This window comes from Poecilia latipinna, unplaced genomic scaffold (genome assembly GCF_001443285.1).
Source record: "Poecilia latipinna isolate Pla-1442-1.1 unplaced genomic scaffold, P_latipinna-1.0 Scaffold959, whole genome shotgun sequence".
Taxonomy (NCBI): domain Eukaryota; kingdom Metazoa; phylum Chordata; class Actinopteri; order Cyprinodontiformes; family Poeciliidae; genus Poecilia; species Poecilia latipinna.
Genome location: NW_015113575.1, coordinates 180147 through 235366, shown reverse-complemented (window position 1 = coordinate 235366; position 55220 = coordinate 180147). Strand labels below are relative to the sequence as shown.

The 55220-nt window shown below is 36.9% G+C and overlaps 5 protein-coding genes across 6 annotated transcripts; 2 read left to right on the top strand and 3 right to left on the bottom strand.

Moving 5' to 3' along the window:
- Window positions 1-7346: 7346 nt before the first annotated feature.
- LOC106958046 (rho guanine nucleotide exchange factor 28-like) lies at window positions 7347-22208 on the bottom strand. The gene is made up of 10 exons (XM_015049748.1): window positions 22076-22208; window positions 21316-21359; window positions 16527-16668; window positions 15866-15975; window positions 14824-15010; window positions 12782-12965; window positions 11726-11927; window positions 10722-10797; window positions 8727-8770; window positions 7347-7576 (listed from the first exon to the last, which is right to left on the bottom strand). The coding sequence occupies exons 2-10, from the start codon at window positions 21346-21348 to the stop codon at window positions 7427-7429; spliced, it is 1128 nt and encodes a 375-aa protein (XP_014905234.1). The 5' UTR covers window positions 21349-21359; window positions 22076-22208; the 3' UTR covers window positions 7347-7426.
- A 1455-nt stretch (window positions 22209-23663) lies between these two features.
- Window positions 23664-30549, bottom strand: utp15 (UTP15 small subunit processome component). The gene is made up of 12 exons (XM_015049763.1): window positions 30357-30549; window positions 29169-29281; window positions 28948-29040; window positions 28409-28593; window positions 27440-27618; window positions 27084-27209; window positions 26285-26420; window positions 25973-26057; window positions 25605-25760; window positions 25402-25503; window positions 25082-25215; window positions 23664-24944 (listed from the first exon to the last, which is right to left on the bottom strand). Exons 2-12 carry the CDS (start codon window positions 29256-29258, stop codon window positions 24644-24646), a joined length of 1587 nt encoding a protein of 528 aa, XP_014905249.1. The 5' UTR covers window positions 29259-29281; window positions 30357-30549; the 3' UTR covers window positions 23664-24643.
- Window positions 30550-30648: 99 nt separating this feature from the next.
- LOC106958054 (transcription factor BTF3-like) lies at window positions 30649-34871 on the top strand. Its single transcript, XM_015049766.1, has 6 exons — window positions 30649-30759; window positions 32245-32313; window positions 32393-32506; window positions 33772-33973; window positions 34063-34119; window positions 34478-34871. Exons 1-6 carry the CDS (start codon window positions 30664-30666, stop codon window positions 34522-34524), a joined length of 585 nt encoding a protein of 194 aa, XP_014905252.1. The 5' UTR covers window positions 30649-30663; the 3' UTR covers window positions 34525-34871.
- Window positions 34872-38019: 3148 nt separating this feature from the next.
- Window positions 38020-48403, top strand: il12b2 (interleukin 12B 2). 2 transcript variants are annotated; one of them, XM_015049764.1, is made up of 8 exons: window positions 38021-41365; window positions 41656-41746; window positions 41862-42110; window positions 42249-42351; window positions 43457-43650; window positions 43887-44035; window positions 44138-44248; window positions 47673-48403. In XM_015049764.1, exons 1-8 carry the CDS (start codon window positions 41363-41365, stop codon window positions 47793-47795), a joined length of 1023 nt encoding a protein of 340 aa, XP_014905250.1. In that variant the 5' UTR covers window positions 38021-41362; the 3' UTR covers window positions 47796-48403. The 2 variants fall into 2 exon arrangements, with proteins under 2 accessions (XP_014905251.1, XP_014905250.1); XM_015049765.1 differs by having other exon boundaries at window positions 38020-41746.
- Window positions 48404-52560: 4157 nt separating this feature from the next.
- LOC106958045 (trace amine-associated receptor 3-like) lies at window positions 52561-53743 on the bottom strand. The gene is made up of 2 exons (XM_015049747.1): window positions 52807-53743; window positions 52561-52606 (listed from the first exon to the last, which is right to left on the bottom strand). Exons 1-2 carry the CDS (start codon window positions 53691-53693, stop codon window positions 52561-52563), a joined length of 933 nt encoding a protein of 310 aa, XP_014905233.1. The 5' UTR covers window positions 53694-53743.
- Between the last annotated feature and the right edge of the window lie 1477 nt (window positions 53744-55220).

The window sequence follows — 55220 nt, the reverse complement described above, 5'->3', positions numbered from 1 at the left end:
TATCTACCTTGAAATAACCAATAATAAAACCAGTTATACAAATAAAACATGTCTAGCCTTTGTTTTGAAAAAGCAAACCCCGTTTTTACAGGAGCTGTTTTCTCACAGACATACAGTGATCTGCTCCAATAATAAATAATTCAAACTACTCACAACAGAAATTATACAAAGAAATATATTAACCAGTAAGAATTGTAGCTCCTCAAAAAAAAAATCTAAACCAGCATGTCAAAGCTTTACAAAAGCTCGAAATTTCAGATGATTCTTCAATGTTTACCAAACATCCTAATAAACGCAGCGTGTTTAATGTATGTGGAGCGATGCAATAGTCAGAATAAATTGCTGTGTGAGAGCTAATTCTATACAGTAGCAGCACAGTGAAAAAGAGAGCATGCAGGTCTGCACAGACAAAGACAGCAGTCACAGCCAGGTTTCCAGACCAGGGCAGTTAAACATGCAGATAGTGACCCTTCAACTCCTGCACACCCCAGGGAGAAAGAGATGGAGTGTGCTTTGACACAAAAACACTTTCTCAAGGTTTCTGTCCAGCTCAAGTGTTTATGCAGAAACCAAAAAATTCCAGATAAATAAAATTATTATCAGTATAAACATTTGGAGCAATTCATTTTGAGAGCTAAAGAATAATTTGCTCATGTTGAAACATTTCTTATGATGTAAGTTTCTTTTTAAACACCTATCTAAACCAGCAGTCACTCTGAGGACAGCTGAGAATAGAATAATAATCAAAGTCGAAAGGATTCATAACAAATGTTGAAATATCATTTTTCAGCTTTGTTTTTAAGGACATTCAAACCATTAAAGAGTTGCTCACCAATATCCACAATAATGCCTCTGAGTTATGACACCTGTGGTCGAACTTCCTGGTCCAAGCATCACATACTCGTCGTGTTTACATTTGAATGCATGAAGAGATCAAGTCAGACAGCCAGACTGAGCAGCGATCACTTCTCGCAGTAAAGAAACAGCTGTGCACACCTCAAATCACAATTCACTTTTCATGTGCTGAAAAATGAAAATGTCTGTAAATGTTACATCCTCTTGTGAGATTTAAATGGTTGCGCAGAGAGAGTGTAAGATTTTGCAAATGTCAGTAAGCATCACCGTGACACAGATAATCTTCCACGGGGTTTATGGAGAAAGTTGAAGAAAAGAGCACTGGAGGTAAGCCATGACACAGCCGTGGCAGTAACAGGATCTTCCCCTGCGTCTCTCTTTCCTTCCAACAAACACAGCCAGTTGCATACAAGTCATAAGCTTTAAAACCACAATAGTGTAAATTTGGGCTATTTTAAGCTCCTATGTTAGGTTTCCCATGATTCTCCCTGAAGGAAATGTTAAGTTAAAGCACACATGTGAATCTTGGTAGCAGATGACTGAATGCAAACCGTTACTTTCAATAGACGCTTGAAGGAAACTGCAATGCAGTAAAAGTAAAACACAGGAAAGACACACAGGATCAAGCTTTTCTTTGGAACTGTGCTATAAAAGCACCACTTTTAGGCTTCTTCCATGAAACAGTGCGGCCTGAGGACGATGAACGCCGCAGAGCGCTTCATCAGCCTTCGAGCGGACATCTGACATTCCCCAACATGCTGTCAGAGATCAGGTTACATCACTGGAAAAGATGCGGCAATCTAAGTCTGACTGAGCCGCCGCTGCAGTGTAGAAGGCCTGAGAGCGACAATGCGTAATGGGAACAGTTCTAATTTTAACTTTATTGTTCCACAGTGAATGGTGAAACGTATATCTGCCAAGAGGGCACTCAGCTGTCACCTTTAGCGTACAGGAAGAAAATAACCTAGAACTGAAACGCTTTTTAAACCAGGCCATGTCTATTTGTTGTCCAGCTGACATCAAATAGAGAAACTTTGTAGTAGACATAGACCAGTAATCTCTATCAAGGTACAGAGTTTTCTAAACGTTATTTTTTCAAAACCACCAAGATTTGAAAAATACTGTTCCTACGATTTAAAGTCATTTTGTTGATTTTGTTGCGTTTCTTCTGGTAATTTTGTGTTTTTTAGGGTTTTTAAGGTTGATTTTTATTGTACAAGGCTTTGTCTGTGAAAAGCAGTTTAAAAATAAACTCTACTTACTCCTGATTATTCTCTTCACAGTACTGAAACAGCATCACTTTACACCGCAGTTGATTCTGGACTTCGTTCAGTTCTCCTTGGTCTACGTTTATCCTTTCATACCACTTCACATAACGTCCTCATTGACAGATATGTTAGTGTTACTAACACACCCTTCAACTACTTCAAATCATATCTCTTGGGCTAAACAAAACATGAGCGGTCATGGCGTGTAAACTGAACGAGCATTAATCATCAGATTTATTAAAGCAACAGAGGTTTAAGACTGTACAGGTATGAGCTCCTTTTCAGTTCATCAGCTAGTGGCTGCTTCAGCAGATAACAGTGCATAACCAGCCAATATTAGCTTGTTAGGCTTGTACTTGTCTTTCACTGAACATAGCAACGGTTCTTCCTGCATTTTTTCTTTGGTTTATATCAAATGAACTATAAATACATAGGTAGGATTATTATACCGAGAATGATTAGCATTTTCTTTTTGCAGTCGTAGAAATTGTTGTCATTTCCCTGTTTTAAATTAAACCAGTTACATCACGCTGTATATTTTTGTTTTCTATATTTGTCAGCTTCTAAATATTGTGAAGCCGTTGTATTTTTGGTCGAGGGAGTCATGCTGTGAGAATGTCCTATGCCTCTTCCACTGTAGGTATTTGAAAATGTCATAAAACATATTCAAGAACGTTTTTATCTTTACGTTTAAATGCAATAGTTTTTAAATAAACTGACATCCTGTTACCTTTTTTCCCTGTTTTTCGGCATATCCTCATCCTGGGAAACGACGGCCAGGAGTAGTTGAAAGGAGAGTCTGAGTCAGAATCCATGACTTTTGATGTGAAAGAAAAAAACCTTCATCCAAATAGCTCAGAGAGTCCCAAACATAAACGAGTGGTGCCTCATTTTACATCCATTCCCCACATGGCTGAACAGGCTCCAGACAAGCTGCGGCTCTCGCTCTTGTTTTTCCAGAGCCCCACTGTAGAGTCTGACACTTCAAGAGTGAGCCAGCATGTTCCCCTCTGTCTCCTCTAACCACCCCTCCCCCTAAAATCCTCGCCTCCCCCCTGCCTCAACCCGTCCAACAGAGCTAGGACTCAACTTTTTCATCTGCAGCCTCGTTTTTATTCTCTAATAACTTGCTGCTGCCTTTCAGTTTGTCTCAACTCTGCGTCCATGTTCTTTAGCCCGGCCACTCATAGATTGTGCTCAGTAGTGAGTGAGTGGGGAAGATATCGGCACATTCTGACAGCAGAAGGGGGAGGAGGGTCCTGACTCACTGAAGAGTGACTGAAGGAAGGAGTGAAGCAGAGAGAGAGAAAAAGAGAGAGGGAGAGAAAAAGAGAGAGGGAGAGATAGAGAGACAAAGTTGAACATAGGAGTGACTTCAGAAACTGCAGGAAAAAATGCGACAGGCAGCTCCAGACGTGGGAGAAATCATCAACCCACTGAGTTCGTGATCGTCTCAAAGACAAGCCGCTCTGCAGCTGAGTCCAAACATGCCACATCCGACCAGAGTTCCCCTCTAGCAGTCCACCTTCTCGTTCTTTATATTTTAGCATGTCAAAGCTGAGATGGGGGTGGGGAGGGGGACTGCCAGGTCAGCAGCCTCACCATGGAGACAGCAGTGAGAGCCGCTGCTGTTTTCTTCTTCCACGTTGCTGCTCTCCTACTTTTTCCTCTTGCTGACGACCTGCAGGGGCACGAACAGCGCAGCAACCCAGAGGCAAGTAAAAATCCTCCAAATGGGCTGGTTAAAGAGAGTTTAAGAGAGAAATTGGACAATGGTTCTGCAGAAAGAGGCCAAACGCATGTTTATGAATGCACATAAATTTAAGAATGTGATAAAAAAAAAGGACAGGAAGGGCTTAGGAGGGAAAGTATCTGCTGAGAAGAGAGAAAGAGCCACACTGTGGCTGCAGAAAAAAGTTGTATGCGTGCGTGTGCATGTGTGTGTATGGAGAAGGCTGCTGGAGGATGTTGGCACTGTACTGGTGCACATTAATGCTGGCCTTTGTGGGGTCTGTGTGGGGTTTAATCCTTTTTTCCAGTCTCCAATTAGATCCCTCGGTTGGGGTCGAGGAGCTGGAGGAGGGGGGCTGATCTTGTTGGGGCTCCCGGCATTGCACTTATCGTTTCTTGTCACTTCACCAAACTATCCCTATCATAAATCCCTTTACTGTTGCTCTGTGTCTTTTCCCTGCAGCTTTAAAACTCTCTCGCTCTCATCGCCTATGGGGATCTCAATGAGCGGCTGGAAAACTGCATTCAGAAAAATCCTTGGCAACCCCCATTCAGCCACAAACACCTCTGTTAAAAAAAAAAAAAAAAAAACACCAAAAAAACTCTCCTTTGCCCCCTTTTAAAATCATTCTTCCCTTCTGTGGTTTTCTTTTTTCTCACACAAAATCATTTCCACATTCTAAGCTTCTCTCTTCATTTCATTGAGCTGTGAAGAGCCTCTCTTTAAACACAGACGTATACAGCGGAGGTTTTTGATTTGGGCAACATAAGTACTCAGGTGGGTGCAACAGGAAAATATTATATACATGAATGGATGAAAGGAGGGCTTCTTAACTAAAATACAGACCAACAGGTCTGTGAGAGCAAGAAATCAAAGAATAAATGTTCTGGATTTGATTTTTAGATTGTGTCACTCAGCTAAAATATACCTATGAGGAACATTACCGACCTGTCCATTCTTTGTAAGTGGGAATATGTGAAAAATTGATGTGTCAAATACTTATTTTTCCCAATGCACACTGACCAGTAGGAAACTTGCAGTTACGCCCAAGCGTACATTTACATGGGGCAGCAGGAAGCTGCAATCAAACCTACCTCTGCAATATTACTACTCTTCTGACAGAGATAGAGTCGCCCCAAAATTTTTGATGGACCAGCAATTTTTTTACGTAAATATGCTACACATTAACCTCAATCCAAAAACATGCAGCTCCAAGCGAAAACACTAGAGCTAGCATTAGACACAACAGCCTTGGTTCAGGTTCAGAGCAGAAACATTTAAAATCTGAGGTGGCTTATTAACATCACCTATATGTCTATTTACTGGACAGGATATCATGCAAACAGAGTTAGAAATGGAAAAACCTGCAACTATTATACATGTGATACAGTGCTAAAAATGTGATCAATTGTGATCAATGGCAAAGCTTCTCATTTTATTATTGCATCATTTCTAAAACATTTTAGTCAGAAATATACTCAAGTTCATTCGTTAATTTATTTTTGAAATTGATTGGAATGGTCAAAAACCCATTGCGTCTTCCGTCTTTAAACTTGAACAAATTAATGTGTATTTTTAATATATACTTGAACACCTGTAAAAAGTATGGCCTTGTTAATGAAGTTACAGTAAGCTGAGCGGGTGAGAAGAAGGATGACATCAGGAAGACAGGGGGAACATGACAAGTACCTTCCAAATACCACATCCCATGCTGAGGCCCCGGCTGCCCAGATTCTATCTGTCTACCTGATGACGCATATGCGCCAGTCAAACAGCATACTGCATGTGTCAACAAGCAGATGCACTCACAATGTAAGGCTCGATAGTTTGCTAAATATGTAAGGTCAGCCACTCATGATGCTCCAGAATGCCTAATGAAAAACTTAATGTCTTCAAAGGTTCAAAGAAGTGGGTGATGTTAAAGGAGACACCACATTTTATTCCAGTTACATTTTTAGAAAGCTGAAGGAGGTCAGTATTCAGAGACTTTACAAAAATATGCTAATTTAGCCAATAAAAACACATAAACTCACAGGACCAGAAACCGGAAAAACTGCACCAACTACAGAGTGTTGTCGTCCAGTTCCAAGTATTATTAACTTGTAACCACAACATTCTTACACTAAGGCATCAGTCTTCTCTGCAGCAATCAGGACAATTATTAACCCACAGGATGTTCCCAGTTTAAAGACCTTCGTTTTACTATCCAGAAGCTGCTTAGAGCAAAACCACACTCAAGCTTCTAGCATGTTATTCTAGTCCAGAGATACTCAAACCTTTTAGTACCAACACAGTAAAAAATAAATTTATTGAAATTACCACCACACTGATGGACTTATTAAACAGGACTTGGACCTTATCGGTTTTGTGCCTTCGTAGATTTGATTGTTTCCCATTGAAGCAATATTCAATGGGATGTTTGATACCAACCATTCATCTTCCTCTGATAAGCAACAATTTTAAGTAGTTTATATATATATATATATATATATATATATATATATATTCTCTTCATACACTACTGTGAGAAAATTATTACATCAATCCCATAAATAACTCATTCCAGCAGGACATTTCCTAAATTTACTCCAATTGGATTAGGGTACCATAATCTGTAATTTTTATGGGACAACTGGCTCAAACAAGAATCAGAACCAAAACAAATAAAAACAGGAAGCAGTAAAAAGTAGTTGGAAAACATTATCCAGCTGACATAAATTACATCAGATTTCCAGCTTTTTATATTTACTTTAATCCCTATTAATCATAACATTAAATGGTGAAAGGGTACAGCTGTTTTATGATGAAAACAAAACCAAGCCACAACTTTTCCTGCTCACAGTAATAACATGCACACTGCTTAATCCAGACCCTGCCATGCACTTTATTAGCTCTATCTTTTAATACTGCTTTGAGGACTTTATGCTATTTAAAACTTGTTTTGAAGGCTACAAAAAAAACAACAACAAAAAACAACTTGTTCTTCAAATCTTTAAAGTCTTTAAACCTTCAATCTGGCACCAATATCTAAAGTTTGGACATTGATTCAAAGTCTGAATACAAATGTTTGGTAATGTTGCTGCCTTACATCTATTATACAATTAATTTGTCCGATTTAGCTTGTCAATACTTGACACCAAAACTTCCTCTGAGAACCATTAAGTTACTTGCACCACAGTTTTAAAATGCTGTGTCTAGCTTTTTCCTGCTCATCAGAAATCAGGTGGCTCAACATCTTCTTTGCCCATCACATCAAATTTAACGACTTCTTTTCGGTAGCACCATAACTATAAACATAGAGTAGCAAGATTCCAAAACCTCTAAAGGTCGGAAGGAAAAACCTATTAGCTGGCCTGACATGTGATCCCAATGTCAGCTGGGAATGTAGTTAGCCATGGTTGACGATTAATGCTAAGCTCCAAGTTTTGGTTTAAAAAAAAAAAAAGAAGTAAATGTTTCCTCCTTTAATGATTAAAATACACTTTAATAACATCCTACAAATAAACCAGCAATGATCTGTTTAAATCAGCACAAAGCCTGATCTCTTGCAGAAGCATGAGAAGCTCAAGAGTTAAAGCCAAGTTGTAAAGAAAACACTTGTGCTAAAGGAAACCTTAAGACATTTACCGGAGCCAGAGTGTGAAGGATCGTCCTCTTCGTCCTCCTCATTCAGGGCAAAAATCAACGGCTCCTCGCAGTCCTCAGCGAAGAAGTTGAGAACCTTTCGGTGGAACAACAAGCACGTTTACTCAGGGAAACCTTTTGCCTCGAGCGTGCCAGAAAGGACAAGCATAGCTAAGCACAAAAACACAAGTGTTTGGCCATCGCCTGGCCGTGTGAGAGAAATCAATTAGTTAACCATCTGTATCACATAAAACAGGTTCCATTGGATGACCAGAGTCATGTGTCACACCTGTCAAAACATTAAACACACATTCAACCTGCTCAACAAAGCCAGCTTTTCTTTACTGTGTGCAAGGTGCCAACTCCAACACCTCAACAATAAGAGGCGCAATAAAGAGCATAGAGGCACAGGCACTTTGCTGCAAAGCTGGAGCAGATGTTTATCAAACCTCCATTCAGAGGAGGATTTAAAAGAATGAGAAAAATATACTATGATATTCATCTTCTCACAAATTTCTTTGACTTTTTTTTCTTTGTCACACTTAGATGTTTTAGTTTATTAAACAAATGTTATTATCAGGCCAAGGTTACCTCATAACTATCCAAAAGAGCTTAGGCATATGTGAAAAAGAAAGGAATGGTCTCACATTTGCCTAAAACGAATTTAGGAAATGTTATGAAAACATTTTGTGGACTCCTGTGACAAAAATAAAACTATTTCACATGAGACCTGACAAAAATCTAACAGCATTTCAGAAAAAGAACGTCCTGCCATCGGACGTAATGGCAGGTCTGACGGTAGGATGTGATGGTCTTGGTTTGCTTTGCTGCGGTGGAATCTGAACAATTTGCCATAATGAATGCAACAATAAATTCTGCTCTACATCTCATGTGCACCTGGATTATATCATGAGCAATGACTCAGAGCAGAGCAACACCAGCAGGTTCCCCTCTAAACGACTCAAACAAATCCAGATCAAAGTTTTGGAATGACCTATTCAAACTGTGAGCTTCAGGTTAAAGACAGTTCTTCAGATTGGGACGTTGTGGCATGTCAAATGTTGCTGAATCCAAAGTTTTCTCTACAAACTCAAGATTATTTTAGTATTTTGTTTGATAATCTGAAACATTTAAGCATGAGAGAAGCAAAAGAACAGACAAAATCAGCAATGTGGGCAAAGACTCTCTCATGGCTTTGTCACTGTGGGTCTTTTCTTAATACCATCTGGTCTGCATCATATACTCACATTTTCATCAGCAGAATTTTCTCCGTTCATGTCAGCATACAGAGCTGAAAGATGAAGCCATACAGAAGCTGTTAAACTTCAAAAGGAAACTCCAGCAAGCACACATGTTAGTCAGTTTTTTAATGATAGCATGTAAAGTCTGACATTTGTTTTCTTTGTATAACCTCAGGGGATTTCGACTGTGCAACCTTCTTCTTAGCCCCTTTTTACTACCATGTGCATCTCAGACCAAAGACTGTGGTATATAATCGCTTACCAGAAACAAAGCATCAACAGATAGTGTTTGGCTGCTTTGATTTATGACGTAAAGTAGAGAAAGGTTAAGAGAGAAAACGAAAAAGCTTGAAGACGCCTGGGAAAGGGAGAAAGCAACAGCTTAAGAATGTGTCAAATTCTTAAGCTATTTAAATAATTGAATGTTTTTCCTCTTCCAATTTGTGACATCAGGAAGTAGAAGCCCCATTACAGTAGTGATATACAGCAGTAATATTTATTGCTTAGATAACAGAAGAACAAATGCACAATAAAAGGATGAAAGAGACTAAGGGAATACACCAGAAATAATGTCTGCATTTCTCTTCTATTAGTCATCCTGTCATTACTGTGGCTCTTGCTCCGTTTGTTGGTCACTGAATGAAACATCTCCCATAAAAATATGTACTGAGACGAATTATGAGACTTTTCCTCCAGCGCCTCCTGCAGGCCAGAGTTGATCTCAGTCAGTGCAGTACGTCTGCATCTACATTAAAAAACTAACACGCCCCAAACTCACTGGCACAAATTCATAATTATTTAAAGCAAATAAAGTAGCATTTTTTTAAAGCAATACTATAATATGCCAATCAGGGTTGAGAAACTTTAAAACAGTAAAAAATGATGACCTGTTCCTCCTTTCCTTGGTAGTACTTATGATGTTATACCAACGCCAATGTCTCTTAACCACTCTTCAAAATGGGAAAGACAAGCAGACATGTAATTTAAGTAACAGATATAGTTGTTGAGCTACTCAAAATACCAAAACTTGCCCCTAACTTGAGACAGAGTAATACATTAAAGGTGTAAAACAACTTGAACAGTGAAAAGACTAATGTTTATATTCTAATCACACAGTAAAAAGGTTAGCTATGGGAGGCAGAAAAAAAAATAATCTAAAACTCACTGTTCAACAGCTACAGCCAATCTTTACCTGAGTGATATATTATGTTAAATGATTTTTATTATGCTTTACCAGGGTTCAACTTAGTGTAGAAGGTGCTGACTTTTAGTGAGCCAACATAAATCTATTTATCTATTTGTTAAAATTGTGAATTTGTCCAAATTTCAGTTCATGATTAAGAAGAAAATCTCACTGTGCTCAGCTGAAACCAACATGGTAGCCTCACCATAAAGGCCTCAACTGTTAAACATAAAACTTTTAAAATTTCTTCAAAATATAAAAAAGTGGCTTTAGATTATGTGAAACAAAAATTAAAAACAAAAATTGAATAAATAAATTATCTATGTATGGAGAAATTTGTTGTAACAACCGGTTTGAATTTTATATAAACTACCAAAATCAAAAGTCACATTTTTCCCTTTGGAGAAACTTCTGCAGTACCTCATCTCCCCATTAGATGGCAGTCTGTTCCTGTCAACAATCAGGTGAAAACATTGAGACCCGACTCCTCTCACCATTCTCCAATAACATATGCATCACTAATTCTTGATATTTTAATTTCATCCACACTGTTTTTATGGCCCTCTTTTCACAACTAAGAAAGTAGGGGGAAAGTGTTGGTTGCTGGTAACAAAGTACCTAAAGATCAAATTCACCGATGTGTATAAATATATTTTGGTATTTGACTAAAAATGAGAGGAAGAGTCAACAAAGCTCAGTGTTGGAGAAAGCCCCAAAATAATACTGGTTAAAACCATTTTAAATATTACAAGAAGGTCAGAGTTTGGAAGCAGATCATGCTACATATTTTTTCATAGAAACAATTAGAGAGTTTATACCGGTGTCCGCAGGATCATCCACAAGTTCTTCCTTCTCCGTTATGGTTTCCACCTGTTCCCTTCTGAGCGCTTTGATCTGCAGAATGGAAAGTAATGATGGAGGACAAAATATGCAGTAAACTAACCAAATAAGATATGTGCTTGTGTTTGTTTGTCTGTGATTTTTGTCTGTTTAATCATTTACATAACTAAATAATTATGTGATGTTATGTAATATATATAATGTAATGTGAATAATAATAAATAATTATAATTTACATGTAGAATAGAATAGAATAAAACACTATTTACACAGATACATTACGCTATAGGCACATTGGTAGTCTTGTGCGTTTCTCCAACTCCATACTAATAAAAGTTTATGAAGAGATAATAAATAAATAAATAAATAAATAAATAAATAAATAAATAAAACTAGAAACAGACAAGACGCATTGAAAAAAAACATTAAGCTTTTGTGTATAAATAGTCATTGGTATTCTTCATGCAAATGATCTAATTACAGTTTAAGTTCTGCATATTTTTCACTTTTTGTGTTGCAGCAATGAATAGTTCCTGCCATCATTAATAAAACCTGAATTAAGTAATATTACAATACATAATTTTTTATATGAATATTCTGGGTTGGGCAAACTTGAAGAAATACAATATTACTCTTACGTATAGAGTTTTTTTTTTTTTTTTAGTTGCTATTTTTTTCTGTATGTGGTTCTATTCCTTTCATTGTGTTCAGGAAACTTTAAAGTTATTTGTTTCATGAAAGCACCTTTGAGAAATTTGCTTTTTTTCGTTCAAAGAGATATTTAAGAAATTCTGTTATTTTCATTATTTTCAGATCTAGACTTGCTTAGTTGTTTAATAAATTATAAGATAATTCCACATTTTCCTGCTATGATTAACAAAGATTTGCTTATTAAGCTTTTTAAAAACAATTTAATTAATACATAATAAAAAAATGTGACAAAGCTTCCTCTCAGAGCTTTTTGGACCTTACTATTCCTTACCTCCCTGAGGAAGTTCTCATCTCTGAGCCTGTTTCTGAGCAGGAGGATATCAGCGTATCGACTCTGCACCGAACTCCATCTCAGGTTTTGTCGAACGGACAGAGTCAGGTTCCCAGTGTCGTGGCAAAACCGCAGCAAGCGGGACCGATCTGCCCACACTTGTGTCAGACCTGCTGGTGGAGTGGCGAGGGGGTTGGGTGGGCTGCAACGGGCCAAGATGATACAATTTAAAAAAAAAAAAAGTAAATTAAGAGAAATTAAACTGTTCTAAATTAACTGACAAAATATAGAAAAATGTTACAGATAATAGTTAAACATATCAATTAGGGGATGATCCAATTCAATCTTAGATATCAGCTCAGTTTCCCAATTAGGGCTTTTGGAAATGAGAATATCCTGATCCCTGTTGTTGCTCTACAGAGTTTGATGAATAAAAACATAAAACATGTGAATCAAATTGCTTTTTTGCAGTGAAATGCCCCAAATCCACACCTATTCATGTGTGGATGACATGCGAGTGATCTGACATCACTCGCATGTCAGATGTTGAGTGAACTACATGTTTATTTTTCATTAAAATACATGGTTTTAATGTCATTTTTAAAGGTAAAATACATGGGATTTTCTGTAAGACCTGTCTGTGATTTTTCAGATCCAACCCCAGAAATCTGCAAAGCAGGAAGAAAAAAAAAACCCAGCTTTTATTCATAAACATATCAGTATTGCATATCCTGTAATACTGTAAATAGGGCTGCACACATTATTTTGTTCATCTAAAGATTCTGAGATTGTAAGAAAAAAATCCCTGCCTTGTAGAAGGATGGTCAAAAATTTCCCCTAAAAACAACTTCCGAAATCTTATGGAAAGCCTTTCTAGAAAAGCCTTTGTAGCACTTATATAAATCAAAAAATGATATAAAATGTGGGATGTTACAAATGACCAACTAAACTTTGCATTGCAACTGAAGGCTCTATGTTGAACATATTCTCTTTAGCAAAACAAATTTTTTTGTCATAACTTTTCGAAGAACCCCTTGTAGAATCCTAATTCCTTACTTTGTGAGCAGCTCCAGGAGCTCAGTGTTGCCTGTGGTCTGGGCCAGCTGCAGCGGTGTGACTCCCTCTTCATTAGGGAGACTGACAGCCATCAAACCCCCCGGCTGGCAAAGCAGCAGCTCTGCAAGACGATAAAAACCCCACCGCACAGCCAGGTGGAGGGGACACTCTCTATGAATGCGACCTGGAGAAAAGAGAAACGGAGACAACAACATTAAAAAATGTCTGGCATTACGATATACAGAAAAAAAAAGAGGCACAAGCAAGAAAGAAAAGGAATTAGAAAAAAATGAGAAGAGAAAAATGATTGGCTATTACAGAATGTGAGGAGAAAACAACACATGAATTATACGTTTGTTTTTAAAAACATGCATCCATTCTAGGTTATTATCAGTATAATCCAATTCAGGGCTATAAAAACTGAACTCTAAGTGAGGACAGATTATCTTTTAGCAGATGAGCGTCATTTCCAAAATCGAATTAGCTGAAAACAAACTGCTAACACGGAGCATGTGCAGTTTCATTTAGCTTCTTTGGTGCTCCAAATTATCCCAAAGTATTTCATTCCTGAAAATTATTTCCGTTTGTAGCATTGCTTAAAATCCCAACTATTCAGACACCGGTCACAGACGGATGTTGTCGTTATGGGAGCAAGAGATCAGAAAAGGAACTTTTTAAAAAGTTAAGCCTCACAGGGAATGCTTTGATTTGTTACACATGCGGAGCAGTGATGGGTATGCAGTTAAATGATTACATTTATGAAAAGGTCAGGCGATGCAAGAGGTGGGACCAAATCATTGTTTTGCAAGTCACTAATAAGTCCCAGTCCCAGGTAGAGACATGTAGTCAAGGCATGTAGAACCTGCATCAAAAACAAGTTGTGAGTTTTGAATCTTAAACTGGATATTTGAAAAAATACATATAATTTAATAATATAATAATAAATATTTTTAAAAATATATAAATTAATAATAATTTATTCATAAATCCTGATTGATTTGTAACTAACACATACATTCTAACTACTAAACATCAAGATACAAATTTGTGTGGCTGTTTTTTTGTTCCAAATGTTAAACCAAATAAACAAAACAGCTATTTAATTTAAATAAGAATGGGCAAACTGACCCACATAAAATACTTTTTTTTTTCCACACAAACTAAAAAAACTATCTCGATTTGACCTAATTCAAAAGTACAAGCCGGCTTCTGAAACCTTACAAAAGTAACATCAGGTCATGAAAATATCTAACTAATTTTTTTATGCTACTAATTAAACAAACAAACCAACTAAAGCAGCAAATTACATCAGAATTGTTTACTGCATTATGTTTTTCAATTGCCTTGTTGCTGAAATGCGATATTACAAATAAACTTGGAAAAAAAAGATTTAATCCCAGTAGATTATAAAATGCAGACAATACAGTGACATCATGAGTGCTGCAGTCCACCCACTGCAGACATTCAGAGGGAGACATTGCAATGAAACAGGCTGCCATAACGACATTAACCAGTAAAATTATGTAGGTGGCCTTACACAGGCACTTGGATCACACAAACAGATGGTGGCAGCTGGGAAGCAACGATCGGCACCGACATACAGGAACCTTGCACTCACTCACTCACCTTCAGATTTACTGAGCTGCACCTGCGGTTACTTCCCAATAGAAAGGCTCTATTAACCCCATAACACACTGCTTAATTGGCTTTGATGAATCTGACCGAAGCACACATGTGACTATGTTCACTTCCGATTTCAACCCTCTGAGCTCAGAAAATAGGAACAGCAGGGAGTAAATTGGAGGACAGAAAGGTTGAAGAGTTCACTCTTACTGCGAGGTGCTGGATTTGATTTCTCTCTGCAGAAGATTTTAACCAAAACAACTCAAATTTAACATTCCAGAAAAGTTATTCACTTGAATTTTAATATTTCTGATTAATCCTGCTTTAGATAATCCATAAAAAAAAGACAGCCTTCCATTATTTCAACAATGCCAATATTTGCATACACACTATAACATGGTGTGCAGTCCTGCTTTTACCATCTCCATGGTGGCTGCCCAGTACATTCCAGTTTGGAGGAATGTCCAGGTTGGCCATGGCGAGGGCCACTTTGCGATCCATAGCCCACCGAGAGCCCTCCTGGCGCAGGCTGAAGAGGCTGCTCAGCTCCTTGTGATCCGTGCCATTCAGACAATGTCCGTGAATTATGATATGCTCTGCCAAGTCCTGGGAATAAATCATTTGTCAAGGAGGATAAAATCAGTACATGGAAGGAGAAAACTCAAGAAATCTTTTATCTTGTTTTGATGCTTTAAAAGAAATCAAAAATACTGCTAGCGTGATACTCCTCAATCTGCACCCAAATGTTTTTGGATAATCTCAACCATGTGGGAAAAAGTAGAAAACCCTTAAAAAGCCTTTGTGTTTTTCTAAGACAATATTTCAAATACAATAACTGAAGTAAAGGCCTTTAACAATAAAGTAAAATTTGATGGAAACGATGTCTAATGAGGAATAAATAAGGATATTCCATCATTTATTCTGACATAAAATGTATACAGTTACACAGAGGCCTATAAGATCAGCTACGCATGATTGAATATTGTTACAGGATTTTAAAGACCGTTTGCTGTTTAAAGTTCATAAATTTGGTCAGGAAAACTGTTAATTTGCCGTCACAACAGGCTCTACTGTCAGGAAGAAGCTGTACCATGGCAGAAACCAACGGGGAGAGGGTAAGCAGAGCATACACAAGCATGATTAACAGCGCTAAGGCCCTCCTCCTGGCTTTGATTGGTTGTTTCTTGCAGATAGCACTGGGAGCATTGGGAGAAGGCAGAGAACATAGATTTTTTTTTCACAGATTATCTGTCTCATACCATACTATCACAATACAGTGACAGTTTGACCAAATATGTAAAAAACTTTTTTTATATATACTGTATCAAGCTACAGACTGCAACTTTTAAGAAACAATATTTTTGAAAAGCTAAACCTTATCTGGTGAAAAGAGATGTAGTGATAAGAACATTTTAAAAGAATAACGCAACACTTCAGGTGACATAAATAAAATCCACTTACCTGAGCATCATCATGTACGTACTCTAAGGAAGCCCCGCCCAACCAGGTGAGCTGCATGGATTCAGAGCATAGATAGGCTTGCACAGACACCTCCTCTGGCAGATTGTGTCCTAAAGAAGCAGTAAGACTAACTTTAGACTGACTTATTTACGTCTGATCAAATTAAATGTATTTTATTTTCCTATGTGACAATGAGGCATTAGCTTCAATTAAAATACAAATTCCATTAAATCAATAAAATACCGTAAATCTGATAAAAATGCTTCTTAATCTCATGCTATGCTAAGTAGACACTGTCAGGACTGATGAATTTTCAGCCAGAGATGGTCAGGTGATTATTAGGCATGAAAAGACAGAAAAACCTGTATGACATTATAGCAAAATTAATTTACATGAATTGTTATAAATTCATGTCTAATGTCTGTAAACCTGTAAAAAATGCTATATTTTGTTTTAAGTAATTTTTTTTTTTTTTCAAAAAAGAGTTAGCAAAATACGGAGAAGGAAGCTCATTACTTTTGCAGATGTGCTCTAGAAATGTAGCGATGCTTTCCACAGGGCAGATAAGATAAATCAACGTTCCCAAAATTTTTTGTTTCAAGACAAACAAATAGAATTAAACCTTTATGTTTAAAAAGACAAGCAAAAACAGAATGCATACCTGGCACAATAAAGTAGAGCATGACATCGTTTTGAGCCCGGGTTACATGGACCAGCGTGGATCCCTCCAGAACAACATAGACTTCAGCATCCTCTGGCACCGTGTCTAACCCCTCCAGCAATGCAAATACCTTGGCCTCGCCCTGAGATAAAGAAAGGTGAGAATAGTTGAGAGAAAAATAAAGCAGAAAGATGATAAACCGAGAAAACCTGATCTTCTTGCGAAGTATGCAGGCTCATTTTAAGCTTTGGCTTCTGTAGGATTCTACAGATTTATAAAGTACACCAAATCCCCCAACAGCGCTCCCTGAGGGTACAATAAAGAATCCCCCCTCAATAAAAAAAGGAATGCCTCATGTGTCTGATGCAAAGACCTGCCCTGATCCCGACAGGCAAGAATAATTCTAACTTCTCATGTGAAGCAGCACAAAAAGGTACACAAAGTTTCATTTTTTCATAGCAGTACATCCAAATGTAATTTCAGGCACCTAATAAAGTTTCTCCCTGCTTTAAATGTCAAAGTCCATGTAACTTCCAGTTATGATGCATCAATCACAATGAAGAGAGTCCTGTTCATTGCAAGTTAAATGCAAATAATCTGTCACCACTTTCTTAGGAATGAAGTGACCACTGAAATATAATAAATTCATTTTCAGGTTCAACAAACTAGTTTGTGATTATTCGAGGTTTGCGATATGGTGAATTAGTTATCAGAAGATGTATACACTATGGCCACAAACGAATGAACATATTCAGCAACTTCAGGTAGCGTTTTAATAAGGAGTCCATGGACTCCCAAACAAACATCCATCACGCTGTAATACAATCACAACCAACTAGGACTGTTGGCATAAAGCAGAATCAGTGCATTCATCCTGTTTATGCTCAGTCCATGTGGATACTAAAGATGAACTTGACATACATCCTAAGGAAAAATACTTTTCCGTTTTCATCTGACATCAATAAGGTATTTATTTTCTTCACACAACTGCGATGCATTGGATATTTTCTCTTTTTTTGATGATTAACTCTGAACCTAAGAGATTCAAAATCTCAGACCAACAATCATACCGTGTTCAGAGCCATTTTAATGTCTTTCTTTCCCATCCTGGTGCTCAATTTGAGCTTCTGCAAGTTGTCTTCACGACTCCCCAAATACATTAAGACGTTGTCATGTCAGTGGCTGACTCTGAATTTGTTTCAACAAGCAATTAAACAGATGGTCATAATTAAATTAGTGTACTTTTGCTTTTAGTTTTAGTCATTCAAAGTATTTCAGGGCCATTAGCCATTTCACAGATTTGCCACATTCTAAAAATCATAAAACAGCAGAAATCAATTTGTCCACCTCAAGTGTCCTAAATAGAGCAGAGTTTTGAGGCCACAAAATGAGCCGTTTGGGTTATTCTTGGAAACATATCAAACAACTGACTCAGGCTGGAGCGAAGGAAACGGGCTGAAGGGAAAGGACTCAGCCAATATGTTGAATATAAATGGACATTGATATGAGGAGATTTTTATGCTCATTTTCTCATTAAGATTCTATTAGCCTTGCTCAACAGATGACCTAATTTTGTAATGGAATAAACTGAGATGTTTTTCAATCTCAGAGACTGGGTAATTATATCCCTGTTTCTCTCTACCTTCTTGACCTGATTGCAAAAGGTTGTGGAAGGACGATTGGAGAAATCACAATAAAATTTGAAAAACAAAGCGAAGCTCAATTTAAATCTAATCACATCCACAAGCAACTGTTTTTGGAGGTTTGCAAATATTTAACATGTTTACAATATATTCAACATAAACATCCTTAATATATTAGAAACTACAACCACATTATGTAATTATATGCAGTCGTGTTGTGGAGAACAAATTAAATGTGCAAAACATTTCATACAATTGAAATGTCCCCCGGCTGTGGGACTAAGTGACATCCAGTGTAAAAGGACATCACTTTTATACTTTTAAAACAAAAATAAAATGAATAATAAATAAAATAATAATAACATTTGCCATTCTCTAATAAAATGAAATCAACCACTTACATGTTTTCAGATAATTTCACATAATAGGGATCTTTTCTGAACAAAAAGGACAACTTGACCAGTGTCTCATGCAGAGAAAAGACATAAGTAAAAGAAAAACTTATCTGATCTGACAAATTAAATATACTAGAAACGACCGTCTGCATGCAGTGATGTCAGTCCAGCCTTATGGACATGACACGACTGGCAAAAATGTAATGACGCTTAAATCTGAGTCCTTCAGACCTGGATTTGAACTGCCTCTTTTTTTCCAGATAGTGCTTAGAGGTTTAAAGCTATAATGTTATGTATGTATAGATTGGAAGCATTGTAAAAAGAACAATTAAACTAATTGTAAACTAACTAATATAAAGCTACCTGTTTTAGGCAAGCAAGAATGCAAAAAAAAAAAAAATCAGCAAATTCTCCTCAGCAATGATGTGAAAACGGAGTAAACTTTTTTTTTTTTTTTTAGCAAAGTGTTGCTCTCAAAGCACTTTTTGAATGAACATTCAACATTTCTAAAGTTGGTGAAAAGTTCCTGCCTTCTGTAAGATAAATCCAAAAAAGCTGTTCAAATTCACAATTTCTACTAAGGTAGAAACTGCATTAACCTTTATCATACAAGGGTTGTATGATAAAGCATCTCAACATACTAAACACTGCTTTTTATTCACAATTTCTACTAAGGTAGAAACTGCATTAACCTTTATCATACAAGGATTGTATGATAAAGCATCTCAACATACTAAACACTGCTTTTTATGTTCTCTTTTTCGCAAGGCTCTCAATAGCTGCATCTTAGGACAGTGGTATTTTTCTTCACTTGTGAAAAACACTGGATAACTGACTTTCCTGCTGAGAGCAAAGTGTTGAAATAAATGTACAGATCAGAGGTCTCTGACTTCTCAAACTGGTCAATCTTCCCCTCCATTAATGTTTAATATTCTCTAGGTAACCTTTAAAAAAAAAAAAAAAAAAAAAAAAAAAAAAAAAAAAAAACATTATGTTGAAAACATGTCAGCTTTATTTAAACTGCAGTGTGAGGAATGGATTTCCTGTTTGATCTTCAAGGAACCTTCAGCGCTTAGTGTTTGCTTACATTGTCAAGATCCCCAACTGATAGCACTAAAATGTATTTGACCACACTGTTTGACTTATTCTACATCACACATGATATAACAATTTAAATGTTCACCACTTGAAACTGCATAAACTAATTGCAGAGCAAACACAAGCATTATTCTTTTATTTTTAATTATAGGGTTACTGATTTGCCAGCAATATAAACATGTGTCAGGCCACCATTGTTGCTATTAAACTGATGGATTAAACTGTTTTACATTTTGTGTTTTGAAGTTTTGATTAAGTGTTGAAATAATCCAATGGCCGACCACAGAAATGATCAATTCAAAGAGCGACTTAAGAACATCAATGAGTCAGTCTCATGCCGGGGTTACTGAGGTCTTACTGGGATTTTAAAAAACATTATGTAACTACATGGAGCAATGTGATTGCATATCGTTACTAATGGAGAGACAGCACAAAGAAATGCTGCATCTTGATTTGACATACATTCCCTTGTAAAAGTATTCAAACCCATCAATCTTTAACATCTCATCAGGTTAAAAACACAAAATAAATGTTTTGTTTTTTGGCTTTTTTATAAACTTGCACAAAGTAAGGGATAATTGTGAAATGGAAAGAAACTGACGTATCAAAGTCTGAAGAGGTTTATAAGGGAACACTGAGTGAATAAACAGCATCATTATGAACAGGGATCAAAAACAATATTCCATCCCTTGAATGGAAGACTGCTAAATCCATTCTCATGGAATGAGTATTGCACTGCTGCAAACGATCAAGACTCGACTGTCCACCAAAACTGACAGTCCAGGAAACGAGAGCATTATTCAGAGAAGAAGCCCAAGGTAATTCTGGAGGAGCTTTGGATATTTATATCTCAGGTGAGCAAATCTGTCGACAGGAAAACTAATAGCTGTGCACCCCACACATCTGGTGTCCATGAAAGAGTGGGAAAATGAAAGCCACAAACACCAGAACCCAGTTTGAATTAGTTACAAGCAATCCAGGGGCCACAGGTAACATTTAGGAAAAGATCATCTGGTCAGATGAGACGTCTAATAAACATTTTACCCTTCATGCAAAACATGTGGTGGAAAACTAAAAGTACAAATCAATCTGATCACAGTGACATGGAGGCTAGTCTCGGTTGATAAGAAGACGGATGGAGCAAAATACTGGAAAATCTGGGAAATAACTTGACAGAAGCTGCAAAAGACCTGAGGCAGGCGCTTATAATTTGCAAGTAGATAGCTGGACAATCAAAGTCCAGACCCAAATTCAAATGAGCATCTGAAACAAACCTTGAAAATTGATGTGCACATCTGCTCTCCATCTAATCTGGTTTAGATTGAGCTCTTTGCAAAGGTAAAACATTTAAATTATAGAAACAAGAAAGAGACTATCCCAAAAGACTTGAAGACTCTGGAATGGTTCTTTGATGAGGTGGAGGTAAACAGAGATAGACACCACACATTTCTTTTGTTTTTCTTGCAAATTAAAGTAATATGTATACATTTGCAAGACAGAAAAAAAAAGTAGCTCAGATTTTCAAATTAAAGAGGGCACTCGTTTTTCAGCACCATGCAAACTCATTCTGCAGAGATTTCCCACAGGGAGACCAACTTACTCTTGAGAGTAACTGAAGAAGCTTATGTTGAACTCGACAGCACATATACTCACATAGAGAGGCACCTTCCTCCTGCTCAGCTCCATGTATACAGCAGCTGCAAGGTGAAAAAAATATTGACACAAAATGGAAAAAATGGGGGAAACGCAGAGTAGCATGTGACTCCTAATTATTTCCTTGCTTATTTTGGTTTTCCATCTGATCTTGAGGATTATCAAACCTTTAAGCAGTCAGAGAGGTCATCTGAAGAGACAGCATCGGCTTTTGATCACAAGAAGGTGAATAATGATTTTAATGATCGACCCCCCTGTCATGGTGTGTGTAAAGAAAGAAGACCAGAATGTCCATGAATCTGATACCCACGGCAGTTCAATAATGCGCGTGCCTGGCTTTGTGCACGAGCAGGAAATCGATTACATTTCAATGCTGCAGGGTTCAGATCTGCTCTGTGTCAGCGGCCACTTCCTAAATGAGACCCAGCAGCGAGATCTTAACAAACTGCCACAGTCATTGTTCATAATGAGACAGCTTCCTGTCCGCTTTTAGTCTTCTGCAATCACACTTAGAAACAGGCTGCAAGATCTCTGAGGAGGAAAAGTGTGAAAATAGCTGTTCATGACACCAAAAGTCCTCCATAATTGGAAAAAAATTAAATATACTTTAACATTAAAACATTAAATGGATGTGATTTTTTTCTTAAAGACTTGCATGAATAATTGTATGCTCATTTAGCTTATTGATGTAGATACCAATCACACTTCTATAATTATAATAATAATAATAATAATAAAAGACTACTACAAAAACACTTACCTTGGACCTTACACTCCAGCAAATATGTCCTGAGAGTAAGTTGTAATTCCTTTACGACAAGCTTTTAATTCAAATTTATCATTTTTTTTTGTTTAACAAAGCGATCAGATCGGGGCCGCTGCTGTCTGCACTGTTTCAGCCTCCTCTCTGGTACAGCACTGATGCTTCTCTGTCTTCAGCCAAAATCCCTCCTAACGTGATAAAAGTTACCCCATTGCCTTAAAGCTATAGCGACCTCAAGTGGAAGATAATATGACTGACAAGTTCTCAGTGGAAAGTTACAGTTCTTTGCACCTTCTAGTATAAGGTGTTCCTTGCACTTTATACCCACTTGAAAAGTTCAAGTGGGTATTAGGTGCACTTGATTTTTTTTTTTTTTTTTTTTTTTTTTGTTTTTTAATTTTTTTTTAGGTTTGTCAATCATTTTTTATTCTATTTCGCTGAGATTTCATGAGACAGTCCAACATAAAAATCACAACTATAGAATGGAATAAAACGTCAATAAATCTTTATATATTGAGTCAATATTTAAACCATTTTCTTAAGTCGTTTTGTAGCCTCTTTTAGGTTTTCTTCAAAATATGACCTGTACCATCTCCCAGTCAGCTTGGATCAACTTCTCTGCCAATAACAAAGAAGCGCCCCATCTACGGAGCATGATGCTGCCAATGTGATCTAGAGCGTTACTTTTCTGCCACATAGTGTTTTACACATAGACTTTGATCTCATCTGATCAGAGCACCTTCTTCCACATGTTTGATGTTTTCCCTGCATGACGGCTGGCGCCACAAGTCATGCTAGTTCACCATGCTAGTTTCGCCACTGGCATGGTGAAACTAGTGCTAGTGGTGAACTATTGTCTCTCCATAAACTAGCATGACATTGTATCTGTGTTCTATGCTTTGCTTCCTACAGAGGTAAAAACTCGGCTACTGAGAAACCATTGTTTCCTGGAGGCCTGGTCTCTGTTGTTGAGGTTTTAAATTTTACCCAGTTGCTAAGTAATGCTAGTTCAACACTATGGCTTACCTGAAATTGCCTGCGCTGTAAACAACTGTCCACCACTGCAAAGAAAGAAGTCCCAAGTTGAAGGAGGAGGCTGATAATGATAATTCAATATTTGGAAGAGTGGCCAACACAGACTGAACGGCTTTGTTCACTTCCACCGCTGCCATTGCTACAACTACAGGCAGACCACAATTCTAAAACGTCGCAGAAAATCAACGTCATAGTTTACAATTTTCCGTCTGTTCGCTGATTGGACCGGTAGAAATTAAACCGGAGGAATCAGAGTGAACAGGAGAAAGCCCAGATTTTGTGTAAATTGATATTTTAATCGAGCTGAATAGTGGCAATGACCAGGACAGTGGAATACTGGACGCTGAACTTCTGGTTTTATGTATATACGCATTATATCTGGTGTATATATGACACTAATTTTCCTCTCATTTCACAATTAATCCACCTTGTCTTAGGTACCTTCACAAAGTGTAGAAAGTTCAAGGAGTTTGAATATTTTTTTAAACTGTACCATAAAAAGCAGACTAATCTCAAATTTTCTTTTCAACTCAAATAAAGCCAGTAACACTTATGGAAAAAAAACAACTTTTATTTTTCTCTGCTTTTAAGAGTGTCGGACATTATGAAAGTACTTCAAACACATACTGACGTTTACAGTTGAGGCTTATTAAAATGATTTATAGTACATCAAATATGACTTTTTCAGATCCACACGTTCAGAAAGTCTCCACGTAGAAAATGTTTTCATTTGGTTCCCAGGTACAAACAACATGGGTTAGAGTGATAAGATGGATAAAATGGAGGGATGGAGGCCTGCTCTGCTGCGATTGGTTGATATACCAGTAGCATCTAAACAAAGGCCAAAAAACTAATCTCTTCAGAGAAAAATATCCTGTTTGAAATGTATAAAACAAAATCCAGTTAGTCTGGAAAAAGTGTTTTATTGAAAACGGACCCTTTCGTTGTGTGACATCTTTAAAACAGTCACCTTATTCTCCTGTAAAATAATTTTTACAGGAGAATAAGTAACTAAGAATTAGAACCAATCAAACCGGCTGATCACCCTACAACAACTGCTCTGGATATTCCATTTTTAGTTTATTTTGTGCATATTAGACTTTTGTCCAAAAGCTGGAGAACAACTACTAGTTTCAGTTGAAATTATACAGCTGGATTGAGTAACGTTTTCTGTATCTTACTTGGTGTTGAGCATGAAAAGTAGAGAAATCTCTGTGAACTTTGTGCTATCTCCAGCATACAGACATTAATATTCCAATTTCATTCGAGGTTTGAAAGAAATGTTAATTCAGTCGAGAGATCTTTGTTTAATGATAAAAAAAACTGCTATATAACAAATTACAGCTAATGAATTCCCACAGCAGACCTCACTTCCACCAGTAGGCAAAATGTAGGACTCAACACAGATCCAATTAAAAAATGTTTGTTTGGTGTTGTTTACACACAGAAAACGATTCTGATGCCTTCAATCGAGATTTTATAAAAATCATCCTAAACCAGTCTAAAATCAATTCTTCCTCTCATTTGATCTCAGGTGGCCTGAAGCTCAGGTCTTGAACTGCTCGCCTCTCCCTGAGCCAGCCCATTAGATCTTCCCACGTCGGAGTATGGCACCTCCTTACGAGTGACGGAGGTGGCAAACATGGTGTCCAACATTCCCAGGACCTCGAGTAGCTCCTGCTCCAAGTTGATCTCTGACTCCAGGATGTTCTGCAGGCGCAGCAGCTGCTGGTCGATCAGCGCCGACTGGCCAATCACCGATTTATAGATATCAAGGATCATTTCAGCTGCCGTCAAAATGATGGGGGCAAACCGGGTGTCGACAATGTTTCTGAAGAAGAAACGGAAACAAATGATCGAGGTTTAGAGTTTAAATTGATAAATCCACACATTATGACGTCCTGCTCTTATTTCACAACTTTAATGATTTGAACCCAGAAAATAAGATGTGTGTGTTCTGCTTCATACCCAATGACAAAGTGGAGTAACTGAGAGAGTTGCTCTTCATCTCTTCCTGCTAGCGCGTTCTTTAGAGTTCCTCTTCGGTCCAGCTCCTTGATTACACCCACAGTTATCTCTGGCTTCTTCTTTCTTAACCATATCTATCAGAAAAGAAGATTGAAGAAACAACTTTGCTTAAAAACAGCTTACGGAGCCATTATTTGCTAATATGGGCCCTCAATTATCAAATGTGGAAAATAAATAAGTGATTGGGGGAAAGTAAACATGATAAAATAAAAACAAACCTTCATTACTTAAATGCTTGTGAATATTTAGATTACTCTTACCTCCAAGGATGCATCCAAAGCTTTGGATACATTAAATTTCTTGAGCTCCCTGTCATATTTGGCCAAATGTTCTTTGACTGGCTTGCTGACAAGATAGTCATCCTGTAAATGCATAAAGCAAGGAAATTAGAAATAAAGAAAAGCTCAGTTATAATTCTTACAGAAAATGATGGGCTGACAATGACTGCAACGTAGAAACCTACTGGCTTTGGGACAAAATTTTTTCCTTTCACAAAGACACGATATGACGGGCGGCGCCTCTGTTGGCTCATTATTTCCTTTGACTCTTCGGTGTGTTTTCTGTGTTTGATGCTTAAAATACTGTTGGTCATTCCTACAACAATGGACTCGTCATCCGGCTGAGAAGAAAGAAAAGTTGTCAACTTTGGCTCGAGATGAGAGCAAAACAATGCCCCTTGTTTGCAATGCAACATAAAATTAAATCTGTCATTTTGCATTTTTCAAGTGCAAACAGGGAAACTTGTCTAATTCCTGTTTTATCTACGCTGCCAATGTGGCAATTATCTAAAGAAACGTTTTCACAGAATTTTGCTGGAACGTTTATTCTTACAGCCAACGCCAAACTGAGGATTGCAGCAGCGTAGTCAAAGTTATGGACCACTTTGTAGGTGGTTGTGTTGTAGACTTTCACATGCCTGAAAGACAAACAGTCCATGCGTTAAAACATTTTCATTCATTCACCTTTTATTTACAGAAGGTGGCAGCAACAAGAGGACTTCCACTTGAATGCACAACAATTCTCATTACAGTGACTAATACAATATATATATTTGCTGCCTTTGACAGACAGAAAAGTGTCCGATTTAAATTATTTAAACATTTATTTTATGTCAGGAATTCACTACATCTGATGTTCTTATACCTGTCCAGAGACGCCGACAGCAGTCTCTCTCCGTTGTTGCCGAGAGCCAAACAAGTGACGGTTTTATGATGGTTTTTCAGCGACACCAGAGGCTGACCTCCTTTTAGCAGATCCCACACTTTGACGTAGCGCCCACCTAAGGAAAGACAACCAAAATTTGTGAATTGAGCTTGTATTTCAAATATTTCCAAATAAACTTGAAAATACCCCATGCACGTATACTACATGAATATAGAGCATCCTTTGAGGTCAAAGCAAGCCAAAAGAACTGAACTAAAATATCCTTATTTTGCTTACTGGAAAAAATAAATTGGGATGGTTCACACAAATCTGAACAAATGTTTGTGTGACAAACCAGCCTCACAAAGCCTTTCATCAAAACTATATAACTGAATTTGTACAAGTTAAGTATGACATGTTATGATTTGCTATGCTTCTCATCATTAAGCATGTGCAAATATAGATGATCTGGATTATTATTATTATTCAGTAAATATCTTGTGGTGATTTTTTTTTTTTTTTACATACACTTTAGATGTAAAGTTCTGATCTCTGATGGAAAATAAATTAACATACTGACTGCAAAGCTGCCTTGTCTTGTGCCATCACAAACACCAAAACCAGGCACAGTGAAAGACCAGGGAAAAAACTAAGCCAAAATTTTAGCGAGAGCCTATGAATCAGAGAGCAGTGTAGAACCGAGTTTCTGCATTGGACCTTTGCTGTCTGCTCAGTTCTGAAATTAATCTGACCCTTCAACGTGTGTTGTATAAATATGCTAAATGATTCGGCTGACAACCTGCTGAGACCAGGAGTCCCTCAGAGGGGTAGAGAAGGAGGCTCTCCACCGGCTGTCCGTGATCCATGGTCATCACACTCTTCTCCGCTCTGGCATCAAACACTTTCAGAGTGTGGTCATATGAGCCTGAAGCAGCAAAAAAAAAAAAAAGACAAGCAAATCTGATTCTTGTTGGTGCCAGTTAGCTGTAACAGGAGACATATGGACTCTATTTTTTATTATTTTATTTATGTTTTGAGTCAAGTTAAAAACTACCCAGAATGCACCGCAAATTGATGTTTATCAGACAAAAGGTTAACTTCCTCTTGACCCTTTGACATTTCCCCACTCCTCTGCAGAATGACCTTTTGACTCACCAGTAATGAAGAGATCTCTGTTGAGTTTGCTGGTAACGCCACAGCGAATGTAGTCTGTGTGTTCCCGGTAGGTGCTGAGCTCGGCTGCGTTTGGGATGTCCCACAGTCGGCAGGTGTAGTCGTCAGATCCCGTGAGGATCTGATAACGGTCTGAGGTGAAGTCAGTGACATGTACGGCCCTGAGTAAAATAAAAAATAAAAAATTCAATTCAGTTCAATTCAAATAGTTTTCAGTATGCAGGACTTTAAGAAATATGAAAAAAAACAGCTCAATCGTTGTCAGAATTCTTGGGATCAGCATAAATTTCAGTCGATGGATCACTCAAGAAATCATCATTCAACATTGTTGTCATCAGCCAATGACTTCCACCACATTTTCATTCACCCAACACTCTCCATTTGAAAACATGGATCGCTGACAGAGGTCAGTTGATCTTGATGAATAGATAATACAAAGTTCCTATTAGGGATGAACATATGAAATTCTCACAGTATAATAGCCTTGACTAAGAAATACAACAAGAATGTTCAGCATGATATCACAAAAAACAAACAGAATCCTGTAGCAAAAAAATAATCGATTAGATACAATAATCATTATATTATTTACAGTTATTTTGATATATTAACATAGCTTGCAGCTTCAAAACTGTGCTAAATTATCCTAAAAAAAAAGATGATTAATTCTCCCCTAGTGTCACCTATAAAGCAGGAAATATTTTCAAAAAGTGTTTATGCCTTCTTTGGGCTGGCGGACTGCTAATGCATAACAGCAGGCTTAGAAGTAACCAGAACTAAGTCTAGTTTATTTTAGATAGACTGGAGCAACTGGACAGTAAAGAAAGAGTCTTAAAGAGACACCGCACAATTTCACCTTAATGACAGATTTCCTGTCATCACAATTTCCTTTGCAAGAATTTACTAAAACGTCTACGACCTAATCACAGACACTTAAAATATGAGACTCACTTTGTGTGCCCTTTGAACATCCTTAGTGCCACCCTGCCACTGACATCAAACAGTCTGACAACCGAGTCTTCGCATCCCGCCACAAGCAGCTGGCCATCTGACCTGAATCTACCACAATAAGCAGTGTCCTTGAATCGGGTAAATGTCTTGACAGGCTCTTGGGAGAAGGGCCCATAGACGTGGATCTGAGGAAAAAAAAATGAGAGTTAGAACATGAAGAAACTGGGAAAACAAAGGTGCATCCTTTACTCATAGACAAATTATTTCAAAGCAGAACTGTTTATCAGATTGCTTTAATTTAATATTATAAATATAAAATTAAACAGCAAGTAGAAACTTTGTCAGTTTTATTTTAATTATAATGTAGCAACTGTAAACACTAAAGAATACGTAATGGGAACTTTGTATTTCCTTCCCTTTTGTTATTGTCTGTGTAAATAAGATCCATATCCTCTGGGGTAAAAAACTAAATACAATATGAAAATCAACCATGTCATAAGGTGAACTACCTAGAATTTATGCAAACAGAACCTACTCACTCTTGAAAAGGCAGTTACAGCAAAATTATGAGGAGCCACAGGAGAGAAGTCGATGTTTGAGACTGCTCCATATTCTTTTATCTGAACAGGAGCCTACGAGCGGGAAGAAGGGGAAACATGTCAGGCAATGGATTCCTTCAAAGCTTGAAATCACAAATTGTCTAATACATTTATTTCCCCCACAATAATATAAAATGGAGCACATAGCAGGTGTGACTCACCTTGTAGTTTTTCCAGTAAAGTGTGTCCTGTGTGACTTTTTCTCCGAGCTTTGGATACACCGGGATTTTTGTGGGTTTAAATGAAGCCATCTATATGGCGCCTGTTGAAGCGTCTGCATACACACAGTAGGAAGCAGCCACATATTATTAAGCAAAGAAATCTTATGAATATGATTATAATTTTGAAATTATATGTACATATTGCAAGAGAAAACAAATAATACTAGAAATAAACTATGCACTTACTGAGCATTTTACACATGTTCAATTGCCTATTAACACAAATCGTAAATCAGCCAATACTGAAACAAAATGCATTTGGGCATTTCGACATGACTTTCTGAAGTTGAAAGTGAGAACAATAGAACAATAGGTTTGCATTATGGATGTGCAGCCGACATATCCAAATGTTAATACGAAAATTTTGAAAGAATGATTTTGGTACTTTGTTTAATCTGTTCCATGGAACAATTTGAAGCAGTTCTGGAGACAAAAGGGATCCAGTCTGGTTTTTAAAAAGATGTACCTAACAAATTGGCTAATGAGTGGAAGTATATGGCGAAATTAAACTAAACAAAAACATGTTATCCGAGAGAAATTATAAAAACAGCATTTTACTTTTTTAAAAACAATGACATAAAAATAAATTAGGTATATTTTCCGTTATTTTACTAAGTTCTACCTTAAAATATGATAAGACATTTATATGTATGGATATTACACAAGTGGCATTGCCTACATCGACTTTAAATTTGCAATTAATTACTTGATTTGAGAGACAACGCCTTGTAGTATTTTTCATGGGTTTCCTGGTATAAGTGAATGATTCATTAGTCTTTGGATTTGGATATAACATACAGTGCTTACGTTTTTGTTGTACAAAAAAAATACTATACCCTTACATCTAAAAGATTCACCGTTTAATAGTTTTTAGTTTAGGCACTGAAGTATCACCCATGTTGTGTTATCTATATTGTTTTATCTAACAAACTAAACCGTGATATCAGCGATGGGGCTCGGGCAACAGTCAATTAAATCTTTAGATCATTCATAAACAAATAAAAAACAGTACTTTGTGTTCTTTAAACTGAAATAATGCACGTGATTATGCATGTCTCAAACCTGGCACACTGTCTGTTATTTATACGACTAATATTTTACACAGAAATGGCTCCAGAATTTTCTCACCTTTGATTGGAAAAATGGTCCCAGTGTGTAGATACGTTACACCTAGAATAGGGCTGATTTAAAATTATACAGTCTTTTGTTATCTACAATGAAGAAAAACTTTCTCATTTTTATCGAAGGATCACGTTGCCTCTCGGCGAACAGGAGGACGCCATGATTGAATGTAACTACTTCCGCAATGAAAATGATAGAATTGTTTAAGTAAGTTTTTGTTTCTACTGTTTTTTAATTAAATTGTCTACAAGAAGCTTGAATATTTTTTCGGTTAGATATAAGATTAGTTTTTCTCTCTACTTAATATTTTTTCATGTTCGTTTTACGCCTTAATTTACGTCACTTCCTGGGCTCCCTCCTTTCTGCCTCCATCGCTTATTGCGTGAGCCGCGTGTTTACACACTTCCAGGTATGTTCCTCGCTGTTTTTCAGTTTTTTAAATTATGACAAATAATTTTAATGTAAGTGTAGCTTTTAAAAAATAATTTTGCCTCAGCTTGAGAAACCTAATGCGGGAAAAGCACACCCTTTTCTTCTGTATGAACATCTGTTTGAGGAGGCCCTAGCTAGCTGTTTAGCTGGCTTTGCTAACTAACCAATTCCGTTGATGTAATTTAGACTGTACACAAAATGTATGACTAGGTATGTTAAAATAAACTGGAATTAGAAAGACGGGTTATACGGCATCATCCTGTGTCAAACATAGTTTCATCGGCCTTATTTGAAAAAAGTTGCAACCCAATAGATTTGTGGTTAGCGTGTCCCTTGCTAAAGCTGTAGTTGCCCACCTCTTCACTCTGATTCATGCATTACTTGCAGACAGGCTCTGAAGTGTGACGCTATTTTCGGGGCCTTATGACAGCTGCGCATTCTTGTTGGTTTTCTGCGTGAAAGGGCAAAAAGTGACGGGAGATTTGAGGGGGATTTATTTCTAATACTTCCAGTTTGATTACATGTCTATCACTTCCTGCGAACTGCTAGATCACACATGTAGTATAGTAACACGTTAGGGGCAATTTATGTTGGTATTGAAAGTTGAAAATGTTATACCATTTTTTCCCCTCCATACAATGTCATTTAAAATTAAACGATCAGAATAGAATCAGAACTAATTCCTAGAAATTAGCTAATATTCAAATTGTGCAGCAAAAATGTTTTAACTTAAGCTAAGCTTGGATTGGAATGAGATTCCTATGGTATGACTGTGTAATAATATTTACAAATGAATTAATGATTTACTTAGCTCTTTTGATGCACAGACATAAGCAAAAATAAAATAAAAAACATAGACAGTTTTGTGAAAAAAAATTCTTGCTTATTATGCAAAATATTTGACATTTTTCCCATCCTCTACCCTTTCATAGAGTATTCCATGTATAACAAGCTGATATTGTCTGGGTAATTAAACAAAGCACAGGTAGAACTTACAATGAACTGCTTAATAGCCATGTCACTTCAGAATCAGAATAAACGTTAATGTTCCCCAAGGGAAAATGTATTATTCTCCATTAAATATAAACAAATATAAATATAATCATTAGTGGTATAAAATTTACAACACAAATGTGAAATTACATTGTTAGGTATGACCTAAATATAAAATAAATTAAATAAAATGAAATAAAAATACAAGTCATTGAAGTTTATCAGCTTCCATGTAGTTGCTCTCCATGTCTTGTGGATGTTAGGAAATATTTCCGAACAGCCACTCTGTCTCTACTACAGCAAAGGAAAAGTGTAGCAGAGTTGTGTTATTTTCTGTCTCACATAACTGGTGTTAGGAAGGTGTAGGTAACTCATATTACTCCAGCTTTTTATTTGGCATCTCATTAAAGTTCTGCTAATAACCAGTAGAATTGCTGTTGAATTCTGTGCCTGTTCTCTTATATTTAAGATGAAGGAGTCGATAATGAACCAAGAGAAGCTTGCCAAACTGCAGGAGCAGGTCCGCATAGGTGGCAAGGTAAGGTGCCTACATGCTGCCAAGTTATAGTTATGGGGACTCTGAATCATTTGCTAAAGCTAATTTCACTGCTTTGTAGGGGTCAGCCCGGAGAAAGAAGAAGGTGGTGCACAGGACGGCTACAGCAGACGATAAGAAGCTGCAGTTTTCACTGAAGAAACTAGGAGTCAACAACATCTCTGGTATTGAAGAGGTACGGTAAATGTTTGTGGACTTTTCCACATTGGAAACTAACATACAACTGATTTTATGTACAAGTAATAATGGACTTAATATCTTTCATTTAAATTGCAAATAAAGCTGAACTGAAATCCCTGGAGATGGGATGATTTACCCAAAGAGTTCTCCAGAGTGTGAAATCTCTGATTTTTGATGACATTCGGTGGCCGTATATCCTTTGCTATAAAAGTTGCAATGAACTTTATGATTAGCCATTTAGTTACAGAGGAGTTTTTACATTGCTTAGTGAATGCACTGCTGGCTGACATGAAGCATATGATCAACTGTTTTAACTTCTGCCAACAGTTGGAAACTTAATGTTTCATGGTCATGTTTCAGAATATTTTACTTGTTTTTATACAGGCTGTATCTGATGTGGCTCTTGTGCAATTCATTTTCCATTTTGTGTTGAGGGGACAGGATGCTTTACATGTGACGTTAATGTGTGCCGCACTTATTTGCTTCTCGGCTCTGCTTTTTTTCATCTAGTTTTGCTGTTTAATCAAGTCAAAATTGTCCATGTTCCCTTCTCAATGTATTTTATCACAGGTTCACAAGCTACCCTGGCTAAACAAGCAAGGCAATGTTTTAGATTTAGAACACAGCATATTAACGCGTTAGAATGGCTCTGTCAAAGTCCAAATGTAAACCTATTCATGTTGGCAGACAATCTCTATTTAATCAACCCAAGGTTAAAAACCAAAAATGGGCAAAAATGTCAGCCTTGCAGCAATAATTTCACCAAAAGATGCATCTACAAAATACTGAGGCAGGGAGATGAATACATGTATGCCAGACTTTTCAGATACAAATAAACTTTGATCAGTTCCTTCCACTTCGCAATCATTCACTACTTTATATTGATCTATCGGATACATTTCCAATAGAAGACATTGAAATTTGAGCTGCTAACATGAGAAAAATGTAACCGTCATTCAAAAGGTATAAATAGTTTTGCAATACATTGGAAAATCATGGCAGATTAAAGTTATCTAATGAAAGCTGTGCTCTGTTCTGATGACCCCTTTTGGGTCCAATAATATTGTACTGGTTACTTACCAGTTTACTTTTTTAGACCAAACTGTTGACTTTTCAAATAAGTAGAAATAAACCATTAAGAAGGGTAATTACAGTATGAGGTGATTGAAAAGACTCAGGATGGAAAGCTGTTGTTCTTTTAACAGCAAAGCTGCCATACTTCTGTTCATACATCTTTAATCTTTTTTGTTTTCACTGTAGGTGAATATGTTCACAAACCAGGGGACGGTGATCCACTTCAATAACCCAAAGGTTCAGGCCTCCTTGGCTGCCAACACGTTTACGATCACAGGGCATGCTGAAAATAAACAGCTAACAGAGATGCTTCCGGGAATCCTCAACCAGATGGGAGCTGATAGTCTTACCAGCCTCAGGAGACTAGCAGAGACCCTGCCCAAATCCGGTACTGCCACAAACTCGTCCAGCTGTGCTTTTCTCCGTCACACGTGTTGTGTGGTGTTTAATAATAAAACTCCCTAATTTTCATCATAGCTGGAGACAACAAAGCTCCCATAGTTGCTGCCGAAGAGGAAGATGACGAAGTTCCTGGTAAGCAAGAAAATTTGCATCTCATTTATTTATAAATACAGTGTATCTTGCTGAATTGTTGCGCACTAAACATCCTTAAAATTGGCTAGATTTTTAACAATAAAATGAGTGAGTCTACTCTGGACTCGTTCAAATCTATGCTTTAAATACTTTTACCTTTGTTTGCCTGAATTGATGTTTGCAAAAATCCAAGACAAACCTTTAACGCCAACATAAACTATGAAAGAATTCAGAATTCACTTATACTCTATTTGTACTAATTCTTATTTCTTTCTAATCTGTTTGTATAATTTTAAACATAATTCCCAGTAACACTTTGTTTTCATATGCTGCTTCCTTTTTCTTTTTGCATTTTCAGATCTTGTGGAAAACTTTGATGAAGCTTCAAAGAACGAAGCAAATTAACCAACATGACGACATCTGAGTGTTTCTTGAGTCACCACAGTATTTAAGTCATGTATTTGTGGCTACAAACATAACCTGCCTTTAAATTCAACAATTGGGTTGGAACAAGAAAATTGACTTTTTACAGAAAATGTTATTATACAGTTAAAGCAAACAGAATTTATTAGAACCTGCACAAGCTTCTCTTTCTCATGCTGCCTTCTTCACACTGCAGTACCCATGCATAAAAAAATGTATTGGTGGAATTAATTGTGTAATAAAGATAGCCTTTTAACTTCTTTTATATATGCAGCAGAACAGTTTTGCTTTGTTTTGTTTTTTCACAAATTAAAATCATTGCAACTGTTCATCATACTCAAATGTTAAGTTCTTAAAACAATAGCAGAAGTATTAAGAAGTCTCTCTTCCATCAAGGAGCACTGACAAAGATGAGTTACAAGGCAATTATGTAGCCAAACACAAAGCAAAACAAACACCACTGTTATAACACCACATAAAATATACAAAGCATAGAAGAAAAAACAAATAGTTATACATATATTACTACAAATCTTAACTAAAAACATTGATCCTGCCATGCATTGCTTAGGCAGGCCACAACTCTAAAAATATATACCTGTAAATGTATGTTACATTTAAGCCAGAAGGTCTCATTTTGGATAATAAGGGAAGAGATTGACTGGGATGCCCCTAAACTGTAAATCATGAGATTTAACAAAACACAAGGTTATTTCCTTTTGTAAAAAAAAAAAAAAAAAAAAAAATATCTTTTGTTTCTTGTCAGACAAACAGACAAAGCTCAGATTTGTTGAGACGGGCATGGTATTTCAAGGCTCCTCTGTTCCCTACAGGTTCTCAAATGCTCAGCAATTTCTTGGAGACACTTGGAGCTTAGGATGTGTCAGAAAGGGACAAACTGGACTGGGAATAATTTAAAATCCCACTTTCCATTTTGTGAAAACAAATGTATTGCGTTAATTTTCTTAAATGAAAAACATTCTCTTAGGTTTTAATTTTCTTTTTGAAACAAAGCTGGGTTTTGGTTGAATATTTCTTCTCAATGTAACAACATTGATTTATAGTTATTCCAAAAGGTTACAGGGACTCTTGTTTGTTATGGAGATTAATAAAACCTATTTTAAGGTGAAATACTGAGTCAACAAATCAAAGTGCATTTGATTATTTTTATTAAGAAATTAAGCAAAGAAAATGAGCAATAACTCCCCTGGCTAGTCCAGGGAAATGAAGGAAAAAGACATCACTTTAATATTTGCCAGTTATGTAAACTCAGGACTTCCCATCAGCTTAACAATGAAGGTACAGTTTTCTCACAGCTCAGCATCTGCATGGCTTTGGACGTTTCAAACCAAGTACAGAGAGATAAACAACCTCCCAGAAACTTATCATCTTCAGTCTTCCCAGTAATAAAGCCAGGGTTTTATTTTGCCATAACTGGAGGATCAGTCCTGGGCATTTTGAACAGTGTCAAACCTTCTTGACAACAGCTGAACCCTTCGCCTCGAAGTTCTTGATGAACGTTGCACCTGTTCTTTCGAAGACCAGCTTTGTCAAACAAAATCCGTGAAACATTAATCGAACAGGGAGTGATGGTGAGGAAACTGAAAGTTGAGCTAATTCTTTGTGGATATAAAATGACATCAGTCATTCAAACATCCAGTAAAAACACAACTTATTGTGTTTGGCTCCAGTGTAGAAAGCCTCAAATTAGTAAATCTGCTCTTTGTTCTTTTATTTAACAATTTACAGAAAGCCACATGCAATGTCTCCTCATGGTCAGCAAATATTTTCGATGGATGGACAGACAGACACTTCGTTGGCATTTCTGGATAACAATTTATTGTGCAGTCTTGATAATTCTCCACAAATTGTTCAGTATGATCTCTGTGGCACAATAGAAGGTTTTTTTTTTTTTTTCCCCACTTTTTGTTTATTGCATTTGGGCCTTTCTGATGAGGTGTTCGGTGTTTACACTCCATCTCAGATTTTCTGAAGTGTACTGTATATTTCCAGAAATTTGAGACTTGTGATACATTCTTGCTTTTGTCACCTGATGTTCAGGGCACAGGGACAATTATTTGGTATTTATTATTATTATTATTATTATTATTTAGTCATTCATTTTTTCATTTTGTTGAATGACATGTTCTGCTTATAAGCTTCTTCTTCAGTGTTTGAGATCAGATCTGTGATGGTTGAATAATGGTTGATTTTAGTGTTTGTACTGTGGATTCAGGAAGAGTTGTTGGAGTTCTTTGTGTACTGTAGTGGGATGAAGACACAGCCTTGGAGGACACCACTGACAGGTATGATATTTATTGAAGTGTGGCTACTTAGCTCAGAGACCCGCAGGGACATGAGTAAACAATTTCAAACAGAGTTTTGGTCAGTAATACTAGCTGACTGATAGATTCAAGCCAACATTTAGATTTCATATTCGTTAGCAATTTCCCAAATTTAAACCAAAAGATCAGATATAGACACAGATGAAGCAATTTTACTGAATGATTTTTGACAAAGAGAATATCTGTGGCACAAGTATCGGGATATGAGTTTTATTCAATGTAGTGTAGTATTGTTCACGCAGAATACCGTTTTGGTGACATGTTTCGTCTGACTGGAACAAATAGCATTTTTGAGTGGCCCAGACAGAGTTTCTACTTGAATCTGACGGAGAATCGGTAAAGGGAGATAAAAGATTAAGGTGATGCTAAGGATGCCTCCAAACCTCAAACACTTGGAGTCTATTACCAAAAATAAACCCTCAAAAAACCAGTAAAGGTAATGCCAATAAAGGTTTGTACACTAATTATTGATAAACCTAGACATATCATTTAGAGGGGGAGCAAAAGGGGCATGTGCTCAAGTCCCCCCTGCACGTGCCTGGTTGAGCTCCAGTTAGCCGCCTTATCTCACTGTGCGAGAGGCAACTGCGTCGTGTGTCACGGACAAAAGGTCAAAGGTAAACAAGGTGAACAGAGGGCTCATTATGTTGTACAAACCCCCCCACCTCCCCAACAAAAAACAAACAATTTTAGTACATGTTATCATGTGTCAGAAGAGGGCTTAGGAAAAAATAAAAAAAAAAAATAAATAAATATTTGACCAAAAGGGCACTTGAGGGCAAGGAGCCAAAGGGGCAGGTGCTCAAGCCCCCCCTCTGCACGTGCCTGTCCGTCACCCAGGACATGGCAAAACTAAAGAAGGCTTAAAAATAATGCAACTTAACAAGTTATAATTTAAATAGGACATAACTTGTATTGGGAGCCATTTCAATAAATCAATATTTATGAGGAATTTTATTAAGAGCAGTTACTCATAATGCTTTTTTTATTTAGAACCTTAAATTTTTGTGAAGGTGTAGCAGAGATTAGATCAGTGAGACTGAACAAAACTCGTATGGAAGCAACATTTGAGTTTTAGTTTTACTTCTCTGCAGGCTGCTGACTGAGAATAAAACATGTTTGATGTGCATTACTAGTCATTTTTGGTCCTGCAGCTTGAATGTGGTTTAAAACTTGTAAAACCACATTTTACGTCATATTTCAATGGAACCTCGCCGACCCCCCCAAAATTGGTCTTATGAAATTTTCCTGTCTATGGTGTCCCCCAATAATGAGATGGGATGTACGCCCTTGATTAGCATAAATACTTTTATAGTACAAAAGAAAAGTTGAGTTTTTGTGAATCTGTTAGAGATGACTCCTCACCGAGCCATTCATACACACAGCGATTCAAAAGTGGTTTCTCAGAATCCTTACAGCTTTATTTTCTGAGATGGACTGTCCATGCAGATTACAAGTGTGGACAGTCTTCTTTAGAACAGAAAGTTTGGGCTTTTACTTTATTGTAACAAGATCAGACGCTGGCAACAACAATAGTCTTTCCTGAACAACACTGGGAGGTCCGTTTGCTGGTAAAATTGCGGTAAGGAAAGTTGTATTTAGACATTCTGTGGTAGTGATATCACCGACACAGTCATCTCTTTTACTTGTCTTATAGCTGTGTCTCTATCAAATGAGATGGTAATAACTAGAACAAACTGTATGTGTCTTTCAGTCGTTTTGGGCTTTTTTTTACTCTAATATTTGGTTGCGGTGCTTATATTCAGTAGCACTCCTGTCTTCTGTGACGCCATTGGCTGATTAGGGTGAGTAAAACCCAGAACTTATTAAAACTGAAAGCTAATGAAAGTCATCCATAAAATCATTTCCAGTGAAGTAATAAGAACTTTTAAATCTGTTTTTACATGTATGTATATAAGCAGGGAATGTCCGTTTCTTCAGTAAGTAATATGAATGTTTTGGTAAAGGTTATATATTACATCACTTGTAGAGCACACATTTTAAATTTTGTTTAAATAATGTTCAAAATGAATTACACCTTTTTGCATTCTTAAATTTGCATGTTCCCCGGCGCAGAGGTGACAAAAGCTTTTCAGGCTTGTAGGGAAGTGAAACATTACCGCCCGCTATTTTTGACTTACTGACTGAAGAGACTTCACACAGTCTGGTTAAGCAGCATGTCTGCATCATGCATGTTGTGCTGAAGACGACGAGTTTACTCAAGAAAGAGGAAGGAGGGGAACGAAAACGATTGTAACACCTAATGTAGTTGGAGCGGCTACTCCTACAGCTACGTCACACACATGACAGAAACAATATGAAAATGAGTGAGGATAAACACACAGGGCTCTGTTTCTGTTTCCACCTTGTTGATGCTGACATTTTCCCATACAGAGGAGGGTTGCCCCGTCTGCGATGGGGAAGTCCTGTTGCCAGTCCCTTTTTTTTCCAGCCCAAAGTTCTTTGGATTGTACTTACATTGTATTTTGGGGGAAAGCCATTGGATGAGATGATTTCTGTTTTTTTTTTTTTTTTTTCAAAAGGTAGATGAAAATAAGATTGACTTAGATATAGGTATTTTATATTTTTGGCCAATTTATCTCATAAAGTTTTTCTTTATATTAAAGAACTTTTTTGCACTGTCATTAATAAAAATGGCATCTTACAATTTTTTTCTCTTTTTGCCCTTTTTCTTACACTTACATGTTTTAGTTGAAATAAATTTTGACATTGGTCAAAGATAACCCATGTAAGTGTAAAATGAAGTTTTTAAATAAGAATTTATTTTGGAAAATGATCTCCAGACCGTCCTTACCCCACGTAAAAACATAACTATCTCCTAAACCTAAATTGACTGTTCCTGTCTCAGTGGAAACATTAAGTATTTTGAATATCTGACGACAAATACTGGATATATTTGTGGAAGAATTTTGGCCCATTCTTCCTTGTTGGATTGTTTTAATTCAGCCATGTTTTTCAACCACGAATGGTCATATCACAGCATTTTGAGCTTGATTTAAATCTATGCTTTCAATAGATAACCCTATTTTTTAGCCATACAGGATAAGTGGGGGAGAGGTAGGGAGCAGCGTGGGGGTGTGTGTTCAAAAGTATGAAACAAAAAAAAAATAGGGCAATATTTCATTGTTTAATTTATTAAGAGAGCCAAAGATGTTGCTTCAGGGATGCAGGTTCCAGAAAGCTGTGATCCTACCTCAATATAACTGAATCTAAAATAAATATTTCCTACTGTCTCTTCAGTACAGGGGACCATTACAGGAGCCAGGACCAGTTTTACAAGGACACTGGCCCCAGCTGGCCCCCATCTAGAACCGCCCTTGGCTGGACATTCTCCTGTAGGATTTATTTAGTAGAATTCATAATTATTTCATTTATAGCAAGTTGTCCAAATTCTGAAGCAGATGCCATGATTGACTGTCAATAGACGTTCTTTTAAAAGAAAATTAAAAAAGGCTGTGCTAGCGCTGTGCCAAGTGTAGTCGGATCCACACTTTCCAAAAGATCCAGTTGGAGTCATTTTGGTTACCCAGCCATTCTGGGGAAATTTCCCCACGTTTCCATTTTTCCCCAGTTTGTGGATAACGGCTCTCACTGCTCTTTGTTGGAGTCTTTAAAAAAAGCCTTGAAAAAAAATCTTTGTAAGTCTTTTAACAATGACAGATCTCATTGACTTTGTTCCTCGTGTTCTTGAATCTGTTTTGGGCATGACATGTTGCCTGAGATCTTTTATCCCGCTTCATTTTGTCAGACATATTTTATTTAAGTGATTCATTCATTTTACAAGGCAAAAAACAAAATAGTGGCTTTATCTGTGAAAATAAACTGAATCTGTGAGGAAGTGTATTCTTTCTTACTACACTTGTGTCTTTGTAAAGCTAAAATATTTTTTAAAGATGCTTTGAAAAGGATTATTTACTTTAACAAAGACACAAAGATTGGAAATGTTTAAATTATGAACGTAGCTATAAGATCTATAACTAGCAAAGAGGAAATGACATAATTTGCCATAAAAAAATTATTTCTTCTTTATATAGAATTAGGTCTTTTTCTGAGTATGGGCTTAATATTCAAATTAGAGTGCATCTGAAAAGTTCAGTTTTTTGCCTTAATGGTGGGTGGCAAAACCCCCGCCTCATTTAGACACCCACGTTCCTTATCTGCATCTTTTTTTTTTTTTTTTTTTTGACATTAGTCGAAACTCAGATAATATCTTTTTGCAACAACTGAAATGCAAAGTAGAACTGAGGAAATGAACCATCTGTCGGCTTTTATTAGTTCACTGAAGGTCAGTTTCTATGGCACCTCAAAAAAAAAAGGTGTTAAAAAGAGGTGTGGAGTGAGCTGATGATGTATGCTCCTCGCCACGCTATAAAAATCATACACTGTGAGGAGTTAGAGCATACATCACCAGGTTCGCTTGTCCTTTCCGCCTGACTTCAGAGTAAATTCATCTAATGGTAAGAAAGAACTGGAATAAAAGAAAAATAATTACTCTCTTTTCTAAGCTAATTTTAACTTTAGAAAGCTTCAACTATCAAAATAACTATTTGACTTTTGTTGGCAACATTATTAAAAATACCTTTGTAATTACAAGTCAATGACCTACCTAAATCTTTGTTTAACAAAGACACATTGATTGGAAATGTTTAATTTATAACCGCAGCTATCATATCTATAACTAGCAAAGAGGAAGGTGAAGTAACATTTTTCTCTCAAACTTCCCCTCTGACACTGTCAAACAATCTAGATGACCTTATTGTCGTGGATCACTGCCTTTCTGCTGATCGGCGCAACAGCAGCTGATCAACAGGCTAAACTCAACCACTTTCCAGAAAACTGTAGGTTCTTTCAGCACACACACATTTGGCAATCTTCATTTGTGCCTCTCGCAAAAGTGATTCAGTTTGTCTAAATTTAGCACATCTCTTTGTTTGTCTCTCTGGATCTGTGTAGTTGCTGTGGCAAAACAAGGTAAAGATTCTGTCAGCCTTACCTGCCTTACAACCACGACTGGACCTGTGACATGGAAGCACAACAACGACGAAGAGTCCGACTTTAAAGACAACATGAGCCAGAGTGGCCATAATCTAACTGTGAGGGACGTGGAAGCACCCCTGCTGGGGGAATACAGCTGCTGGAGAGATGGAACAAAATTATCGTCGACCCTTCTGCTGCAGGAGACTGAGGAAGAAGAGGATATAAGTGAGTCTCATCTCTTTATCCATCTGCAATCCGTTCAACTGAAACTGGCTGAGTTAGTCACAGAACATGACATGTGACAATCTCTGGTGTTCTATTTTTAGTTGCACTTCCATTCACTCTTGTTGTTCATTATTGCAGATTCTTTGCTCACATGTCGCGCAAAGTCCTATGATTGTAACTTCAGCTGCAGATGGACTGAAGGCAGATATGGAGCTGTGCGCCTTGGAATCGGCCCTGACTGGTAAAGATGAATTCAATTAAGGAGACCAGGTTTAGTGCCTGGAAAGAGGCCGTAGTACAATTACTGTCAATTCTGGTAAAGATGCGTAAAAAGATATAAATTGATTAGGGTTTTTTCGTTTCGCTGTTATGACATAGTCTTATGCTAAAAATTTTTTTAAATATAACCCTCAATCTTACCACATAGTGTGGGAGGTGCCACAATTACTGACACAATAGAAAATTCTATAAAACAGGCAAAAATGAATAAATTGACTTTTCTGAGCTGTCAGGATGTGTAGGAGCCTGTGAGTTAAACCACTGAAATAATCCATGACTTCATGATGCCCCGTCATAAAAAAAAAATCATTGAATGGCACAGAGGCTCATTTATCTTAGCTGCTCTTAATCTGAGAAACAAGAGGACATGCCCTTTAAGTAAAGCATATGCAGGTTGATCTTCATAAGTCAGAAAAAGGAGAAGAATGATCGAGAAATAAAAAAATAACTACTTTCCCTAAACTTTTACATCTATACAGTCTGCAGTAATTAAAGAACTTAAAATAACCAAAATTGTGTAATTTATATTTTACTTTTTTTTAGGTTGGTCAGAGTGTCGAAGAGCATTTAATTAGTAATTTATGACGTAAATAAAACATGGTACAAAAGATTTTTTAATTTTTTTTGCTTATCCAATTTTGAAATGGGAAACACAAGAGAAACATTTCATTTCAGACAGACAAATGTGCATAGAGCTTTATAAATTAGGAAATATCTTGTAGAAAATAGTGACAGGCCTGAATTTGCCCATATCTCCACTAAGATCACAATTAAATCATTAAGAACGGCTTAAACTGTGACTAACTAGTTTGGACAAATAGCCATGTCTGTCCTTTGACCATGGATACTGAAGAAGGGACATAAAAAATCTTTAAAACTGACTGTCAGAGATCTATAGCAAACAGAAGCATTTTTGGTCACCAAGCCTCCATGATAACTTCATTTTCAGACTTTTATGCACATCTTTACCTGCAACTTTAAAGGGCGCTTTAGCTATAGGACGTCATTTATTGATGTAATAATTTGGTATTGATATCTGACATCTGTGGCGTTGTTTGCCTCTACAGCACTAATGGTCTGCCAACATGCCACTGGGTGAGCAGCAGTGCCCAGCCTGACAGCGAGGGATTCCAGTTTGAACTGACCCACAACCTCTCATCTTTTGGTGAGGAAAGCACCATGCTGGAGGTCACCGCTGAGGCCATCGACGATGACTTCCTCTTCCTCAAGAAAACCAAAAAGTTTTATCTTAGAGACATTGGTGAGTTGCATGAAAATAAGGGAAAATTTAAACAACTCAGTCGAAGATTACCAGCAATTTCACAACAATCTTAAAAAGAAAAAGCTATTAGTAAAGAAGCTAATTTCAAATGACAAAGGACAGGAAATCAAGTATTAAGAACTGGATTAAAACTTATCATTCTATATTTCTCTCATAAATATTGCAAATGTTTTTCCCCATTTTTATGCTTTTGCTTTTGTTTTGCCCCTCTGCAGTTGTACCTGACAGCCCCCGGATTGTCAGCATGAAGGTGGTGCAGTCGCAGCTGAATGTCTCCATCGAGCCGCCGTCCAGCTGGTCAACTCCTCACAGCTTCTTCGCTCTGGAGCACGAGATTGAATACATCCTCAGAGACAATGGAGAGGTAAAATGACCAGACTCCGAACCGCAGCCTTGGGTTTCAGGGTTGTTTCATGTTCTTTCTTTCATATTTTGTTGTCTGACTGTGGTTTCTGTTTGACTTCAGACCATAATCTCTTCATCTTCTCTGATACCAAAGAAGATCAGCAAGCTGAGGGCCCGGTCCAGAGATCCATTGGTGTTCTCAACTTGGAGTCAGTGGACTCCGTGGAAAAATGTAACCCACTGAAGTTATCTGATCGCACTTCTTTCAGCTTCCACTCTTTGTATGCTCTCACGCGTTCCGCATGTCTGCAGCGTCTTCTCGTATTTATTAGGAGAGACTTTGATGATGTAACCTTCTGCCTACCCACAAACCATCTGGGGCCCACCGATGATTGAATTTTAACACAGACCATAAAACGTTTATACTGAGAAAGAGAGTACCATTAAGTTTGATTTCACAGTTTCAGCATAAATTAAAAGACAAAATCATTTAGAATTGAAGTTTAATATCTAAAGCGACTTGCAGATTTATTTTGTAAAAATACAAAAAACAATATTTATTGTTTAATTTTCACAACCTGACACTACAAGTTAAATTATATCCTTATGTTTGACATTGGTTTGTTCACAAATACATCTTAGCCAATAACAACCTGTGATTGCTTTTAGTTTCAGCCAGTTAAACTTGGCCCCCTCTACTGTATTTCACCAAATTAAATGTATTAGTTGTGGTGTTGTCCTTGACCCAAAGAGGGGCCCAAAATCAAACTCAGTTACATTCGTGGTCCAGACTTCTGCTCAAAAAGTACAGTTTTTTATATGCTATAGACAAAATGTTTATTTATTTTTTTATATTTAATCTTATTTTTTATATATTTATTTGTGCTATAAAAATAATTATTTATGAGTATTTATTAATTTAAAAGTTTACAGAACACTTATTGCCTATGTCAAGTCTGATACGTCGTTGCGGGGGTCTGCTTCAATGTCTGACATCACAATGTATGTTTGTTATTTTTGTTCGTATGTTGGTGTTTCTGTGGACTTCTGTGGTTTTACGCAGAGCAAAACAAATGAGTATTAAAAGAGCTTTCTGCTTCCTTCCTTATACATGTTCCTTCTTCATTTATGTGTTGCCTGAGTGATGTATGTATGAGCTCAACAACTCAGAGAAATTCCCTTTTAAAGCGATTCTTGGTGGACGCTGTCGATTCAAATGTCTTTATAAGGCGTTAGAAACATCACGCCTTTGCCGTACAGATGAGGAACTAATTTGAATATGCTAATTAATCAAATACTTTGTGCCGATATATAAAAAGGAAGCACACTTTCAAAAACCCACAAAAAAATAGACCCTACCCTAAGTGTGCCATGGATCTGTATTCAGCTGTCCTGAGTCAATACTTTTATTACAGTTACTGCTTTGAGTCTTCACGTTTGTCCCTTCTTAGCTTTGTCAGTCTAGAGACTGAAATTTTTGTTTGTTCTTTGCAACAAAGTAGTTCAAGCTCAGCCAGAACGAATGGAGAATTTCTGCAAACTTCACATTTCATATCATAACACACTTTATCCAGTTTTATTTAGGTATGGAATTTGACTAGGCCATTCTAGCGTATTATAATGATTTGATTAAAACTATTCCATTAGAGCTCCAGTCATTCTTCAGGACTGTTGTCCTACTGGAAGGTAAACCTCCAACGCTGTCTCAAATCTTTTGCAGACTATTTATTTACTTACAACACTGCCCTGGAACTTACTGCTGCTACTACTACTGCTAGTAATAATAATAATAATAATAATAATAATAATAATAATAATAATGGCTTTTATTTAACCTGATAAAAGTTGAGGTCTACAATACTTTTTCAAGGGGAACCTGGCAAAATAGTAGCACCATTTACAAGTATCAACATTTACATTGAACAAAAGAAATAGATTCATTTTTCCATGATCCCATCAATAAAATGCATCCACATATCATAATGATCCCACTGCAATGTTTTCATGGCAGGGATGCCATGAAAACACATCAGTTTAATGTGTTTTTGTAGCAAACAAGACTTTTCGGTAACACTTTATTTGAAGGGGGTTGAATAAGACTGTCATGACATTGTCATAAACATGTCATAACACCTGTCATGAACATGAATAAGCCTTCATGAATATTTATGACTGTTGTCATAAAGCGTCATTCGGTAAATCATGACACTTTTAATACAAAGTTGACATTATTCAAAATGTCTTTGCTATGACAACTTGACATTAACCAGGAAATCATTACTGTTTAAACTTTACCTTTAATAACATAAAGTTACCTGATTTTTAAAGTGCAATCAGTAATACTTTTATAACAAATTTATATCAGTAATGATTTCTTGGTTAATGTCAAGTTGTCATAACAAAGACATTTTGAATAATGTCAACTTTGTATTAAAAGTGTCATAATTTACCGAATGACTCTTTATGACAACAGTCATAACTATTCATGAAGGCTTATTCATGTTCATGACAGGTGTTATGACATGTTTATGACAGTGTCATGACAGTCTTATTCACCCCCTTCAAATAAAGTGTTACCAACTTTTCTAACAGGCCAGAGAGATTAATTTCACCCTGATCAGAGTATCTTCTTCCACATCAGACAGTAGATTTAAGACTTCTTGCAGCTTTTTGTAACAATGCAGTTCCTCCATGAAGGTCAGACTTAGAGACTTCACCAGTGATAGTTGTGTTTTCCTTTCTCAACCATTGACCTCTGCTGCTCATCTGGAGTTTCCGTTTCTTAAGTGCTTCTCTGATTTGTTCTCTCCTTCATGTTCCTTGATCTTCATAATGTTGTTTTCCACTAATGTTCTGTAACAAACCTCCAATGCCTTCGCCAATCAGCTTTATTTATAAAAAGAAATGTTTTGTAATCCACGTATCGCCTTTCCTTCGCTTTACGACTGTTCACTTTTTTGTGTCGGTCTGACATATAAGCTTCATTTATTGTTGCAATATAACAAAATACAAAAAATAATAAAGAGGAAAGAATACTTTTGAAAAACCTGCTGAAATGCTAAAATATAAAGAGGTATTTACATGTAAATGCCACTTTATTCCATTTAAGTCACTTTACAATGTTAATGGAATAAAGGCATAAAGTGACTTAGGGAAGAGATGAAAAGAAACGTGTTCTGTCATCCCTTTAAAGAATAAGGCAAACTATGAGTAAATGTCTAATATTTTGCCTTATCTTAATGAGTTAAATTTATACTTGTGACCTCTTCAGTGTAATTAAAACTGCCACAGAGAGATAGGCAGTAAACATCTAGGATTTTTTTAGTCACATGACATTGTGGTGATCTTTTTTTTTCCAGCCTTACACTCATCACAAAAGAAATTCATCTGATTATTTTTGGATAATAGATCATGCTAAAATTCTAAGAAAAATAAGCACAAAGAATATGCAACAAGAAATCCCCCACCTTGTGAAAAGGATCCAGCTTGGCTCCGAATGCTGTCCAACAAAAACGCTTAGCATTCGTTTTATTAGTCATTCACAATCTTTGTCATCACATGATCTTCCAATTTAGAGTTTCTATGAATTTGGACAAACGCATTTTCAGTTGTCACGCTATCATTTCAATGTCTAATCTGTTGCTGTTTTATTGCAGTGGAAGAATTCATGCCAGTGTAGAAAGAAACAGACATCTGAGCTGTCACCCAAGTGTTTGGAACACTGCAAGAGGAAAATGGAGAGAAGAAGAACTGAGCAAAGTCAAAATCTTCTGAAATGAAGGCGTTTTTGACAGAAATGTACACATTTGAAATTAGAGGGAACATGTTGGGACACAACACAGCACTGACAGATCGATTTAAGTTTTTAATGAAAAAAAAAAAACCTCCAAAAAACAGTTTTTCATTTGATGCATTTACATGAGTGAAGAACGACTTAAGTCATCGATCTGTGTTGGAGTTATCTGGTTTCAAAATACAAAAATGCATGCAGAGTGGCTGTCAGACAGTTAGGAGGCTGAAGCAGAAAAACAAGGAAAGGAATAAAACATGAGCAGGGAAGCCACTGCCAGGTCAGTGACCAGGAGGCACAGAGTGGGGATTTTTTTGACCTTCTGTGGTTTGCATGAAGCTGGGAAACTTTAGTATTGTACAAACAAACAAATTTCACCCACAGGATTGCAGTTGTGTGTGTTTTTTTTTTTTTTTGTTTTTTTGTTTTTTTTTTACCTCGGCTCCCCCTGCAGTTGTGGCACAAAACAAGTTCGCTGTAAAATCATTGCATTAAATCCTTTAACGTATTGAAAGTGTCTGTTGAGTCATCCAATAAATTAGAAAACATTTGCTCCAACGTGGATTGTTGGCCAGAAAATAAAAACCTTGAAACAGCTATCAAGCCCACATTATGTTTTCCTTTTAAAAATTATTTCTATAGTTTTGATATTCTGATGTTAACTGCTATAAATTGAAATTGTTTCCAATCAGCAGAAATAAAAGCTTGAAACATTAATCCGTATGTTCTTAAACTGCATATGGAACCGCTTGAGGAATTGACCCACTATGATTTTAATATATTAAAACTCTGCTAAGATAGATTTTCCAGGACACATACTTTCTTATTTCTTCTTATTTCCTTTATTTCATACAATTCCCTGTGTAACATTTATTATTTTTCATTGCAATTCTCCCCTTTCAGATCTCCTTTCCTCCATTATTTTAATGATTTATGAAAAATAAATCCATATTTTTTTCAGTCAACTTTGTACCTAATGTTCACCCAATTGCCACAGTCAATTTGTTTTAATGTTTTTCATAATTTGATGGCAATAAATACAAATTCAATTACCCATGTGTTTTTTCTTGTTAAAAGAAGTTACTTATCATACTCCATAACAAATAAAAGAGCATCTTCTTTAAAATCTCCTTTGAAAAAATCAGCTGAAAAATCCAAAACATATGTAAAAAAATATTAGTAAACATATAACCCTACATTTTCTTTATTTATTACATATGTTCAATAAATCATGAGGCTCGTTTGTCAGAGTATTGACAGTAACAGTCAGGCAGGAGATGAACATACATTTAATTAATCCAGCTGTGTGTTTGAGTAATTAAATGTCAGTAGTGTTTTTTATTAGTCTGATGTAATATGTCTCATATGTCATGGTTTTTATCAACTGAAGATAAAAAAAAATCATCATAATTAACAGAAGTAAAGGCCTGAAAACATCATGAAATAATTCTAGAATATGATTCACTGAAATATAAAAATAACAAAACAGAAATAAATGCATTTAGTCATATACTTTTAGGTAGTTGCTCATCTAAAAATTTGCTGCAGAGTTTGTTCCGATCATCTCAGCCCCTTTTTGGGATCTGTTTTCGGACATGAGCCATCTCTGGACAAAGCGATCAAATTTAGATTTACATCACATCACATCGATTTTATACTTGACATGTTTGTAAAACACCTCCATATCACATTTGTTGTAATTTAAGTTTTTCCTTCTTCTTCTGTGACACACTTACCTCCTGCTGCACCGGGGGCACAGCCGCCCCCACACCGTCCTCACCGTGGCCTCCCGCAGGGCCGGGCTCCCCCACAGGTAAACGGACGGAGTAGAAACGGCATTTAAACGGGCCAGGATCGCAAAAAGGTTCGTGGCTTCATTTCTGAACGTCAGCCCCCCTCCTGTAAAGAACTTTATGGCAATATTCACAAAAGAGGGACACCACAACACCAGGAAGCTTATCACAACAAAAATAATGATCTTCAGCGACTCCCTCTTGCTCTCTCTCTCTGGACCTGGGGGCTCCCTCTCCAGCTGATACTTTGCTACAACATAAAGTTTGATAGTCATGACCACTTTGGTGAGCACTATCAGCTGAAAGAAGATGATTCCAAACACATACAGCTGTGTGGCTTTGGAGATTGGCAGCAGGTTCCTAACCACCAGATTTGCAGCATTGTACAGCCAGCAATAGACGTTTATTCCTATCACAACCTGCCGTGTTATGAAGCGGCTGTAGACAAATGGATAGCATACAGCAAAATACCTGTCAAACTGAGCAAACAGAAAGGTCAGGATGTTGACCCCTAGCAGATCCCGTAACACACTGTATGTCCCGTTTCTGAAAGGATACCCGTCATGAACATCGAACAGGCCCAGGTAATACACAGAGAAGCCCACCAGAGTGTCACAGATGCTGGTGTTCAGCATGAAAATGAAACGGTTCTGAAGGCGGAGCGCTCTGGTGGCCGAGATCCCGATCACCACCGTCCCTGCAACCAGGACGGTGGTGGTGGCGAACAAAATCTGGAAGATGAAGATGAAGTAGTCCTCAGGACTGCTGAAGTCCACAGAGAGAGGAACTCCTGCTGCTGCAGAGTCTGTCATGTTGGACAGGAGCATCGTTAATGAAGCTCAGCCACAGACATCGGTATTTATGCTCTGTGATGTCACTGGAGATGAACTCCTCAGAGTTTAACTCAATTATCTCTTCAGACTTTTGCAAAGGTTTCTAACTCATGTAACCAAAACAATAAAGGTATTTTATTGACTTTTTATGTGATTGAAACTATAATTATGAAATTGTATGCCACTTACACTCAGTGACATATAATTTTGAAGTGGCTTACAATATGCACACCACCCTTTTCAGCTTTTTGTTTGATAAATAAAAATTTAAACTGTGTATAATTTTTCTTCTACTCCACAATTCTTCACCACATTATTTGGTCTTTACAATAAGATCACAATATTCAGTTTTGTACTTGAAATGTAAGACGGTGATGGAATAAATTATGAAGACAAACATATAATTCAACTATTTTATTGAATGTCATTTGTTCATGGGTTGAAACCATATTTTTTGTACTTTGTCTTTTTAATGAAAGTGTTCAGTTTAGTTTTTGTTTACATTACAACAAATAGAACACCAGTAGAGATTCTTATTCACACATTTGAAATGTTTTCCCTTGTTTTTTTCCCCTCTCCTGTTCCAAACAAAATCTATAGACATGACATTTTTGAAGAAAAAAAATCCCTTTGTCATAATTTCAAGTATTTTCTAAAACCCAAAACCGGAAGTGAAACCAGCTACTTCGTCTTGGCAAAGAATGATTCATTCGAGCAACGCGCCACACACAGACATGATTTATTCTTTATTTCTTTAGCTGCATTCACACGAATTTTTTTTTTTTTTCCTAACAGCACTGGGTCTTGATTGCACGCATTTAGAAAACAAATTTACTGCGAGCCTAAACCACTGAGATATAATTTGAGTTGCATATTTTTTACTTCAGAAAACAAAACATAAAACTGTTTGTCTCTGTAGGACGTCAGGTTTCGGAAAATTTGACAGCACGGAATCCTCCCTTAAATTACGGGGATATTTGCGCACAATATGCACCAAGGAAGCGCAGCAATGCTCACGCACCAGTTAGTGATGGTTATCATTGCTCAATAGTCTCGTGGTTATTAGTAGGTTTTCTTTAGTTTTACGCTGAGGCACGGGGATGTGGATGAAACTGATGAGGAAGCAAAGAAAATGTTTTCCTGTTGCTGCAAAAACAGCTGAGCTGAGTTTCTTCCGTCATGAAATCCAGTTCGAGGAATTTTATCCTGCACGAGGCTGGGAAACGTTTTAGTCTATGAAAAGATGAAACTGTATTTTATTAGAGTACGTGAGTAAAACAAACAAACAAACAAAAAAACAGATAATTAAAAAGTACAACAAAGCGAAATAGATTTAAAAAATGAGAACAAGGAATGTGTGAAGTTTAGAACTTTGTTCAAAGTTCTACGGAAGAGGATTAGGGCCACTGGAAAAAAAAAGAAAAAAAAAATCTGTTTTTTTTGTTGTTTTTTTCCCAGTGGCCCTAATCCTCTTCCGTAAAGTTCAGACAAATTCTCAACGTTGTAAAAATAATATTGGGGTTGAATTTAGGAAACTAACATTTGAATAAAAGTGAGGAAAACAACTTAGAATTTGATGATTTATAATTTCTTTAACTGAAGAAATGAGGAACATGGAGGCAGAGGAGCATCATAGTTCCAAGAAGACATAAGAGAACACATCTTAACAGGAACTTTGGCGAGATGTAAACATGTTTCTCTGAATTTGGGGTCAACCCTTATCACACAGAACGGGTCGAGGCTTGAAATATGTCCCAGGAATGTTATTTAATTTATAAACTTAGCACCCCAGAAATTTGAACCAAAAAACTACATTTGGAAATTTGAGGGAGATTTACAATTCTATAATAGTAGAATAATATAATAGCAGTCAAATCAGCAAGTTTAGATTAGTTTTAAAAAATAAACTCTTTTTCTAATTAAAGCAACACAAGGGTAGAATATGCAGGCTGTGATACTACACTTTTTAAGATCAGTCTTATTAAACTGAATCAGTATTACTGTACTGTATTGACAAAGATTATGAACTTAACCAAAAAACAGAAAACAAAAGCATCTTATCTACACTAACGCAGTACTGTTAAAATTATTTTCACAAAATAACAAAAGTGGAAGAATATATTTTTGTTCATCTTGGCGCCTCATTGGGATATGCCTTCGAACAGGAGCCACATCTGGACATGAAAAAAGAGCTTTTATGAGTTCAAACTGCCATTACTTGATGGGATAATTTCTCATCAATTATCCATAAGAATCACACCTGTTTAGAAAGCAACTTATAGGGAGACTTTTATCTTTCCTGATGCCTTACAGAAATGAATAACATTCAGTTGAACTGAATAGTGACTGCACTTTTTTCCCAAGACGCACTTACTGTCTCCTGCTGCACTGGGGGCACAGCCGCCCCCACACCGTCCTCACCGTGGCCTCCCGCAGAGCCGGGCTCCCCCACATGTAAACGGACGGCGTGCAGACGGCATTAAAACGAGCCAGGATCGCGAAAAGGTTCGTGGCCTCACTCCTGAACGTCAGCCCCCCTCCTGTAAAGAACTTTATGGCAATATTCACAAAAGAGGGACACCACAACACCAGGAAGCTTATCACAACAAAAATAATGATCTTCAGCGACTCCCTCTTGCTCTCTCTCTCTGGACCTGGGGGCTCCCTCTCCAGCTGATACTTTGCTACAACATAAAGTTTGATAGTCATGACCACTTTGGTGAGCACTATCAGCTGAAAGAAGATGATTCCAAACACATACAGCTGTGTGGCTTTGGAGATTGGCAGCAGGTTCCTAACCACCAGATTTGCAGCATTGTACAGCCAGCAATAGACGTTTATTCCTATCACAACCTGCCGTGTTATGAAGCGGCTGTAGACAAATGGATAGCATACAGCAAAATACCTGTCAAACTGAGCAAACAGAAAGGTCAGGATGTTGACCCCTAGCAGATCCCGTAACACACTGTATGTCCCGTTTCTGAAAGGATACCCGTCATGAACATCGAACAGGCCCAGGTAATACACAGAGAAGCCCACCAGAGTGTCACAGATGCTGGTGTTCAGCATGAAAATGAAACGGTTCTGAAGGCGGAGCGCTCTGGTGGCCGAGATCCCGATCACCACCGTCCCTGCAACCAGGACGGTGGTGGTGGCGAACAAAATCTGGAAGATGAAGATGAAGTAGTCCTCAGGACTGCTGAAGTCCACAGAGAGAGGAACTCCTGCTGCTGCAGAGTCTGTCATGTTGGACAGGAGCATCGTTAATGAAGCTCAGCCACAGACATCGGTATTTATGCTCTGTGATGTCACTGGAGACGAACTCCTCAGAGTTTAACTCAATTCATACCCTGTGCTTGTTTTTTGTCACGTCCACAATTTCTGTTGCGTTTTGCTGAAATCTTGTGTAATAGATCAACACAAAGTTACACATGATGAAAAGTGAGTTAACTTTTTCAAGTTACAAGTAGAAAAGTGGATTTTGTTGTTGCATTGTGGTGTTTTGTGTACCTTTAGTTTTATTGTGGGTTTTGGCGTGGTGTTGGATTTATTGATGCTGTGTTTTGACGTTTGTCGTGTTGTAACCTTTGGTGTTCTGTTGCGCATTTGGTTTTGTGTTGTTACTTTTGAGTCTGTGTTGTAATTTTTTTGTGTTGTGACTTTTGTTGTGGCTTTTACATTTTGTTGACCCCAACGAGCCACCATACAGAGCTTAACTCAAGAACCTTAGAAAACACACTGCATCACAAAGACCAAGGAACATAGCAGATGTGTATGTGATAAAGTTCTGGATGGTTTTGACTGTTTACTGCTGTATTGAGCTTCAAGGCCTTGTATATCAATCAAAAACTTAAATTCAAGTGTTTGAATTTAAATTAAACACTGGTAATGCAACACAAGAAAAAGCTCGTCTAAACTTCGTTGATATTTGGCTGATAAACAATTTTATTTAGACAAAAACAAACAAATAAAAAAGAAAAACAATTGAAATGCCTTAAACTGTATTTGATAAAAATAACACCTGTTTTTTCCTAATGGCTCGACAATTTAATCATTAACCAACAGCCGAAGCTCCCAAAATAATAATATATTGACATACAGGAAAGTTCTGTAGAGGGGGGCTAAAATAGGAACATTTAAAATAGAGAAGGAACGATACATTATTATTATTATTATTATTATTATTATTATTATTATTATTATTATTATTATTATTATTATTATTATTATTATTATTATTATTATTATTATTTTACACATATGGACATATGTGTGTCTTTTATAAAGTCAATGATTGTATTGCATTTAAGGTTTTAAAGCTTCTGTTTCCCTTATGAGGACAGCGGAATTTTTGTGTATTTTAGGTCTTTATTTGTGCTTAGAATGCGTCTTAAAGGTTTTGTTGTTGAAATGAGAAATATGCAGGTTTGAAGTAAAAAGCTTCCACCAGAGGGCGGTAAGATTACCAAAGACTATGATTTGTTTGGTTTGATTTCCCACTGCTGGTTATATATATACTATATTTTATACAGTAGATAAAATATATACTATTTTATATACTAGTATATAAAATAGTATATTTTATATACTATTAAAACTGTATTTTAATAGGAATACAAAGGGGACTTTGTCTATTAGAAACAAAGAGTTTATTATGAGGGACCGTTTAGGACAAAATCTGTTTTGTCTCTCACACACTACCAAAAACTCACGCACACTCAAAAAAAAAAAAAAAAAAAAAAACAACCCACACCAAAAAAATGCCCACCTAATAAATTTACAACAACC

What these genes read in the sequence shown, in the direction of transcription:
- LOC106958046 (XM_015049748.1), bottom strand. Translation starts at nt 21,348, where the DNA reads ATGGAGCTGAGCAGGAGGAAGGTGCCTCTCTAT. An exon ending in ATGAGAACTTCCTCAGGGAG is followed by an intron (nt 10,798 to 11,725) that starts GTAAGGAATAGT and finishes TCCATTCTGCAG; the next exon opens with ATCAAAGCGCTCAGAAGGGA. An exon ending in AAAATTCTGCTGATGAAAAT is followed by an intron (nt 7,577 to 8,726) that starts GTGAGTATATGA and finishes TTCCACCGAAAG; the next exon opens with GTTCTCAACTTCTTCGCTGA.
- utp15 (XM_015049763.1), bottom strand. Translation starts at nt 29,258, where the DNA reads ATGGCTTCATTTAAACCCACAAAAATCCCGGTGTATCCAAAGCTCGGA. An exon ending in GGGACTCCTGGTCTCAGCAG is followed by an intron (nt 26,421 to 27,083) that starts GTTGTCAGCCGA and finishes GTCTTTCCTTAG; the next exon opens with GTGGGCGCTACGTCAAAGTG. An exon ending in CTGTCGGCGTCTCTGGACAG is followed by an intron (nt 26,058 to 26,284) that starts GTATAAGAACAT and finishes TTTGTCTTTCAG; the next exon opens with GCATGTGAAAGTCTACAACA.
- LOC106958054 (XM_015049766.1), top strand. Translation starts at nt 30,664, where the DNA reads ATGTTCGTTTTACGCCTTAATTTACGTCACTTCCTGGGCTCCCTCCTT. An exon ending in AGGTCCGCATAGGTGGCAAG is followed by an intron (nt 32,314 to 32,392) that starts GTAAGGTGCCTA and finishes ACTGCTTTGTAG; the next exon opens with GGGTCAGCCCGGAGAAAGAA. An exon ending in GGAAGATGACGAAGTTCCTG is followed by an intron (nt 34,120 to 34,477) that starts GTAAGCAAGAAA and finishes TTGCATTTTCAG; the next exon opens with ATCTTGTGGAAAACTTTGAT.
- il12b2 (XM_015049764.1), top strand. An exon ending in GTTTTATCTTAGAGACATTG is followed by an intron (nt 43,651 to 43,886) that starts GTGAGTTGCATG and finishes GCCCCTCTGCAG; the next exon opens with TTGTACCTGACAGCCCCCGG. An exon ending in AGTGGACTCCGTGGAAAAAT is followed by an intron (nt 44,249 to 47,672) that starts GTAACCCACTGA and finishes GTTTTATTGCAG; the next exon opens with TGGAAGAATTCATGCCAGTG.
- LOC106958045 (XM_015049747.1), bottom strand. Translation starts at nt 53,693, where the DNA reads ATGCTCCTGTCCAACATGACAGACTCTGCAGCAGCAGGAGTTCCTCTC. An exon ending in CCCCAGTGCAGCAGGAGACA is followed by an intron (nt 52,607 to 52,806) that starts GTAAGTGCGTCT and finishes TTTCATGTCCAG; the next exon opens with ATGTGGCTCCTGTTCGAAGG.